This window comes from Triticum aestivum, chromosome 1D, assembly GCF_018294505.1.
Source record: "Triticum aestivum cultivar Chinese Spring chromosome 1D, IWGSC CS RefSeq v2.1, whole genome shotgun sequence".
Classification (NCBI taxonomy): domain Eukaryota; kingdom Viridiplantae; phylum Streptophyta; class Magnoliopsida; order Poales; family Poaceae; genus Triticum; species Triticum aestivum.
This window is the reverse complement of record NC_057796.1, coordinates 428,545,574-428,615,977: the sequence shown is the minus strand read 5'-3', so window position 1 is coordinate 428,615,977 and position 70,404 is coordinate 428,545,574. Positions and strand designations below refer to the sequence as shown.

Here is a 70,404-nt window from a genome sequence, read left to right as displayed (position 1 = left end):
CGATGCCGTGCAAGAAGTGCGAGCGGAAGACCACCCGCTCGCCCTCCCGCGGCTCCGGCGTAATTTCCCTCGCCGGTGCGAGACGGACCTCCACCTTGTCCGCGCCGGGCAGCCGCCGCGTCTGGCAAAGGAACTCGACATGATCTTCGTGGACATTGGAGCCGTCCCAATCCCCGCCATATTGCTCCGTGGCGGGAGGCATGGTGAGAACAAGTGCGGCGACGGAGGAGCGAGTAGTGGAAGAGCGCGGCGGCGAGGCGCTGTCACAAGAAACGGCAAGAAGAAGAAGACGGTGGAAGGAGGAGGAGCGTGCGAGAGCCTGCCGCTCTCCCTCTCCCCGTACTTATAGCCTCGCGAGGTGAGGCCGGGGAGGCCGGACGTGGGGGGAGACGTGGGATTAACTGCACCCATTCCCCCCACGCCTCGCGATTATTACGCCCTAAAGGCGAGCCGAAACTGCCACAAGAAGACGTGCGGGCGGTTTCGGGATGCAGAAAATCCGCGCCTAGGCCCGGGCGTGGACGTGGCGGGCCCCCGCCCTGCGGCGACGTCCCGTCGCGCGCGTGGGCTGGCAGGCTTTCCGGCCAAGAGGGGCCACGTGGTTCGCAGACGGCAAGTGGCCGGCCCGCGGCCCGGTGCACTCACTGGCGAGCTCCCGCCCACCGACTCCGGAGTTCTCGACCAAGGCGGCACGCCTAACCAAAGCCGGCTCCCAGCTGATGGCTTGTCAAGATAGGAAGCTGATCGAGCTTCTCAACTCCTACCCAACCTCGAAGCCCAATCAGCTTCGGGGACTACTGTCGGAGTAAATGGCCACGGGTAGCCTAACCGACTGCCCCTGGTTCTTCTGAAAAAATTATCAGGCCTTTGGGCCTCCAAGCACTCCAAGCGTTGGGCCTCCTTCCCTGGCCGGCTACCTCTGAAGCCGACTCCCGGAAGGCGACCCAGCCTCAGCAACCTCTCCCCAGGACAACTACGGGGTGGCCGACTCCAGGAAGCCGACCAAGAAGAGCGCCGACTCCAAGAAGCCGGCCGAGACCGCAACCACCAAAGCTACACCCACATAACGGCGACAAGACGGGGTGTGGCCATAGTGCGGCCCACTACCCCCGAAGCCCGAGGCAGGCATGGCCACAGGAGGCCGTACGGGACGGCCGTCTCCCGTTCGGCTTGGCACTGTAGCCATGCCAGCCTCAACGTCATCCACGACAGACTCCCGTACGGCCCACGGGCGGCGGGTCCCCTCGGCCAGAGTGAAGCGCGGAGGCGGCCCGGCCTCCCCCCAGTCGGCCAAGGGTGTAGTCGGCCCCCAGAAGCCGGCTACTCCCTTCCTCGAAGCAGGAGCCACATTAAGGAGACAAGACGAGGTAAGGCTACAGTGAGAGCCCTCGAGGCGGCGCACTGTAGCCACGCTTACCTCGACAAAGCCCTCATCATCAGAGGCGAGGCTACAGTAAGCAGCCGCCGACAAGACCCTAGGCGATGGGGCCGGCCTGTCGACCAAGAGGCCGGCAGCCGGCGGGACCCACCAGTCGGCGGGCCCCAACAGCCGGCGGAGAAGCCGGCGAGTGTAGACACTGACGGCTGGGACCAGAGCCCAGCCGGATTACAATTGTACCCCCGGGGGTAGGCCTATATAAACCCCCCGGAGCACCCATGCAAAGGGTTAGCTTCTGAACACAGCACACACACCATAGAGATAGAGAGAAGCAAGAGCTAGCCTTGTTCTTCTTCTCCCTTGAACCCAACAGCTCTAGGAGCGATTGTAGCTACCTTTTCTTGATCTAGTGATCATGCGGAGACCCCGCAGAGCAGGACTAGGGGTGTTATCTCCTCGGAGAGCCCCGAACCTGGGTAAGATCCGCCGGCGTGCATGTCTTCGCCTCATCCCGTTTCCAGGCACCGGCGATGTCTTATTGGCACCCACAATGATAAGCCATCCGTTGGCATATGTCGCACCAACCACCCGACATGCAGTCCCCCGGCCGGGTGCGACTGCTGCAGTCCCCGAGCCGCCTGCCGAAGTCCCCGCGCCGGCTGGTGGGGTCCTCAAGTCGGGTCCGACTGCTTCAGGAGGAGCCGGCATGAAGATGGAGTCTGATTCTAGCGACGGCTTGGCACACGGTTTGAGGAGGCGTTGCAGGGCGACACCAGCTGGTATTGCTTGTCGGGTGGAGCCGATCCGTGCCAAGGCATCTCCTTGCTCATTGTCATTTCTTGGCACAAGAAGGAACTCGCACCCTTCGAAGTATCCACTGAGTTGCTATACGAGGAAGCGGTAGCTTGCCATATTTGCATCCTTGGCGTCCCAGTCGCCCGACGACTGCTGGACCACTAAGTCGGAATCACCATAGCACAGGATCCGGTGAATGCCGAGTTCCTTGGCAAGCCGGAGCCCGTGTATGAGTGCTTCGTATTCGGCTACGTTGTTGGAGGCGGCAAAGTGAATTTGCAGCACATATCTGAGCTTGTCGCCTTTGGGAGAGGTGAGGACGATGCCGGCTCCCAAACCGGTGCGCATCTTGGAACCATCAAAGTGCATCCGCCAATGGGTGGAGTCCGCACTGGCAGCAGGTACTGGGTCTCGGCCCAGTCGACGAGGAAGTCGGCCAGCGCTTGTGACTTTATGGCGGTGTGAGGCTGGTAGTAGATGGTGTAGGGGGGCAAATCTATGGCCCATTTGGCCACTCGGCCCGAAGCATCTCGGCTTCCAATGATCTCGGCAAGCGGAGCAGTGCAGACAACAGTGATCGGGTGCTCCTGAAAGTATGGCTTCAGCTTCTTGGCGGCAAAATGCATGTCGTAGCACATCTTCTGATAGTGGGGGTAGTTCTGCTTGGAGGCGGACAACACTTCACTCAGGTAATACACCGGCCTCTGGACTGGTAGTGCTTTGCCTCCTTCCTTGCGCTCCACAACTATGACTGTGCTGACCACCCGAATGGTAGGAGCGATATAGAGAAGCATGGGCTCCTTAGCAGTCGGAGCCGCCAGGACGGGCGGAGTGGTCAACATCTTCTTGAGCTGGAGAAAAGCTTCGTCCGCCTTGTCGTTCCACTCGAAAAAAGTGGTCTTCTTCATGAGCTGGTACAGGGGAAGAGCCTTCTCGCCCAACCGACTGATGAAACGGCTGATGGATGCCAAGCAGCCGGTGAACTTTTGCACGTCCAACAGTCGGATGGGCACCTCCATCTTCTCGATGGCCTTGATCTTCACAGGGTTGCACTCTATGCCGCGCTCTGAGACCAGGAAGCCAAGAAGTTGGCCGGCTGGTACTCCAAAGACGCATTTCTCCGGGTTGAGCTTGATTTGAAATCGGTGCAAGTTTTCAAAGGTTTCCTTGAGGTCTTCTAGTAGCGTGCCACGCTTCTCTGTCTTCACCACAACATCGTCCACATAGACATGGACGTTTCTACCGAGTTGCTTGAGGAGACACTTCTGCATGCAACGCTGAAAGGTAGCGCCGGCATTCCTCAAGCTGAACGTCATGGTTAGGTAGCAGAAGGCTCCGAATGGTGTGATGAAGGCGGTCTTCAGCCTGTCGGCCGGGTTCAGCTTGATCTGGTGATACCCTGAGTATGCATCCAAAAAACTCAACAGCTCGCATCCGGCTGTGGAGTCTATCACTTGGTGGATTCTTGGCAGGGCAAAGGGATCTTTGGGGCAAGCTTTATTGAGGCTGGCATAATTGATGCACATGCGCCACTACTTATTCTTCTTTAGCACGAGGACTAGGTTGGCTAGCCATTCTGGGAAGAACACTTCCATGATGAAGCCGGCTGCTAGAAGCCGGGCTATCTCTTCTCCAACGACTCTTCTCTTCTCTTCTGACAGGCGGCGCAAGTGCTGCCTGACCGGCTTGGCATTAGGTCAGACATGTAGCTTGTGCTCGGCGAAATCCGTCGGAACACCCGGCATGTCCTTGGGAGACCATGCAAAGATGTCCCGATTCTCACGGAGGAAATCGACGAGCTCGCTTTCCTATTTGCTGTCAAGGTTCGCACCTATGACAGCATGCCTCTCCGGGTGCTCTGGGTCAAAGGGTATTTTCTTTGTTTCTTTTGCCGGCTTGAACGAGCCCTCAGCTTCCGACTCCTTGGGGTTGGGTGACATTTCCGGCTGCTTGCATGCCATTGCCACAACCCGGTCAAGGAGCCGCTTCTCTGCTGCGATTACGAGGGACTCGGCTAGCCGGCTGCTGTCTGCTGCACATGCGGACGACTTCTTGTAGTCTCCGGTTATGGTCAGGATTCCCTTGGTACTCGGCATCTTCATCTTGAGGTAAGCATAGTGGGGGACCGCCATGAACTTGGCCAGGGCAGGCCGGCCAAGTAGCGCATGGTAGGGGCTGTCAAGGTCCACCACCTCAAACCAGACTGGCTCTCGGCGGAAGTGATCTTTGTCCCCAAAGAGGACGTCTATTTGTGTCTTGTCGATTGGTGAGCAGGAAAGGCCAGGAACTATGCCATGGAATACAGTCCGACTGGGCTGAAGCTGCCTCTGTTTGATTCCCAACTTCTCCATTGTGTCACGGTATAGGATGTTGATGCTGCTGCCGCCATCTATCAGGACTCGGGAGAAACGAGCAGCCCGCCTATCTGTTGCGAAGGTGGCATCTAAGACCAAGGCATAGGAACCAGGAGAGGGCATCACCTCCGGGTTATCAGCTCTGCTCCAACTGATAGGCTTCTCAGACCAATGCATGAACTCGGGGGTCTCTGATGCTACTGCATGCACTTCTTGCTGACGTTGTCATCTGCTGTGCTTGTCGTCGGCCACGCTGGTGAACACGACATATGCTCTGTGCTCTTCAGGATATTCATCTTGTATGGCATCGACTGGCAGAACCGCTGGCTGCTGGGGAGGAGGCGGCGGGCCGGCAGGCGGAGGAGGCAGGAGTCCGTCACCCTTGGCGATTCTAGTGAGCCAATGGCATTTCCGGGTGGTGTGGTTGGCAGGCTTTGCGCCGCTGTGAAACTTGTAGGGTGCATCAAGAGTCTGCTCGTACGAGAAGGCGGGTAGCCAGTTGGGCTTGTCGCCCTTCTGATGCTTGGGTAGAGGCTGCCCTTCCGGCTGCTGGTCTTCGACTGTCGCCACCTGCCGACTTATGGAAGCCGGCTGCATGGCCTTGCGCTTGTTGTCATTCTGATGCTGACGCCGGCTGGTATCACCAGCCAGAGTCCGAGGAGCTGGAGGAGCCACTTTGCCAGATGCATCAACTTGGATCTCCGCCTTCATGGAGGAGTCGGCCGTGGCGTACTTGTCTGCTATGATCAGCAGTTCATCGAGCGTCGCCGGCTCGTCGCAAAGAAGCTTGTGCTTGAGGAGGGTGCCTTCTCGGCACCCGGCAGTGAAGTACTCGATGGCTTGTACCTCGTGCACGCCTTCACAAGAGTGGCGCAGTTCGGCCCAGCGCGTGAGGTAGTCGCGAGTCGACTCGTTGCGGCCTTGGACACAAGGAGAGCTGGCAAGGTTTGGGCGGTCGCTTGTACATGCTAGTGAAGTTGCAGATGAAGGCTTCGGTGAAATCAACCCAACTGTTGATGTTGCGGGCCTTCAGGCTGTTCAGCCATGTCCGGGCTATGCCCTGGAGCATGAGCGGGACGTACTCCATAGCAACACGCTTGTTGCCGTTCGCTATGCTGACGGCCATGGAGTAGCCGACCAGCCAGTCTTCCGGCTTCACGGAGCCAGTGTACTTGGGTGTATCTCTTGGGAGCGTGAACCCTCTGGGGAAGGGCTCATCTCGGATGCGGGGTCCAAAACATGGCGGACCTAGCTCGTCTTCTTCTTCTAGTACCAGGGATCGGTTGAGGCGGTCGATCCGGTGGCGGGCGTCGTTCTCTCCGACTCCTTCCCGGCGGCCAAGGCGGTCGCCGAGTGTCGGGTGGTCAACAGGCGGCGGGGAAGCGCGCCTCTCCCTACGGGGGGGAGGAGGCGGACAGTCGTCCCGTCGTTCCACTGTTCTTGGGCGGCCGTCTTGGTCGCGCTCGATGGTGATGCGAGTCCGGCTACGGCTAGCAGCCGGCTCCTTGTCTCTTCTACCGCGGACGCCACCAGTCGGCGTCCGGGATGTCACGCCTTGATCTCAGCGAGGAGGCGGATCGTCGTTTTGCCGGTTGGGCGCTTCAGCGCGGCAACCGGCCTCTTGCTGCTCAGCAGCCGCGTCAAGGAGCTGTTGGACACGCTCCATCATGTGGCGACGCTCGTCGCCCTTGAGCTTGTCTAGCTCGTCTGTTGCCGCCTGGGCAGCTCGTATGTTCTCCGCGGGCGTGGCGTAGACAGGACGATCTGTCCCGAACATGCTGGCAATGGTCGCGCCGCGCTGCCGGATCATGCCGATGCGGCTAGGCCCACCAGGAGCCGGCGTGCCGCCGACAGCACGGTCCATCTCATGCTGGTAGGCCTCCGAAAGGCGTCTCATGCTGGCCAGCCTGTTGGTGCTTTCGACGAGCTGGACGCGGCGCGCCTCCAATGTCTCGGCGTCGGCGTCTTCTGGAATGGGCGCGGTCAGGTCTTGCAACGCCGCCTCGAGCGGGTCTCGAGCACCTCCGCCAGAGTTCTCGCCATGGCTAATGACAAGCACCTCCGTGACGGTGCTTCCGCCACTATCCGCGCGAGGGAGCGGCTCATCGTAGACCACCACGTTGGTGGGGAAGGCATCGAGCGACGCCGTGTCAGAGTCGACAAGCATCGGGTCGGTAGAGCCGACCGACTCCAAGTCCACAGCAGGCTCGCTGGTGACATGGAGCTGGTCGAGGAGGTTGACGAGGCGGCTCTCAGGGCCATCTGTGCTCGCGTCAGATACGGGCTCGTCGGAGAGGCGAATCTCGCGAACAAGATCGGCGAGGCAGCTCGCCGCGCACGCGACCTCCGCGCCGTGCAGCGCGTTGACGCAGACGTCACCTGGCGTGTCGGGCTGGCTGCGCTCGCCAGGAAGGAACAAGGTTCCCGTCCAGAGCAGGTCTAAGCGAGACGGTGTACCTCGCCCCACGGTGGGCGCCAAATGTCGGGGGTTGGGTGCGACATATGCCAAAGGATGGCTTATCATGGTGGGAGCGAGTAGAACACGCCGGTGCCTGGAAGCGGGATGAGGCGTAGACACGAACGCCGATGCACTTTACCCAGGTTCGGGGCTCTCCTAGGTGATAACACCCCTAGTCCTACTCTGCGGGGTCTCCGCATGATCACTAAAGCACTAGTGAGTACAAATGTGCTCCTCGAGCTGTATGCTAGAGGTAGAAGGAGGCAAGGCTCGCTCCCTTCTCCCTCTATGTATGAGTCTAGTTCTAACAGGTTGGGAACCCTTTGCATGGGCGCCCTGGGGGGTTTATATAGGCCTACCCCCAGGTCTACAATGGTAATCTGGCCAGGTGTATGACCCGGCCGTCAGTGACTCTAGTCGCCGGCTTCTTCGCCGGCTGCTGGGGCCCGCCGCCTGGTGGGCCTCGCCGACTGGTCTGGTACGGAGCCGACAAGCCGCCTCCGCCGCTTGCGGGTCTGGTCGGCGGCTGATTACTGTAGCCACAATGTTAATGACGCATGCTTGGTCAGGGGAGCGTGGCTACAGTCCCGCCGCCTGGTGGGAGATCACTGTAGCCACACCCGGTCTCATCTGGTTAATGGTGCACGGGCCCCGAGGGAGGAATGGTCCACCTACTAGAAGCCGGCCTCCCTCGGGTCCGACTGGTCAGGCTTCCGCCATCTTCCGGGCTCTCGCTGCCTGGTAGGGCCCGCCGCCTACAGACCGTACCGACAGGCCATGGTGGGAACAGGGCTCCGCCTGACAGGAGTGACGTCAAAGGTGGAGTAGCGATAGTGTCGCGTCGTGCGGAGATCTCCACCTGTACGCGGCACTGTAGCCGCGCCCTGCCCTGGACATGGGGGAGATGGGCCACACTGTAGCCACATCATGTCTTGTCTTCTTAATGGGGGCGCAGACTTTGAGGGCGCCGTGGGCTGCCTGCTAGGAGTCGGCCTGTCTTGGTGCCGTCTCCTGGAGCTCGGCCGTCTTCTGGCAGCCGGCCTCTTGAGCCAGCCGGCCACCAGAAGGCGGCGCTTCATTCTGGATGTTTGTGGGGCGCAGCCGGCCCAATGTCTTGAAAGGCTCAGGGACTCGGGTTAGGCTACCGGTGGCCCATTACTCTGACAGTCCTGTTCATCCAGCCCCAACCGGCTCGATCGATCGGGGTCCTGTTCATCCAGAGGCAACACCACGGGGTCCTGTTCATCCACCCCCACCGGGAACTATTCATCGAAACCTCCAGCAACGCTCACTGTTCATCCAGAGGCGGCATCGATCGGCTTGAGTTAGCAGCAGTAGCGAAGGAATCGCTTGATCGGGTTCAGTTAATAGCCATCGATCGATCGCTCGGGTTCAGTAACGCGTAGCCTGCAGTGCAATCGCTTGGGTTCAGTTAGAGCCCAACGCCTCGCTCGGGTTCAATTAGAGCCCAACGCCTCGCACCCACGCGCGTGCGTGTACGAGAGAAACGCGCATCGCTCGGCCCCGACCACCCACCGTAACCGGGAACACCCCGATATTTTCCTCGCCCTCGCTTCTACCACGGTTTTTTCCGTCATGGACGGCCCAAAGAATGTCATGCAGCTGCGTCTCCGGCCCACCCAAGACGAAAAGCCCATTTTCTGTCATGATTTTTTGTCATAGAAGTAGGACCCCACCACATTTATGATGATACCGGGTTTTGTCACAATTATCGTCATAGAAGTGTCATAATTATGACAGAAAAAATTCGTTTGGCCCAAAATGTCACGGATGTGTCTTTTTTTGTAGTGTAGGGCATATTTCCTTCAGCCGCATCATGATGGTCTGCCCTTAGTCTTCGAGTTTCCTGAGGAAAACACCCAGCGGAGTCTCAAGAACAGAAGGCGCTTTGGGACGAGCTTGAACTGGCCTTGCGGGAAGACGCCGCGCCTGTCCCCGCTCCCGTCGCCCCGACTGCGCCAGCGCCCATCTTCGTGGCATTGAAAGGCTGGGAGCCACACATTGTCGCCGAGCTTGATGTCACGGGGTTCCGCGAGGTCCCCGCCGACTTTCACGTGCCCGTGCACCTGCCAGCGCATGCACCTGCGCGTGCACTGACGCGCATGCCCGTGCCCGTGCCCGTGCACCTGCGAGTGCATGCACGTGCACGTGCACTGACGTGCGCGCCCGTGCTGGTGCTCATGCACACGAATGTCTCCGCCGTGCCGTTTCCAGCGCCTGTCCCCGCGCGGGTGCCAGTGCCCCCCTCGGCGGCATGGCTGGCCGCCGTCGACCGCTTCCTTGCACCAACGTCAGTCGCCTCCTCCCGCCAGTTGACTCACTCCTGGAGACCGAAGTCTAGAACATTGTGGCCTTCCTTGAAGCTAGGGCCAACATCTAGGAGTACGCCAACAACGGTGCAAGACGCCACCGTCGCCGTCGGTCTGTGGCCCAGCGACACACAGACCACGGCACAGGAGCCGCTTCCCACCGCAAGACGCCCCCGCTGCCGCCGCGTAATCTAAATTTGCCAAGAAAAACGTTCGGATTGCCATGCTTAAAATCCTAACATTTATCGTTTCCGTTTATTTTAGATCGATCATCGTATGAACGTAAAGTCAGAGTCAGACTGAATGAAATCTATGGTTTGATCGATTGAATGTTCTGCTAGAGCCGTATCGAATTAAATATAAAACGTCTTCAAGCCACATGTATTCCTTCTCATCCAACGACCTAGACTGCTTCAATGTCGAACGCTCAACACGTTTAGTGTGCCGTTAATTTCATGCCAAAAATAGTGCTAATCACATAATAACACACAAATAATATCCTACTTAATATCTGCATGCACTTAATATACTTCCAAATTAACGTGCATTGCACATACACATTGACTAGTACTACTAGTACATGAAACTCGTGCCGTAACTTGTGAACGCATCCAGATATAGTCAACGGCAACATCGGCCGCGAGTTCTTCATGTTTGCCCGTGCGTCTAAACGCGAAAGGGGAGGAGAGAGAGAGAGAGAGCACACATGGAACCCACCAGTAAGTGAAGGCGAATAGTACGTGCTAACAAGCCGGTCCCACTAATGTACTAAAAATAATATTACATGTTATCCATTAAATAGGTTGTGGTAATATAAAAACATTATATGAACAAAGGTGGGTACAACAAACATTGTTGTTCTACGTATGTTGCCTATTGACGTGCGGCTTGAAGGCCCTGGTCGCATGTTCGATCCTCGTCCTTTATTTTTAAATTTGTATATGGGTCCAAATTTGTTTCATTATAGGTGGGCCCCTTGGTGTGTAGTTTGTAGCACTTTAATTTGTGGTTTGAAATTTGTTCCATTCCAAGTGGAGTATCGGTGTGTAGTTTTGTAGCTTATTTGTAATAATTAAAGAGAAAACAGAGTTTTTTGCAATAATACCATGGTGCGACGTTGAAGGCGAGAAAGGACGTGCGAGAGAGCGATGACCGAGCCAGAGGGAAATCAATTGGGGGAGGTGCGGGGGTTGCAACAGCGTTTGGAGTACTTGTGGGCCGAATGCTACGAAAATATAATCTAAACCCACCGGAATAAATGCCTACACAAATTAATCCATGGTTGGAGTCCCCCTCGCAATGTAAATAGCTCCGGCTTTGCGAGGGATGGAGAGGTAGCTTCAATGTGTGGAAGATACGGCGTGAGAAAGCGAGGTCAATCAAGAGGTATATAGATAGAGAGACAAAGTGAGCGTGGTCCGACATTCATTGAAAAGATATATATGCTCTGGAGAGATATTGTCCAATTGAGCTTTTGGGAAGGGTGAGGGTTGTAAGATAGATCTTGAGAGATGATCCAGTCACAGACATGTAGATATATGTTGTGCGTGGGAGGAAGCAAGGTCAATCGATTACATATATAAAGGGAGCGAGATTGAGCGAGTGTAGGTCGTCGTGCGATCGAAAGAGTGAGACGGGTTGGAGAGAGTGACCTAGATAGACAATGTGAGTGAGAGAGTATACAATATGAATATGTCGAATTGGGCTCAAACATGGAGATATATCGTTTGAGTCCGAGAAAGAGCGAGGTCAATCGAGACATACAAAGAGAGAGAGAGAGAGGGAGAGAGAGAGATTGAGCGAGCGTTGCCCGCCATGAGGTCGAAAGAGCGGGGGCGGCTTGGATGGACTGGCCTAGATAGACAATCTACGTGAGAGAGTATAGAGTGTGTCGATCGAGGCCCGAACAGGGAGATATATCATTTGTGTGTGAAAGAAAATGAGGTTAATCCAGACTCAGATAAAGAGAGCGAGATTGAGCGAGTGTGGCCCGCCGTGTGGAAGAAAGAGTGAGACTGTCTCGAGGGAGTGACCCAGATAGACAACATGCGTGCATGCGCACGAGAGGTTGGGGGGCTAGATAGGCAATGCATGTATCTAGCGAGAGAGGGTGGGAGGGAGAGAGATAGAGCTCGGCATGGGGTGCAATGGCGGGTGTGTGAGGTAAATACATTTGGTAACAGAGTGTAAAAAGGGGGTTGTGTAGTTGAGAGAGTTAGAGATCGAAACATGGAGAGAAAGAATGAACGTGTGTCGGAAACCGATAGCTTCCTAATGTGGTTAGGAGAGAAGATTGACCGATACAGGAAGTATGCAGCGTGTGTGCCGAGGGGGGGGGGCTAAAAACAACATTTGAATGTACGTAGATAGTATGAGACTTAATATCGATGTTTCAATTCTGTGTACATTGTAAGATTTGAACTGAGGACCATGCATATGGGTAATTATTCCGAATTCGTGCCATACTAGGTTTGGAAAAGTTGATATTTACTCGATTGTTGGGCTATTTATTAGGTCATATGTTTGAATCCATTCAAAGTTTTCTCACTACCATGGTGTTCAACATATACATATGAATTTGTATTAAAAAAGTAGTGTGGATACCGTGAAATGCGAAATCCACGTTAGAATTGGAGATCGCTATGTGACACACACTCTAATTAAAATAACTAATTATGTGACACACACTCTAATCCACGTTAGCGTGGATACCGTGGATACCGTTTCAAATTTTTTTCAAATAACTCCTCATTAATTAATTTATAGTATCTCGTTTCAAATGACTAATTATTTGCAAGGAAAACACGGGCATGCTAATACATACATATTCGTTTGCAAATGAAAGAAGATTCGTTTGCATTCTCAAATGTAGGCGCACCAGGCAGACCAGGGTCGTGTCGTGGTGGTCGTGTGTGTCGTACGGACGCTTAACACCCAGCCACCCACCAACGGTCTCGTCCACCGCATCGTAGCACCACATACACATCGTCGCACCTCCGCCCCCCGAAGCCGTTGGGACTTCACCAACGGTCTCGTCCACCGCATCGTAGCGCTCCGCTGCCACTCAAGATCTGCATCCATGCGCGGCCAGCCAACGCCAGTGCATCACCCTCAACGGCTCTAAAGTGACTTGCACTCTAGCTAGGCGAGCATGCCCAAACGCCGGCCCGAACTAGGTATCCACTCATCACTCCCTTGTGCACTGTTCCGACGATGTTTGGATATCCTTTCACTGCTCTCTTAGCTTACACGCCTATGCAACTCTGACTTTAACTCTTAACTCTTATGGAGATATCATCTGAAACAAGCAAAACCATTTTTTAGCGAAGCATGACGGCGCTACGGGGTCTGGTACACATCCTGCACACCCGTATAACCTTGTAAGTATCTGTCCTCCGGTACAACAGCAAGGTCGATTCCTCTTATTTGATCAGCCATTCGTCGTGTCAAAAATGCAGAGGGGGATGCAAGGAGCACAAGGCCTGCACATCCAAGCAAGTGGTAACATGGACTTGTACATGGAACAGCACAAGCGCAAGCAGAGCTGCAGTGAGCCTGTACAACGAGCTAGCGTAAGTCCCTGCATTTCATTTAATTCGTACTGGCATGCGTGCATGATTTGTATGCAGTGGCGGATCCACGAATTCAAGTTACCAGGGGCGAACATTTTACTTAAAAAATACGAAGGCACTTGCACTCCGGAAATCAACATAACTTGAGAAATGTGAAGCTACATGCACTTTGAAAACCAGCTAATGATCCGAAGTAGTTCAGATTATAAAACACTAAATGATGTAAGCACCAAAAAACACAAAATGCAACATGGTGTACAATGACTACTAACATGGTCTGTACCTGCTTGAATTATTCGTTCTCTGGCTGAAAATATCAAAGTGTAATTGCACCTATAACCAGTGCGCAAACTGCATATCAATATATCTATCCTGCACAAGTATGCCAATAGTTTCAAACAACAGATTAGAAAAGTATTTACGCTACATTTTCATGATACGGGGACTTTCTGGTAGATGGCCTCGACGTTTCCTCAAGCCATGAAAATGTACTATAATTTGTTTGTCATCAATGCCTGCAAATCTCTATGTCTCTCTCAACATAGCAGATCATCATTAGACACTAAATCCTTCAATGGGAGATTGCAAAATGCTTGCATTAGATCCCTCATTAGACACTATATGTTCATCACCAGGAGCATGTAAAATGTTTGCATCAAATCCTTCATTAGCAGTCTGTTCATTAGACACTTCAGGCTCAAGAACAACATGAGCTTGTATGTTTGCACCGGAAACTTGATTAGATACATCAGATTCAGTCAGTTCAGTATTGATTGGGGGAGTTATAAAATAAGAAGAAATTGGTTTCATTTTCTCATAGATTCCCTACATACAAGCAGTGTTACAACACCGTCAGGTTTAACTATTGAACAGTTGAATCAGGGATGTGATGTACTTGCACGTTGCACATGCTGCTCTTGCAAGCTGCGACTGTCCGTTTGCGCAAGCTCGATGCCATGCCTGTGCTACCGCTGCTGCCTCCCACGCAGGCTACACCCAGGGTTGGATCTTCATCTTCTTGTCCTTCCATTCGCTTGAAGCATGGCGACCGCCCTCCAACGAGGGCGCGAGGAAGTGTTGTGTCGATCTGTCCAGCGATGGCTAGGTTAGGAGCGAACCAGATTGGAGGCTGGAGCGAACGAATTGGGATTTTTCCTGCTGTCGATCGATATGGGAGGCGCTCGTTTGGCCGCGAGCCTGCTATAGGGCCTGCCTTTCACTTACGTGATTGGTCCATCAAAATTGAAACGTTTTTCTTCATTTTTTACATCCAAATTGAAACTAGCTTGGGCCAACCTGGACGACTCAAACTACGTGCACACTTTCCAGGCACCCGAGGCAGCCGCCCATACTAGCGCCTATGGTGGCGTCGCCCCTTTTGCGTGTATGATTGGGGTAGTGAAAAATATTCCAGTGGTGCTTTTGATTTACCCACAGAATGGTTGAATTGCTTCTTTCTATGAACTGAGTTTGCCAATAATGTGAAGGATGCCAGTCTTTTCATCCTATTGTAGATTGCTTAGATCTCGATATGTCAAATGTAATCGCATGACATATACAGTAAAAGCCAGTGTGATGTGTGTGGCTACAACTAGTCTGACTACACGTCCTCATATAACATATCAAGGACGCACCATCTTACCAGATTAACCATTGGACTTACCAATGCAGTGTGGGAAGAAAGAAGTATTGGGACTGCGTATCCAAGCAATTGATGCCATGGAGTCCTTCGTAGAACCTTGTAAGCGAAAAAGAAGTTGCAGTGTGCCTGTACAGAGAGCTAGCGTAAGTTCAGTTACCTTCTTCTCAGAATTTTAGTTAGCCATTTATTGCAAAAAAATTCAATTACGTTGCTTGGCTTAATTTAGTTTGCTACTGATTACATAATGCCATAGCCTGTTAATCCTATTATAGACTGTGCCTATCTATGTGTTTGACACTTACTGTTAAGAATTACATGTTTTCTTGAACTTAAATAGCTACTTAAGCACGTAGATAGCTGATCATATGTACTTCTAGGGTGCAGCAGAATTCACGTGTAATTTACGTTCTGATACCCTGTTTGTTTAAAGTTTGCTGTTATCACTTGTTGCACTAGTAATGTTTGCATGTTCATAGATAGACAAGTGTCAAGTTTATATGAGGGACACCGTCTTTTTCACTTATATATGTGTTGGAATCATTTTGCTTACATCAAAGAAATTTACAGATGTCTGTGTTGCTGGTAAACGGTACCGACTTGTTACTTTAATACGTTGCCAAGAACTTGTTAGTTTTACTAGTTCATGTATAATTAAATATGTTGCCAAAACTGGTTAGTTTTACTAGTTTGGTGTTAGTTTCTTATGGCTCTTGCAAAACTTTATTTATTGATTGCTAACATTCAAGTTTGCAGGATCCAACTGAAACTCCGTTGGCACAACAGGTATGTTTTCAGAAACTTCCTCATTTACCTGGTTTGCTGCTGTAACTTGTTGCTGTAATCATCTTACCAACTTCAAGTTTTCAGGATCCAATTGGAAGTCCAATTGCACAACAGGTACATTTTCAAAAATATATTTGTGTAACAAGTTTGCTGATGTAACTTGTTGCTCTAATCAAGTTACTGACTACTCAACTTTTCAGGATCCAAGATAAACTCCAATGCCACAACAGGTTCCTTTTGCAAAACTTGTTTGTTTAACTGCTTTGCTGCTGCAACCGGTTGCTCTAATCACGTTACTGGCTACTCAACTTTTCAGGATCCAAGAGAAACTCCAATGCCACAACAGGTACCTTTTGCAAAACTTGTTTGTTTAACTACTTTGCTGCTGCAACAACCGGTTACAATGATGTTAATAACTACTTTTCAGCATCCAATTGAAACTCTTTAATTCCTTGTTTGTTTAACTGGTTTGCTGTTATAACTCCCAGTTGACATGTTTTGCTAACTTCAACTTTTCGGAATCCAATCGGAACTTTAATGGCAAAACAGGTTAGCCCAAGATCAAAGAGCGAGGTCCCCATGGACGTTGTATCATCCCACAACAGTGGCACCGGCCCAATCGTGCATCATGAATTGCCAACTGCTGATGCTCTAGAGGCTAAACTAGTGGTAGAAAGAGATTCTCCTTCTGCACTTAGAGATGAAGTTGACATGTTGAGGAAGCAAACAGCACAATCACAAGAAGTACTCAAGACAACCATTAAATATTTGGTGGATTTCAAAACGAAGCAAACTGAGACTGACCGCATTGTTAGGTCCTGAAGGAAAAACGGAACTTAAATTCCCACTTGGTAAATCATAGGAAATGTTCTTTCCATCGTTGAATAACCTTTGTGTTGTTTGTTCATGTGATCGATTAAACCATTTACTTTAGAGATCATGTAATAATTGTTTTTTGTTTTTTGGTTTGTAATTTTATTTGAGCACAAGTCTGTATTAATTGATAAGACTCGGAGACATTTCATTTTGATTGTTGTGCCAGACCTACAAATATGCCAATCGGGCTGAATGTGCATTCAACAATCATAGTAGTATAGATGGACCATAAGTGGCACGCATCGGAAAGGGCCAAGATGTTGTACTAGCTTCGCTAAAAAAGGATGCTCTTCTAGCAAAAAAGAATACAGCGGCCTGGCTTTTGTATGTTAGTTGATATTATTGATCCATATCTATAAGTGTTTATATGTCTGTTAGTTTTGTACATTCTTGGTTGATTGACTCCTATTTGAATCTTAATACATCGCTTGTGTACATATCTAAATGGGAGTACACATTATGCTGCGTGTGACATTTGAGTTGGACATAAAGTGTTCCAAATATTCGAATTCACCTTAAACTGGATTCTAGCTTCTGAATTCGAGTATCGGCATTTGTAAATCATATTCATATATGACAATGGAATACATCTTTGTCGTGCTTTTGAAGATATATAAAAACACATAGAATGATTTATAAATATTCGTATAGGAATACAAAATGGGTTCGAATTTAGTTGCCAGGGTAAACGTGGATGCTTATTGTCCCAAAATTCGAAAGAAGGGGCAAAATGTCCACTCCCATGTCGGCTGCCCGAAGCCAAGTGTTTGGGAGATGGAAATTACTGTCTACCCCTTACACGGACAATCCATCGGCCCGATTTCCACTGCTCTCAATAGGGGTAGGTTAGTAACTTCAATTAGACGTGACACGACCGCCTCTGAGCCCATTTCGACACGGTGGGCGCCAAACATGGGCGGCAAAACACATTTGATTCAAGCTCGTCCGAAAGACCTCTGTTTCTCCCTCCATTTCCCCATTCATACACGGTGGGCGGCAAAACAAACTCGACTCGGCCGAAATTGATGTAGGCAAATATTTTCAATAGGGGCAGGTTTGTAACTTCACTCAGACGTGACACAACCGCCCTACCTGTCAGCCCCGTCCATACACCGTCGGTGCCAACCATGGGCGCCAAAACACCCTCTCCTTGCCAGAAATCGCTCTGGGCAAATGTTGGCGAGATGCGAGATTACCGTCCTATCCCCAACCGACGGGACGTCCAAATTTTAAACGGGGGCTAAGTTCGTAACTTTCCCATATTTCAAACAGGCGCGTCCCAAAAACATGGTTCCCCGTACCTCTCCCTCCATTTTCCCATTCATACACTGTCCACGCTAGAACACCATCCCCACACCATCCTCCTCCGTCTGCCGCCACCCCGTCCATCGCCACCGTCCTCCACCCCATCCATCGCCACCGTCCTCCACCATGCCGAAGCGCCTACCAAGACCGCGTCGTCCACAGCTAGAGATGGACATTTCTCATCCACAGTGACGGACCAAGAGCCTTGCATCGCGTCCTCTCGCTTCATCGGCGCCGTCGTCCTCTTTGTCGGGGCCGCTCACATGACCTTCTCTTCCACCGCAACGGGACTTATCCCCCGATGCACCCGTCTATCGTCGTAGATCTGCTTCAAGGCCACCGACAGCCATCGCACCCCTGATGCCTACACGGCGCCGCAAGAGAGGTGGTACTTCATATCTCCTCAACTTTTTGATCTCAACTAGAAAATAGATCGTAACTTGGTTACTGTACTTTCTTTTCAGCTCTTAGAATTTAGTTCTTAGTTCGAAACAAACAATGGATGCTAAATAGCATTTCTCTAGTTTGCGGCTTTAAATCTGCCATGGCACAGTCATAATAGGGTTTAATTGATCATGCTTAGGGTTTAATTGATCATGTTGGTTCCGTGGTGGTTTCTTTAATAAAAATCGGAGGGGAAACCCTCTTTTGCTCAAAAAAAATGCTAGCAGAAGAACACTCGGGTGTGTGTATCTCTACAGGGTGCCCACGGTGGGCCGCGGCCCACCCTGGGATTTTGGGTCGGCCCAGGCCCCGATTCCCCTCTGTTCTGCTGCGCGATTCCGATCTCTACTCGCCCCCAGCTGCCTGCCTCACTGGCGACTTTCCGTCCCCGGACGGCATGACTTTAGGAGGAGATGCCGGACTAACAGGAGGTCAGGAGCCGCTCGCCCAACAGCGTCACTGCTGCCCAGGTGCGCCGCCGTGCCTACCTTCCCAGTCCGTTCAGGGCTCAGGCGTGCAGCACCCACTAAGCCAACCCGATTTATCCTGAGATACGTCCTCAACACTTAGCAGCCACACCTCATCACCCATTTTCTAATTGATTCGTTACTCATTAGGCCGGACTGTCATTAGGGTTTGTTGTGTGCTGAGTGCTACCTACACTTAATGGTTCAGATCTATTTCAGTAACCTGTAGTACCTGTAAAGTTCACAGGGTTTCAAAATTCCGGCCCTAGGAACAGACACTAGTCATTTTGGATTGTTGGTCGTAGTGACATTGACCCAGATTACTACTGCAAGCCAGGTTTGTTGACAATTTTACTTGTCTTTCTTACTCATTCGATATGATAACCAATTATTCACGTCGATTAGTTGCAAACAATAAGTGCTAGAGAAACTTCTTGATTCAGATTTTGGACGGTCTCTTACTGCAGTTACAATTCTGCATACTTGTCCTAGTAAGCTCACAAGTAAATGATTGATTCACTACATCTATGCTTGCCTTGTCATACTTGTTGTCAATATTCTTTTAGGGTGGACCACCCTGTTTCAAAATACTGGAACCGTAGAGATGAGTGAATAGTATTTCTCTGTGTGATCTCTTCCATCATGTGTGGGCAACGAACACTGCGTTGTATAGAAAGAAAGTGTCATTTCCAGCTTTTCTCAATATTCTTTTAGGGTGGAGCACCCTGTCTCAAAATACTGGAACTGTAGACTTGAGTGAATAGTATTTCTCTGCGTGATCTCTTCCATCATGTGTGGGCAACGAACACTGCATTATATAGAAAGAAAGTGTCATTTCCAGCTTTTACATAGACTACAATCTTTTACATGGAATACAATCTGCCTACTTGCTATGTGTCGCACTACCAGCACTCCACCCTTGAAGCTAAACATTATGCCACTCATAATTCCTTAGTTTATTTGTTCAAATACGAATTTGATATGATTCTAATGTTCCTACTTCAGTTTTGAAATTTGTGTCTGCCTGTTATAGAGACATAAGAGGTTTGTATTTCTGTGTGGTCTGGTCAGCACGGTTGGGGGTGAACTTTGCATATGCAGGGGTTTATAGGGAGACACTCTTCGAATTGAATCGGCAATGCATTACATAGATAATCTGACTACTTTTTATGTTTTCATGAATCTCAGATTCTGAACAGCATCATAATGATTATGAGCTTGCGCGCATGAAAAGAATAAAGCAGAACAATGCCATGGCTGTCAAACTTGGCATTAAGGGACTGAAATCAAGTCTGGATGCAATGCAATGCAAACGCTCTCCACCTACAGATTCATGCTCAGAATATGATCCTAACAGTGATTCTGAGATAGAGGGAGACCTAAGTCAATGTAGCTCCCTAGTGGAGGAGTCAGAGGCAGATGCCCTATCTTATTCACCCATCAAGGTGCTTGCTCTAACTTTCCAAGGTTATATTGGTCGCACCTATCTTGCAACTGATGCTTTGCATTGCTTCTACTTTGTTGCACTGTCGTTAGCTTAGTTTACACATCGTGTATGTGAATACGCCCTGCCTATCCATTCTCAGTACATATTCCATCTATCATCATACCATATTTATCCATTGAAATGTTGTTCTTGTGTATCAGACGTTCAAAAGGAAGAGGGCGATTGCTGATCGCGGAGGAGAACGAGCAAAGTATTTGGAAAAGGTAGTGACACCTGATAAATCAAATAGCCCATTAGGTGTAGTTGCAATATCACCTGACCCACAAAACACCCCAACTCTAGCAGACTCTAGCCCTACTACATTGGTCATTTCTGATGCCCCAACTCAACAGACCCCAACTGCAGCAAACAGTATGATGATGCCAGTTGACATAGCACCAGCTCTACGACGCAAAACCCCCATTCCTGCAAAGATTACACCAAATCCAGTTGCCAAATCCCTTTTAGAACCAGAGAGAGCCCCAATTGCAGCAAATAGGACCCCTGTTCCATTTCTTCCCAGTTTAGAAGACGAAGCTTATATTGTTGTTAGGAACTTTGTGCGCATCTTTCCTTCATGGAAAGATTATACCGCAGACACAGAACAATTTCCAGCCTTCCTCCTCAACTAACGCGTAAGTAATGTACTAATGTTATTCATGGTAATTACTGCATATGTTTCTACTGACAGAAGACACAAGATTTCATTCTTTTAAATAGGCGATGACCAAACTGGATTGTCAAGATGAGCAAGGGTTGGTTGCGCTTTTCAAGCACTCGTTGATGAAGTATCGTTCCTACCTGAGGCAAGCGCACTTTAATGGCAAGCCTCTAAACGACATTTCTGTAAAGTCTCCGGTGCTACATTTATCAGACAGTGACTAGAATAATATTGTTACACATTGGTCTCGTCTGCAGCGTAAGGTACTGTCTATGATATCACATCACAATTTGAACTACATTTCTGCATTTGCCTTAACGTCTCACTTGTACGAAAACTGTTAACAGAAGAACACTCATTCTCAATGGACCATATAATCTCGCAACTATACTGCACACTGCATTGCTCTTGTGAGTACATCTTGCCCTGTATGACCATACTTACATTCATAGCTGTTTGATTATGTAGCATCACTACACATGTTAGCCTCGTTATCATCCATTTGGTGGACATTATAAGATCCGTATGGACTCTTACATAAATTTAGAATCAACCCAATGCTTTTGAAGAGGTTTAGCTCTGCAGTCCTCTTGTAAGCACTGAACGTCTTCTATCACTGTACTTACATTAACAGCTACTCCCTCCGTCCCATAATATAAGAACATTTTGTATAGTACACCAGTGTTCAAAACACTCTTATATTATGGGAAGAGGGATTGGTTCATTGTGTAGCATTCTGCATCTTATCTCCCTCGCCCACCATTTACTAAAAAATATCAGATCTATATTAATCTTACCAAAAAGTTGAATACACAAACAATGCCAGTGTAGAAGTGTATCCCATTGCTCTTGTCAGTACATTTTGTCCTGTAAAGCTTGTACTTCCAGGGATTGGTAGTTGATTATGTAGCATCAATATGCATCTTATCTTCATTATCCTCTATCCCTTCCAGTATTATCATATCTATAATTACTCTCTACAAAATGCAGAGTATAGGCAATGCTTATGAAGAAGATTTTGTGCTGAAATTCTTGAGTTATCCTTCCCTTGACATGGAGAAGGGCATTATAAAGCCGGTGTTAACTATTAATGTAAGTCAGCCCTTCTAAAGCCTTTATCCTCAACTGTTGTTTAATTTGCTCATACTCCCTATCGTTTACTGATGTTTAGTTTGTTCTTTCTATCAAAATGCATGTTCGCAAGAACCGTAAGTTCCAAGTTTTACTTGTAAAACCAAATTCCTTATTCATACCATGCACATTACTCAATACTCCCTATATGTATGCTTGTTTTTGTGGATCTATAATCCAGTGTGTGGTGAAGCAGCCCACATTTGCACCTTGTCATCTCCTGTTTTATCTTACTGATATGGCTGATGATATGAACAACATGCCATGCACATTAACCAAAATAGATACAATGATTGCCTTTACCCTTCATCTATGCTTGTTATGTTGACATGGTAATCCAGTAGTGTGGTGAAGCTCCCCGCATTATGAACAATGCCAAATTATGCTATTGATATTTTGAACTTACTCTTTATTTTCTAATTTGAAATTGGATGGGATTGACAGCACAGTTATCATCTTTGTTTATACATGTGCAAAACCTGTCATCTCTCTGCTTGTTTCAGGGTGATATGCCTCGTGGCATGCACAAGTCTGCTGAAGGCTTTGAGACAAACCCAACATATATTGCAGCAAAGAAGGCAAAACATCTTGAAGATAGCGAGACAACCCCAAAGTCTTGTCTTGATGCAGTGTTCAAGTTACTTGAGACTAGCAGTCAGACAAGCTCACAGAATTCGATGTCTGAATCAATTCGACTTCTTCAGTCCCAAGTTCTAGTAGAAAGGCATTCTGCAACTCAACTTCGACTTGAAGTCCTATCTCTAAGAAAGATTGCGGAGAACACCAATGAGAACCTCATTGCTAAACAGCTACACCTGGAAGCTATGACCGACATGCTAGGCCGGTCTCACAGCCTTGCTCAGCAGCTTGCGCAGCAGTTCCCGCGCAAGCCTAACCTTTCTTGAACTGTCTTGGAAGTGGTCTCGGTTTAGTATTATTTTGTTACGCTGCAATGGTGCCCAGTTTTTGTAATCTGCTTCTTCGTTGCGCTTTATGATCACTGGTGGCGAACTTCGATGCTCTGTGGATGTAATATACCATAAATCCTTTATTGTATAGTGTAGGTTTATTCTAAGTTACTATGCCATAATTTCTTTATTGTATAGAGTAGGTTTGTTCTTAATTCCTACTAGTTAATGCCATCACTCGCTATCTGAAAAAAATCTGATGTAGTCGACCGGGCCGAAACATTCGCCTCTAACGGGCCTGGTTTTTAGCGGGCCACAATTGGGCCAGCCTGCATCTTTCTTGGGCCCGAATGGCCATTGGGGCCTTCACACTTTGCGCCAGGCCCACAACTTACTCCGACCTATATTCGGCCCAAATTTTAGTTGGGCCTTTTGTGGACCTAGCGCTTAGTTTGGCCCATGTAGCGTTACGGCCCTGAAGAAACCATGGGCCTTTAGCAGGCCGAAATGCATGTTGGGCCTCTATTTTCACTAGTCATCGACGGGCCTTCAGCAGGCTGAAATGTAGACCAGGCCTTTTTTGGCCTAGTTATATGACGGGCCGTTACCGGGCCGAAAGATATCTCGGGCCTTAGTTGGCCCACTGATATCATGGGCCTTTAACAAGCCGAAAGCTTAGTACAGGCATCAACGGGCCGAATTATACGACAGGCCTTTAACAGGCCCAAAGTCACGTTGGGCTGAACTGTTGCCACCTTTATCACGGGTCGTTAGTGGGCCGGATGTTGCCTCGGACCATATATGGCCCATGGGAAGCACGGGCCATTCCCAGGACGAAAGACACGCCAGGATGAAATGGGCCCATGTCTACATCGGGCCTCTAACAGGCTGAAAGTCACTGGGCCGTAATTGGGCCCAAATATTCGGCGAACAATTAACGGGCCAGATCTGGCTTCAAGCCATAAATGGGCCTTTATTAAACAGACCGTTATTAGGCTGGCCCACCTACCTGATTAAGTACTACGGGCCTTTGACTGGGCCGGCCTTTTTAACCTATATGGGCCTCTGTTGGGCCCTGCCACGTGTCGACGTATCATAGGCGTGTCCTGTCCAATGAATGGATGACATCTGTCCCAACGGTGAGCCAACACGTGTTTCCATCAGCCAATGAGAATTTTACACATGGAAAATCCTGATTGGTCCAGGCTGTTAGCGGGTTATCGGATCCAAAACCGGACCCGATAGCTTAACGGCGACCCGTTACGGTCGATGCCACGTGTCGGTCGCCCTTGATGAAAGCACTTCTATGACGCGTGATTTATCGTCATGGAAGTGGACACTTCCGTGATGATAATTTTGGTAATGTCATGGAACACTTCTATGACAGCACAGGTATGACTATCTTGATTCTGTCATAAAATTGTCATGGATGTACATGCATGACAGAAAACGTGACCTACTATGACAAACACGTATCATCACGGAAGTGTATTTTTTTGTAGTGATGGGTTCTAGTGTGAGTGCTATTCCTTACGCCTTATATCAAGAAATTATGAAAGACATAGCACCTGCAGAGTTAGAAGAAATAGATGTTACTATTAAACTTGCTAATAGAGACACCATATCACCATTTGGGATCATTAGAGATGTTGAAGTCTTGTGTGGGAAAATAAAATACCCTACTGATTTTCTTGTTCTTGGCTCCCCACAAGATGACTTATGTCCCATTATCTTTGGTAGACCTTTCTTGAACACCGTTAATGCTAGGATAGATTGTAAGAAACAAACTGTCGGTGTTAGCTTTGGTGATGAGTCTCATGAATTTAATTTTTCCAAGTTTAGTAGAAATCTTCATGAAAAAGACTTGCCTAGTAAGGATGAATTAATTGGTCTTGCTTCTATTGTTGTGCCACCTGCTGATCCTTTAGAACAATATTTGCTAGACCATGAAAATGATTTACATATGCATGAAAGGAACGAAATAGACAAGATTTTCTTTGAACAACGTCCTCTACTTAAACACAACTTGCCTATTGAAACTCTGGGAGGTCCTCCTCCACCTAAAGGTGATCCTGTGTTTGAATTAAAACAATTGCCAGACACTTTGAAATATGCTTATCTTGATGAAAAGAAGATATATCATGTTATTATTAGTGCTAACCTTTCAGAACATGAAGAAGAAAGATTATGAAAGTTCTAAGGAAGCACCGAGCTGCTATTGGATATACTCTTGACAATTTAAAGGGCATTAGTCCCACTCTATGTCAGCATAAAATTAATATGGAACCTGATGCTAAACCCTTTTTTGATCACCAATGTCGGTTAAATCCGAAGATGAAAGAGGTGGTAAGAACGGAGATTTTAAAGCTTCTGGAAGCAGGTATAATCTACCCTATAGCTGATAGTAGATGGGTAAGTCCTGTTCATTGTGTCCCTAAGAAAGGAGGTATAACTGTTGTTCCTAATGATAAGAATGAACTAATTCCACAAAGAATTGTTACAGGCTATAGGATGGTAATTTATTTTAGAAAATTAAATAAAGCAACTAGAAAAGATCATTACCCTTTGCCTTTTATTGATCAAATTCTTGAAAGATTATCTAAGCACACACATTTTTGCTTCCTTGATGGATATTCTGGTTTTTCATAAATACTTGTTTCACAACCTGATCAAGAAAAGACCACTTTTACTTGTCCTTTTGGAACCTATGCTTATAGACGTATGCCTTTTGGTTTATGTAATGCACATGCTACCTTTCAAAGATGTATGACTGCTATATTCTCTGACTTTTGTGAAAATATTGTTGATGTTTTCATGGATGACTTTTCTGTTTATGGGAAGTCTTTTGATGATTGTTTAAGCAATCTTGAGTGAGTTTTGCAGAGATGTGAACAAACAAATCTTGTCTTGAATTGGGAGAAGTGCCACTTTATGGTAAATGAAGGCATTGTCTTGGGCCATAAAATTTCTGAAAGAGGTATCGAAGTGGACAAAGCGAAGGTTGATGCAATTGAGAAAATGCCATGTCCTAAAGATATAAAAGGTATTTGTAGTTTCCTAGGTCATGCTGGTTTTATCAAGGACTTCTCTAAAATTTCTAGGCCTCTCACTAATCTTTTGCAGAAGGATATTCCTTTTGTTTTGATGATGATTGTTTAGAAGCCTTTGAAACACTCAAGAAAGTGTTAATCTCTGCACCTATTGTTCAACCACCTGATTGGAACTTGCCTTTTGAAATTATGTGTGATGCTAGTGATTATGCTCTTGGTGCTGTTCTAGGACAAAGAGTTGATAAAAAATTGAATGTTATTCATTATGCTAGTAAAACTCTAGACAGTGCTCAAAGAAATTATGCTACTACTGAAAAAGAATTCTTAGCATTGGTGTTTGCTTGTGATAAATTTAGACCTTATATTGTTGATTCCAAAGTAACTGTTCACACAGACCATGCTGCTATTAAATATCTTATGGAAAAGAAAGATGCCAAACCTGGACTTATTCGTTGGGTTCTTTTTCTACAAAAATTTGATTTACATATCATTGATAGATAAGGAGCTGATAACTTGTTTAGGCTTGAAAATGTGCTTGATGACCCACTTCCTATTGATGATAGTTTTCCTGATGAGCAGTTAGCTACAATAAATGTTTCTCATAGTACTCCTTGGTATGCTGACTATGCTAGTTACATTGTTGCTAAATATTTACCACCTAGTTATACTTATCAACAAAAGAAAAAAATTCTTCTATGATTTAAGACATTACTTTTGGGATGACCCACATCTTTATAAGGAAGGAGTAGATGGTATTGTTAGACGTTGTGTACCTGAGCATGAACAGGGACAAATCCTACGGAAATGTCACTCCGAAGCTTATGGAGGGCATCATGCTGGAGATAGAACTGCTCATAAGGTATTGCAGTCTGGATTTTATTGGCCTCTTCAAGGATGCTCGTAAGTTTGTCTCATCTTGTGATGAATGCCAAAGAATAGGTAATATCGGTAAGCGTCAAGAAATGCCTATGAATTATTCACTTGCTGTTGAACCATCTGATGTTTGGGGATTTGATTACATGGGACCTTTTCCTTCTTCTAATGGGTATACACATATTTTGGTTGCTGTTGATTATGTTACTAAGTGGGTAGAATCTATTCCAACCAGTAGTGCTGATCACAACACCTCTATTAAAATGCTTAAGGAAGTTATTTTCCCAAGGTTTGGAGTCCCTAGATATTTAATGACTGATGGTGGTTCACACTTTATTCATGGCGCTTTTCGTAAAATGCTTGCCAATTATGATGTTAACCATAGAATTGCATCACCCTATCATCCTCAGTCTAGTGGTCAAGTTGAACTTAGCAATAGAGAAATAAAATTAATTTTGCAAAAGACTGTGTATAGGTCCAGGAAAAAATGGTCTAAGAAATTAGATGATGCACCTTGGGCTTATATAACATCATATAAAAATCCTATGGGTATGTCTCCTTATAAAATGGTTTATGGAAAAGCTTGTCATTTGCCTCTTGAGTTAGAACATAAAGCATATTGGGCAGTTAAAAAACTCAATTATGATTTCAAACTTGCTGGTGAAAAGAGGCTATTTGATATAAGCTCATTGGATGAATGGAGAACCCAAGCTTATGAAAATGCAAAATTATTCAAAGAAAAGGTTAAAAGATGGCATGACAAAAGAATTCAAAAGCGTGAGTTTAAAGTTAGAGAATATGTTCTTTTGTACAACTCCCGTTTCAGATTCTTTGTAGGAAAGCTCCTCTCAAAATGGGAAGGCCCATATGTCATCGAGGAGGTTTACTGGTCTGGAGCTATCAAAATAAATAATTCCGAAGGTACTAACCCGAAGGTTGTCAATGGACAACGAATAAAGCATTATATCTCAGGTACGCCCATTAATGTTGAAAGTAATAACATCCAAACTTTGACACCAGAAGAACACATAAAATAGTCCTTCTGGAACACTCCATAATCGTGAAAATAAGGAGGTACATGATACGGTAAGTAAACGGACTCCTAAAAATCTGAAAAAATATTTTTTATCAGTTTTGGAATATTTAAGAATTTTGGAAATAGAGAAACTTCCAGGAAGCGTCCCCTGGTGGGCACAATACACCAGGGCGCGCGCCCAGGTGGATTGTGCCCACCTAGGACACCTTCCGTACTTTGTTTTTCTCCCGTATGCTTGTCCTCCAAGATGAAAAATCTATATATACTTCCCGAACCTGTTAATCACCGTATCGCGAAGAACTCCTCTGTTCTCTTTTTCCTTGTTGTTTTCTGTCAGATCCCATCTACCATGGCCTCTTCAAGCTCCTCCAAGGATAATTTCTTCAAGAACGTCAACAGCTCATATCTGCGGGAGGTGGTGCAGCACCCTCAAACCATCCAGATGCATGAGGGGGTGGTGTACATCCGCGATGAGCAAGGTCCTAAGGGCACGGGAACCGTGGAGGCCAGGCTTGAAGCCATGGAGCAGGAAGTCTTCCGGTGCAAGGGGATGGTGGAGCGTGGGCTCAATGCCAGTCACCTCATGATCATGGACCTTTCCCGTGATCTCAAGGTGGATGGCAAGCCCATGAAGGACATCATCTTCACCCTCAACGAGCAAATCAACTTCCTCCAAAGCCAGATTTATGACCTCCAAAACCAAGTCTTTGAGTATGAGGCGAGGTTTAAAGGTATGAGTTTGGCTGCTAGTTGCAGGACCCGTGAGACCCACTCGTCCTCTTATGATGGTGGACCACTGCCATGGAAATCCGAGGACAAGATCTCTTCTTCATCACCACCATCATGTTATTCACCACCAAAGGAGAACTAAGTATCGGGTATGGGCACTCCCCTTGGCTTCCGCCAAGCTTGGGGGAGGTGCCCCGGTATCGTATCATCCCACTATCTTTTTGCCTTTACTTATTTTAGTTCGATCTTTTGCATTAGATGAATAGAAGTCTAGTTCGATCCTTTCTTATTTGAGAGTTTGCTTAGTGATATATCATTGTAATCGTGTGCAAGTTATATAATAAAGTTTAGTTTGAGTTTTTGCTTTCTTTACTTTCATGTTGCAAATAAAGAAAAGAAATAATAAAGAAAAAAAATAAAAAGGAAATAAATCAATATGATCATATACTAATCCTATGGTAGGTGATGGCACCACATAAGGAAAAGTATAAGTAGGAAACTTTATTAGAGATTGACAAACATAGCATTAGTCAATGATGCAACTCATGAAAGAATTAATAAGGGAAGAGAAGATTCACATATAGATATACTATCCTAGAAATCTTTTGTGATTGTGAGCCCTCATCAAAATATTAAATGCCAAAATTGTTGAGGTTGGACAAGGAAGACAACTTAATGATTTATGTTTGTTTATATTCACATAGAAGTCATATTGTCATAGATCCTTTAACATGTGATGCTTTCCCCCTATCTTTGCTAGCCAAAAATTCTGCACTAAGTAGCGATACTACTTGTGCATCCAAAAACCCTTAAACCCAAATCTTATTTTCAAGTGTCCACCATACCTACCCAGGGATTGAGCAAGATCTCTCAAGTAAGTTTTCATCGGTGCAAAAAGGCAATAAAAATTGATTCTAAAAATGTGAGATCATTTAGTGTAAGATAAAATTGAGCGTTGTACGAACTTGGATGACAAAGAGTAAAAGCGGTAGACTGCATAATAAAGGTTGTCATCTTAAGGGGCAATACAACGTGACGTTCTTTTGCACTAAGGGATTGAGCATACAAACAAATAAGCGCATGGCAACATCTGCTTCCCTCTGTGAAAGGCCTCTCTTTTACTTTTTATGTATTTACTTTTATGCAAAGAGTCAAAGTTTTTCTTCTATTCCCTTTATTTTTCTCCTTTGGCAAGCATCATGTGGTGAGGAAAGATCTAGGCACATATGTCCAGTTGAATATAGATAGCATAAGTTATTACTGTTGACATCACCCTTGAGGTGAATATGTTGGGAGGCGAAACTATAAGCCCCTATCTTTCTATGTGTCCGGTTGAAACGTTTTGCTCATGGGTACGAGGTGAGTGTTAGCAATCATAGAAGACTATGTGATGGTTGAGTATGTGGACTTGCCTAAAGGCTTCGACACGTGACCCTTCCTGAAAAGATGATGAATTGTAGTTGCAAAGTTGACTAAGAACATAGTTTGTTGGTTTCTAATAGAGTTTTTGCTTTATACTTCGATTGTGTGATGAACTATTACTTATTCATGAGAAGTATATGATAAAAGTTATGTTATAGAAGTCCTATGTTTAAATTTGTTGTTGTTATAATAATCAACATGATGCTTCTATGTATGTATTTTGTTTTTATTGACACCTCTCTCTCAAAGCATGTGGACATGTTTTTCGATTTCGGTTTTCGCTTGAGGACAAGCGAGGTCTAAGCTTGGGGGAGTTGATACATCCATTTTGCATCATGTTTTCTTACTGTTATTTATAATGTTTTTATCCATAATAATGCTTTTTGGAGTAATTCTAATGCCTTTTCTCATAATTTGCAAGGTATACACTAAGGGGGAGAATTCCGGCAGCTGGAAATCTGGACCTGGAAAAGCTGCATCAGGCCACCAATTCTGCACAACTCCAAACAAGCTGAAACTTCACGGATATTTTTTATGAAATATTTAAGAATTATTGGAGCAAATAACTACCAAAGGGGCCCCACCAGGTGGGCACAACCCACCTGGGCGTGCCAGGGAGCCCAGGCGCGCCCTGGTGGGTTGTGCCCATCTCAGCCCATCTCCGGTGCCCATCTTCTGGTATATAGGTCATTTTGACCTAGAAAAAATAAGGAGAGGACTTTCGGGACGGAGTGCCGCCGTCTCGAGGCGGAACTTGGGCAGGAGCACTTTTGCCCTCCGGTGGAGCGATTCCGCCGGAGGAACTTCCCTCCCGGAGGGGGTAATCATCGTCATCATCATCACCAACAACTCTCCCATCTTGGGGAGGGCAATCTCCATTAACATCTTCAACAGCACCATCTCATCTCAAACCCTAGTTCATCTCTTGTGTTCAATCTTGTTACCGGAACTATAGATTGGTACTTGTGGGTGACTAGTAGTGTTGATTACATATTGTATAGCTGATTACTATATGGTTTATTTGGTGGAAGATTATGTTCAGATCCATTATGCTATTTAACACTCATCTGATCATGAGCATGTTTATCATTTGTGAGTAGTTACTTTTGTTCTTGAGGTCACGGGAGAAATCATGTTGCAAGTAATCATGTGAACTTGATATGTGTTCGATATTTTGATAGTATGCATGTTGTTATTCCCTTAGTGGTGTCATGTGAATGTCGACTACATGACACTTCACCATATTTGGGCCTAAGGGGATGCATTGTGGAGTAGCAATTAGATGATGGGTTGCGAGAGTGACAGAAGCTTAAACCCCAGTTTATGTGCTATTCCGTAAGGGACCGATTGGATCCAAAAGTTTAATGCTATGGTTAGAATTTATTCTTAATACTTTTCTCGTAGTTGTGGATGCTTGCGGGAGGGTTAATCATAAGTAGGAGGTTTGTTCAAGTAAGAATAGCACCTAAGCACCGGTCCACCCACATATCAAATTATCAAAGTAGCGAACACAAATCGGACCAACATGATGAAAGTGACTAGATGAAATTCCCGTGTACCCTCAAGAACACTTTGCTTATCATAAGAGACCGTTCTGGCCTGTACTTTTCCTCAAAAGGATTGGGCTACCTTGCTGCACTTTTGCTACTACTATCGTTACTTGCTCGTTACAAATTATCTTGCTATCAAACTACTCCACTACTTACAATTTCAGCACTTGCAGACATTACCTTACTGGAAACTACTTGTCATTTCCTTCCGCTCCTCGTTGGGTTTGACACTCTTACTTATCGAAAAGAGCTACAATTGATCCCCTATACTTGTGGGTCATCAGTGTCACGGGATCGACGCGAACAAGAGTGGTGGGGCTCAGGCGGTTGGCGAGGAACTCCTCCTTGGCGGCTCGTGGGGGAAGTACGGTGTGAAGGAGAGATGATGTCGTGGCAAAGGTGAGGTGGGCGTCATCCGGTTTTAAAGGAGAGGGCTCCAGCGAGAAATGTCTCGCTACAGCGGGAATTCGATTGGGAAGGGAAGAGTCCGATCGGAAATGGGAAGCAGGGACGGCCCACAACTATACTGGGCCGAGGGGCAAGTCAAGAATAAGGGGCCCTTCTTCATACACAAAGGCTCAAAAAAATTGTTGTACTTCAATAACAAAGTAAATATCCATTGTAAATAACATAGATTAATGATCTTTGGACTGTAAAACTAGCAATACAACTATTGACCGACTGGGAGCACTGTATGATAATAGTAATGAAACAATATAGCACCCACAAAAGATCGATTTCCTAACTGTTACAATGGGGGCATCATTTTTTTCCCAGAAAAAAAATTACCTTATCAAAACTGGTTGCTCCTTTTTTTTAAAGTATTGTGTTACCATGAGATATATAAAGCTAATGCATAACCTGACATTTGTTTCTGGATTCTCTCCATTCTGCCATGTTCTTCAATAAAAAAGGAATAACTCATCTCTTTCAAACTATCCTACATAAGGCATGGTAAAGCAAACTGAGTATTTCATGTTTATACCAATACCATGACGATCAGAACTTAACATGATACTAGCAGAAAAATACTTTCTTGAAGACATGTAACTAAACAAGCTGCATTAAAATATTTAATACAGGTAACAAAAGCATGTGGAAACGGATTGATGTGGATGTACTATGTAGCTAGCTTGATCGGCAGGCCACATCAGTCAGCACGAACAAGAAGATTACCATGAAGTGAATAAAATTGCTCCCTTATCCTAAGGTCCTGAGCAAGAGCAAAAGAAGATCCATGCGGATGTGGTCGATGTGCTATGTGGAATCTTTGAATTGAGGAACGAGATTATAGGAAATAAGAACACGTACCATCTCGGTCTCTCCAACATCTAGTTGATGGGGAGTGAGTAGAACGTTGAGAAGGAAGGAGAATCGACTGGGGAATGAATTCACGCCTTATGTATCCATTAATGGCTAGATGAAACCTTGGAATCAAAGAGGAGTTTGAGGGGCAGCGTTGTACTAGGAGTTCGCGATTTGAGGAAACAGAGGAGTCCCAGAGTAAATAGAGAACGATGGTCCTGGGTGCAGTGCAAACGGCGGATTGGGCTGGCGAGTTGGGCCTTTTTTCCGCTGTTTATCGTCGTACTTGTTACTGAAAGAACATTACCTGGGCTCGGGCCCCTGCCTGCTCGAGGCCCAGGGCGGGTGCCCCGTTTGCCCGGCCTATGGGTCGGGCCTGATGGGAAGGGTGCGTCGTTGAAGACAACATGATGGATAGTCCGAACAACCAGGTTTCTCCTTCACACATGGGCGGGATTTGGGAGCCCGTTCGGCGCCCGTCTAATGTCCGAACACACCTGAATGTATGAGGGAGAAATGACCTTTGATCTTGGAGACAACATTAATCATTTATTGATTCATTCATATGCATTGTAGCCCGTAACAACGCACGGGCGTTCTACTAGTAAACTAAGATTTTTGACTAACACTAAACCGTTGATGAGTTGAGAGGGCTCTGTCACGTACATAATTGAGACATGGTGTTCCTAACCCGGAGCTCACTCACTCCAGCTTGAACAGTAGTTTTTCTTCAAAAAAAAGAACTCCTATTTACATCAAATATGTTCAGGCGTTCGCAACCCATGCGAATTTTTATGATGAAACAACATCCAAAGAGCTCTATACAAAAGAAAAACCAGTGCCCCAACATATCCATTTTTCAAAGCTTTTCCGAGAGTCGATTTGTTTGTTTTGTCTACGGCTCATCGGATGTCATCTCATCATGAAATTTCACACGCACATTAAACTCACGAGCATCTTCCATGTAAAAACAATCATATTTTTTAAATACATGATTCATAGGGGGAGCATATGAGCTCTGGGTTAGAAAGCAATTGAAGTTAGCTCGATTGGGTAGTCAAAACTCTCTCCTTCGAGAAAAGAAGAAGCAGCAGTGAGACGTTTCACGAGACATGAACACTATCGCCGGACGGTACGGAGAATTCTCACTAACAAATTCAATGGTCTGTCCAATGTCGGTTTCGAATCCAAGAGTTGGAACGGATCGTGGACGTGCGTTTTGGTCCTATTAAAAAACATGTCATAGGTTTTTTTATTATTGTTTCCAATGTGACATCGCCATGCTGATGAAACCGGCACGGCGGTGCAAGAAAGTAAGGATCACATGTCCCTCTTTGTTGTGTGGTTTTATCCTATTGCCAACAAAACTAGCTATGTTTCATTGTGGATCTCCGGTTTGTATGAGGTAGAATGCCAAGGGAAACATCTCCGATGTGTAGGAAAGCACAATTTTTTTCATTCCTTGAGCCTCCCATGTTGTACGAATATGATATCATGTCTCTACTCTCAGGGAAGGCACTTGTTGAGGTCCCAAACTATAGGCTTGATCAAGTGTTGTAGTAGGAGTTTCAGCGGCGCGGCCAAGAAAAATTTCTTGCACTCGATTGGAGAGGCCAAGGTTCAACCATATTTTCATGTGTTGAGAGGAATAGATGAGAACAAGGACTTTTCTATTATGTGTCAAGTTTATTTTCTAGTTGTAATTTGGTCTCTTGAAAACTTGGTTGAACCCATCCGCGGTTGCAAGAATATAATGTTGTTGTCTCGACTCTAAGGGGGCACTTGGTGAGGTCCTGGACAAGCTATAGACCTGATTTGTTGTTATAGGAGCTTTCAGAGTAAGGGCGAGGCAAAATTTCGTGTTTTGACCCTTTTGTGGTATAAAATGGGGATCTGACCCCCCCCCCCTTTGAAAAAATTCGATATCTGACCCTTTTGCTACCGCCAAAGGGCTCGGCGGTAGGGTCACGCAGGCTACCGCCAGGGCTTCTGGCGGTGGCATGGACGGCCCACTGCCGTTACCTAACGGCCAGCACAACACCCTACCGCCGCAGGTCTTGGCGGTAGGTCGCCTGACCCTACCGCCTTATGGCTTGGCGGTAGGGTCCTATAGGTTTAGGTTTTTACAAGTTTTATTGATTGTTTGTTTTGTCACAGGTTTCACATAGTTTCACAAATGGAAAAATATGAGCTCACATATTAATAAAGGTTCCCCATAGCAAATATCAAATAGTTTACACATAGATTCATAAGTAGGAAATAGCAAATAGCAAACTTGTCCACATAGTTTGACAACCCCAACTAACGCAAGTAATTTCGCAAAAAGCTTTCGCAAAGCCAACAAACAGTGCAACAAGTTCTTAAGACAAGTTTATAGGGCGGGCAAACATCTTCCTGTCGTATGTTAGGCCTGGCCGTGGAGACAGATATGGCAGCGGATCCACCGGTTCAGGCGGAGGCGGAACGCTGGTCGGCATCCGACCGTTCAAGCACTCCCACCTTGCCTTGCTTGCTGGAGTTTTCGCCTCCGCCCTTCCCCAGTTGATGACATCGAACGCCGATGCACTTGGGGTGGCATCCTGGCTCTCTCCTCCACATTGCTCTCGAAATATATCCTCCGGCCCAAATTGCGCAGCTCCCAGTTGGAGTGCTGCTTGGCAGCTTCAATGGTCCCTTCCCGGCGTTCACGGGAAATAGTTGGATCTCCCTCCATCTCTGCAGTCACTCTCTTCCACTCCTTCACACTCTGCGACCAACACTTTCACATCGTCGGAGATCTGCTCTGCCCTCTCATGCCACCGCACTGCCCTCGTCGCCTCTAGGAACTCGTCTGAAAAAGCTCCCACCGGCTGCAGAAGCTCGGGGAAGGACTCGTACACGTACGGAAGTGGCAAGGCGGACGGGTCGTGTTGGAGATGAATTGGCGATGGTTGCGCCACAGTTGCAGACCTAAACATATGGATGCATCACACATTAGGGTTCATCATATCCAAAAAAATCTAAACCTAGGGTTCATCATATGGTCAAAAATTCTAAACCTAACTTGTATTCAATTAGGGTTCATCACCTTCAAAAAAACATAGCTTGTATTAGGGTTCATCATGTGTTCAAAATATCAACTAGGTTCATCATGATTCATCATATCAACTAGATGCAATCACCTAGGTTCATCATATCAACTAGGGTTCATCATGATTTTGAACATGAACATGAACATGAACCAATCTTAGGCTACAAAAAAAGAGGAGTGATTTGACTCAAAGTAATTGGGGGATCGGAGGAGCTTACTTTCCTTTTTTCAGAGCCATCTCGATCCGCCAAATCCGTGAAGAAACGAAGAAGATCGGAGGGGGGAAGTGGAGGAGGTGAGAAAGGGGCGAGAGGAAGAAGAAGGCGGCTGGGTGGGGGGATAAGGGGTTGGGGTGGTTGGGCAGGGCGGCTGGGTTTATAAATGCCCAAACCCTACCGCCAGGGACCACGGCGGTAGGGAACGGCAACCTACCGCCATAGGGCGTGGCGGTAGGGTCGGAGCATCTGTGTTAGGTTGCTGTGACCAAAACTGCCAACAGCTCAGCGGTAGGGTTGACCCATTACCGCCAGGGCCTGTGGCGGTAAGATCCTACCGCCGAAGGTTGTGGCGGTAGGGTGTGCAACCCTACCGCTGGGTTGTTGGCTGCTTTGGTCACAGAAAGGGGCGTGCTGGGGGAGGCACCCTACCGCCAGCAGGCGTGGCGGTATGCTGTACATACCTACCGCCGTATGGCCTGGCGGTAGGGTGGCCCATAGTGCATTTTTTGCACCTCCTAATTTCTCTTGTCTTCAATTTTTTGCACATAACAATTAAATACTTATAAACATGAACCATATGTATCACATAGCAAGCACACATCCACAAATCCACAAATAATAAAGTTGGATACATAACAAGCACACATCCACGAGCAAGTTTTACATAGCAAGTTCACGAAAAAGTTTCACGAGCAAATTGTTCACGAAGCAAACAACATGAAATGTTTATATTTCAACGCCACGGCACGGTAGAAACTTCAGTCCCTCCTTCCCCTCTTCGACGTTCGATCCTCGTTGGTCTTGATCGCTTCTCGGCCGCCGTCTTCTTGCGGTGAGTAGGACGTGCTTTCTGAAACGGGGATGGACTCTTCCAATCCTTCTTCGGCACATTCCTCTTCTCACGCTGGGTTGGCTGAGTTGCTGGAGGTCTGTCGTCATCATGGTACTCCTCCTCCTCATCGTCCTCTTCCTCTTCTTCACCATGTTCTTCTTCTGCGCCCTCTTCTTCATCTTCCTCTTAATCATCATCGTCCTCGCTCTCCTCCTCGTCATCTTGAACCGCCCTAGACGACAAGGTTGCATGGCTCGATGAAGCGAGGCTACGCATCGGTGCAGGAGGAAAAACATCATCGGTGTTTGTAGCGCACCCAAGCAGGCCCACAAGCCTGCGTGCTTTGTTGACGTACTTCTGCAATGATAACAAAACAATGTGAACTTCTGCAATGTCCAATTTCTGCAAATGAACTTAAGAAAAAGAGCTCCATATTACCTTCATCGTTTCCCTCAACTTGTTCTCACTAGCTCGAGTCCCAGGGATAGCACTAAGCGCATCAGAGGCTTGAAAAATGCTTTTGTTCAGCTCCGAAGACTGCAAAGTAATAAAATGAGTCATTAGCACTTAAAGCTGATTTCATCCAACCGTCGGTTCAAAAGAGGTAAAAACAACCTACCACTCTGTTCATGAGGGGTCTATACTCCCTAAACCCGCCTTGAAGCTCTCTAATGCTCTCGTTGTAGGCTTCATTCTCGGAGTCGTCATCGAACAGGTCTTCAGCATCTGCTGTCGTCCACTGGGGCCTCAGACGCAGACGATGCTTGATGCCATCGTCGTACCACAACATGTGATCCTCGTACTCGTCCCAGTCAATCACTCTCCTCTCCGTGTCTTTGCGTCCTTTCCACTCGTTCCATTCCTTCACGTATCTCACATGTTCGGCTTCCCAATCTGTGATTGATTGATTCTTCTGCCTGCTCATCCTGCAATGCATAAGAAAGAATGCAAAACACCCTTCTTGTATGAATGTAAAACATCAAAACAAGAACTTAGAATCGATGAGGACGGCTTGTGGTACTCACTGGTGTAGGTCGTAGCCACCGGTATCGTGGTCGGCTGGTGGTGTGTGTTGCGCCTTACCAAATTGTGCGGCAACGCGCTGTGGCAAGTGGTACTCCACGGCATAGACACAAATCATGGGCACGATGCACCGGAAGAGAAGCCGGTCCTGCTTGCACATGTTGTTCAGCTCGAACCCCCACTCTCGATCATCATTATACGGCCGCCAAGTAACCTATAACAAAACAATGGTAAGCTCAAGTAAAAGTGCTATCGAAACTATTCAAAATGTAGTTCTTATACCTGGAAAGGCGTGAGAGCATCAAGCTCGTTGCTGAAGACCTTGTACAAGGCATTCGATTCGCCCGTGTAGACACTCACCACGTCCCAAGCGTATGCGACGGTCGGGTTCCGATCATCTTCGCCATAGTCCGTCCATGCACACGAGCGCAGCTTCTCCGGACGGCCCACCGGGATTCGCTCCCACATCCAAATGGAGAGGCCCCATACACATCCACACATACCGGTCGTGATTTCCGCTCTCTGGGTTGCATCGTCAAGCTACAAACCAAGTATAGATGATAAGATGTCAAAATCTAAAGCAGCACACGTCCATGATATTTGAAAGAAAGTGATATTCACTTACCGAACGGTATAGATAGGCGAGTCCGGCGGCCCCCCAGTTGTACCCCGCATCCCAGTCCTTTAGGAAGTCGACATATATCCATAGGGCAGTGTTCCTGGAGCAGTCCGGAAACACTACCTCCGTGAGAAGATACCACGGGTAGGCCCTGGCGTACTGCTCCACCACCCGGGGCTCGGCATCTTCCGGGCACTTTCTCCGGTGCTCGAGGAGCCATGGCTGCGGTATGCCAGAAGTCCGGTTGCTCTTAACAGGGGGGCAGTCGCCGATGAGGGTGACAACCCTATCGTGCCAGTTCGCCCTCTCCACTCTTCCCGTGAGAGCACGACCCTCGAGCGGTAGGGCCGTAATCATCGCCCAATCCTCGAGGGTCACGGTCATCTCCCCACATGGAAGATGGAAGTTGTGCGTCTCTGGCCGCCACCGGTCGATCAAAGCCGTGAGAGCTGAGTGGACGAGCGTCGGCGGCTTACGCTTGAACTTCAGGACGAAACCCAATAGTCGGGCTCTCCTGAAGAACGGTGCGTACCGCTCATCGTACTCCATCTTAACCGTCGTCTTGTGAGCCCTCATCCGCAGTGGCGGCAGCATCTGTGAAAATCAATAACCAAAGCATAATTAGCATGGACATAATAGTCAGCAACTTGTTTTTATCAATTCAAAAGATTTGGTTTAAAATGGTAATTACCACTCCATTCTCAATGAAACGGGCACGGTGACGCTTGTCGAACCTAGTGTCAAGCATGGTGTACTTCATGCCGATGTCGTCCGCAAGAGGTGGCCTCCTAAAAGAATTGCATAAGCATATCAAAAGATTTTTCAACATGAACTAGGGTTCATCATTAGCTAGGAAACATATCAATGCATAACAAAGGTTCATCACATCCAAAAATACTATGAGTTCAGTCTTTGAATAATCATATATCAAGATGATCATGAACATGAACCAAATACAATACATATATCAAGAACTAAATAAAATACATATATGAAGATGCAATCACCATGGTTCAAATGCATCATATCATATCATATTTCTCCAACAACATCCAACATGCATCATATCATATTGTTTTCAAAAACAAAAACCCTAAACTAGGGTTCATCTTGAGGGATTAACCATGTTTACTCCAACAAAATCCACTACTTGCATCATATTAGATCCACATGCATCCTATATCAAAACAAATATCTCCAATATTCATAAATTTTTTTAACACAAAAAATATGAACTAGGTTCATCTTGAGGGTTCAACATTTGCTCTCCAACTATATCCACTACTTGCATCATAGCATATCAACATGCATCATCATATCACAATAAATTCCTCCAACATGTATCATATAAAAAAATCCTCCAAAAATAATATGAACTAGGGTTCATCTTCACATAACCATACCAAATAGTGACTAGAGTTCATATCTAACACAATATAACATCTATAATCAACCTAAATCAATCCTAGGGTTCAAAATATTTAAATCTAGTTCAAGAAGGGGGGTGATTTGAATCAAATAATGCGACGAATCGGAAGCTATTTGACTAAAACTAATTGGAGGGGTCGAAGGAGCTTACTTTTCTTTCTTCGGGGCCATCTCGATCCGCAAAAACGGTGAAGAAACGACGAAGATCAGAGGGGGAGTGGAGGAGAAGAGAGAGGGGCGAGAGGAAGAACTCCTCTGTTCTTGGGGCGGGTGGTTGGGGGGAGAAGGGGAGGGGTGGGGCGGCCCGCGGCTTATAACTGCCCGCACCCTACCGCCAGGGACCCCGGCAGTAGGATCGGACGGGCTACCGCCATGACCGGCGGCGGTAGGGTTGGAGTAGGGTGGGACGGAGGGGGGACGGAGGCCGTTAGCACTGCTGACGTGGATAAGTTTCCTACCACCGCAGTTTCTGGCGGTAGCCTAGGTAATCCTACCGCCGGGCCCCGTGGCGGTAGGAAAAAGGGTCAAATGTCGAAAAAAATTCAAACATGGATCAGATCCCGATTTTGTACCACAAACGGGTCAAAACACGAAATTTTGCCTAAGGGCGAGTTTCTTCCACTCGATTGGAGCGGCAAAAGTTCGAGCAGAATGGTATATGTTTTTAGAAGGATCGTCAATGAGAATGAAGACTCTTTTACTATATTTCAGTTTATTTTCTGGTTGTAATTTGGTCTATCAAGGATTTCTTTTGAATAATAATAGGAGAAACACTAAGCTCACTGATAGGCGAACCCACCGAGAGACTGGCCTGGCCCCACCTGCTAGTCGTTTGCAGTTTTCGCGGCACCTTTGCTTCCCGTTGAAGCCAGTCTCGCTCCCCGCCCCCCATTGACTGGTCGACCCCACCCACGCTGCCAATGCCTGAGTTCTCCGGCACCGCCACTCGCCCGCGCGCGCCCAGATGCTTCTCCCTTCGCACGGCCACCGCCGTCCTCCTCTTCCGCGCCGCGGCGTCCACGGCCTTACTCCCTCCCCGCGCCGCGCGGGATGCCTCGTCGTTCTCCTCCTCGCCCTCGCCTTCGTCGTCCTCGCGGCGGCCGTGCTCCACCGCGCCTCCATCACAGCAAGCGCCGGCCACCACCATCGCGAGGAAGGCGACCTCCGGACCGCCGCGCCGAGGGTCACGATCTTCTCGGCCCCGCTCGGCCCGCCCGACGGCTCGCCCGCGCGGCAGGAACTGGCGGTGCGGTCGTGGCTGGCGCTCCCGTGGGACGCCACCGTCGTGCTCCTCGGCTCCCACCCGTCGGCGCACGCCCTGTCCGAACGTCTCGGACGCCGGGTCACCGTCGAGGCCACCATCGATTCCTCGTACGCGCACCCTCGCAAATTTAACTCGCACACAGTTCGTTCAGTCCGCCATGCAACCTGCTCGAACTGAGCTGCGCCTACTCTCCTGCTCTCAGGTTCACGGGGACGCCATTCTTCCACTCCACGATCGCAAGAGCGCAAGCCGCCGCCGACTCCGACGTCTGCGTCCTCGTCGACGCCGAAGTCGTTCTGCTCCCCGAGACCGTCGCATTACTGACAGATCTCGGCAAAATTGACCGTGATTGGCTCCTCGTTGCAATGTCACGCAACGTTTCCAGCTTCCCCTACAATCTCGCCCGCGGTGCGATGGTACTTTTTCTTCCATCCTTCTATCGACGGCAACCTTAGATTCGTAGAAAACTCCAAGTTGTTCTATTATTACTTGATAATGAAATATTCATTTGATCAATTTACCATTAGCTAGAGCAGATTCAAGCTGACAAGTGGGCAGCAGATGGCAGCGACAGGGGGCTCGTTTTCGCGTGGAACAATCCGGGCCGTCCATTGCTTGCAGGAGTTGTGCCTTCTTTTCTGTATGGAAGAGGGGCGCACAGCTGGTGGCTGGTCCATGGGGTTCTGTCATCTGAAATGAGACTCGTATTCGACGCAAGCAGTCTAGTTCTTGGGCTATACCCCGAAAATTTCACCGCAAAGCGCGCCGCTGATTCGAGTAGCAGCGGTAGATTAGCTGATGGATCATGGGAGCACGGTGTCAACCGCCATCTCGCTTCGGTTTACGGGTCGTATTGCCGTCGTCCGCCAGGAGGGCATCATCATGCTTTTCCCATGCTGTATGAAGTGGTAAAGCATTATGAAGATTACATGTTGAGCAAAGTTGAAGAGCCTACATTCTCAAGATTTGTCATAGGTAGAGAACAGGATGCCCATGAAGGGGTTGGTGGTAACCCATGGAACAAAGAGGACAATTGCTTGTCTGATCATCTGCCAAGCTATTCTTCAGAAGCCTCTGATGTTCCATATTCATTAGAAATGCTCCTTCGGTTTGTAGCCGATGAGAATAGATCTGTTGTTCTTGGTGTGGCTGGGGCAAGTTACAGGGACATGCTTATGAGTTGGGTGTGCCGTTTGCGCCAGCTCAGAGTCACCAATTTTGCAGTCTGTGCTCTAGATCAAGAGACATACGAATTCTCCGTCTTGCAGGTAATGACGAATTGATTTCATTCTATCATTTTGATTTTTCTTGTTTTCTGTAGTTGTTTTCGTTTTGCAAAACTGTCAATTTATGCACAAGTTTTCAATCCCTGATTCTAGGGTTTGCCGGTTTTCAGAGATCCAACGTCGCCAAAGAACGTCAGTTTTGATGACTGCCACTATGGAACCCAGTGTTTTAAGCGGGTGACGAAGGTTAAATCGCGCATTGTTCTGGAGATTATAAGGATGGGGTACAACGTGCTGCTGAGTGATGTTGATGTCTACTGGTTTCACAATCCAGTGCAGTTCCTGCACTCTCTTGGACCTGCTACATTCGCAGCCCAATCAGATGAATACAATGAGACAGGTGACTTTTACCCCTTAGTGGTTATGATTACAAATTTGGTTTTGCTAATGCTTCTTCTGCTGGTGGATAGCAGTGTTCTTATATTTAACTCAATGTGTTAGATTTTCTTGCACATTTCACACCTTGTAGCATGGTGCCAGTCTGCATTCAAGAAATAGAATACCTACAAAGAACATTGTGTTTGAGAATTCTCTCACTGTTCTTTGTTCACAGGGCCAATAAACCTGCCACGCCGGCTAAATTCAGGTTTCTACTACGCCCGATCAGACAGCGCCACCATCACCGCGATGGAGATGGTAGTGAAGCACGCGGCCAAATCAAACTCATCAGAGCAGCCAAGCTTCTATGACGTCCTGTGTGGGAAGGAAGGTGTGAACCGACTCGGCAACGACAGATGCCTAGAGCCTAGCACAAACCTCACCGTCGTGTTCCTGGACCAGGACCTGTTCCCCAACGGAGCTTACAAGGGACTTTGGGAGAGGCACGATCTGCGCTTGGCTTGCAGGAACCTTGGGTGCTTCATCATCCACAATAACTGGGTAAACGGGAGGAAGAAGAAACTCTGGCGACAGATGGCATCCGGACTGTGGGACTATGATCCTAGCTCCAGGATGTGCTTACAGAGCTGGGGTGAAGCAAGTAGTAGCTTCACAGCGGCCGGTCAGTTTCATGCGTCTGAGGACACGGAAAGTTAGTACCTGACCTTTTAGAATTAGACAGCTAGCTACTTGCCAATGCTAATTCTGAAGATGGTCAAGGATCGACAGCCTACTTTTTTTCACAAGATGTATATGATGTATTGTTTGTTTTGTTGATATATGATGTCATCCACACAAAAGAACATCGTTCAGAGTTCATACTTGAATCACGAAACATAAACAGTAATAGCAAATCATGCCTCTCAGCTATCTGATACTCGGTTACGGAGACGGCATAAATATTTTAGGTATTAAACAGGAAAGGAAAAGAACATAAAAGGAAAGGAAAAACTTACATTTATCTTGGTGGTTCAGACCCTCTACCCTTCATTTGTGGCTGCTTTAAGTTTCAGAACCAAGCATCCACATGATAATCATCACAACACTAGATGGGCATTACTTTTCCAGGCTTGCAGCTCATTTCAGTGATAAACTTACAATACAAATAAACAGGCAGGCAGAGCAAGATCCATGCTGATTTGGTGCCCACATGAAACTCTCGAATCTGGAACAGGCTAATAAAGGTAGCAGTGTCTTCAACGAAAATGAACAGTAGAGGTCTTATGTCAAGAAAAAAAAAAGGCTGCACTGTCTCACTTCATCTTGGCTTCCGTAAATAGAACATGCTTGTTTACACGAGGATCGTACTTCCTGAACTCAAGCTTCTCTGTAATCCGCCGAGGATTCTTACGCTTCACGTAGAAAAAACCAGTTCCAGCTGCTGAAACGAGCCTGATAAATATCGATGCACGCTTTGCCTTCCCCATCTAGTGGGTATGAACTTCCGCAGCAAAAGGAAACTGAAAATGCTGCAGGCAAACAGAACATTAGAGTAAAGTTCAAGCTTCTGCAATGTCAAAGGCAGACACAAGGAGCAAAAGGAGGATAGCAAATCAAGAGAAATCTCATACATCTAGCAAAAGAATACTGCAGCAAGCCATACAATGTTAAGATTGAGAATTTGAGACACATCCGGAGAATATAAGTTAAATAAGAAATTCTCCAAAAACAGGTTCGCGTTGGTCATATGGGTTTGCACATATGGCCTGTTACCCGATACATCTACTACAGTTTTGGATTTTTCTATGTACATATCGCCTTGTCTAGACTTTAGAGATCACATTGCTGACCTGGTCTGGGCATGATAACTCAACTGCTATCCAGTACATTATATTGTACCTTGATCCTTACATACATATAGTTAGTCTTAGATTGGTCATTCAGCAGTCATAAGTAGGTTGAATAACCAGTAGAAATGCACTGAATGTTTATATGATATACTACGCCTTGAGTAAACTCAATGGTAAATAAGCAGTTTTGTCTACACCCTGATGGACCCATTAGCTGTACTGCATCCTAACGATACAAACCGCATCAACGATCAATCTGCTCCCAGGACGATTGCCCACCACAACAACAATCAAACTTCCCAGAATCCACAAAGAAAAAGCTGGATGGGATCGACCCTCCCCGCAAAGAAATTTCGGTTCCAGGCGATGACGGCGAGGTCGGGCGGCGTGGACTAAGGCTCTCTAAACAAGGATCCCTGGTTCGGATCTACAAGGCTACAACATACTCCAAGACTTGTCCAAAATTATTCAACGGATCCTGCCTCGAGATTTACCGTGGAAAGCCGCCGCCGCCGCCGCGAGCGCAGGGGACGGGAATGAAGAAGAAGAAGAAGCAGCTTGTGCCGTAGTGCGGCTGGCGGGTGGGACCGGGAAGAGAGAGTAGGGTTTACTACGTCACGCGGTTGCCTGGAGATGCGTGCGAAGGTAGATGGGCGGACCGTAGTCCCAGCAGAAAAACTAACTGAGTGTGCAAGTTTCTTTGTTGTTGACTGGAACTATGCCGGTGCGTTGCAATAGGATATAAATATTCTAGTATGTTAGCTTATGATTTACCTGTCAATAATAATGCGATTTGTGTAAATAAATGTTCAACAAATTCTACCCGTGATTACCTTATATTTTGATTAGAACTTTGATAAGTAAATTAAAGTGAATTGGTTCAGAAGGTAAGTAAATTAAGATGATTGATTATCATATGCATAGAATGTTGGACGAAGAGGTGATGGAAAGACAGGTGAAATAGGAATTTTACGTTCTTTTCTTAAGTAGTAGAGATTGATGAGGAAACATTTGCAACGGGAATGGTCGGCATGTTCAGCATAATCCTGAAGCACAACACAAGTTGTATAAATTACTCTACCGAAATCATCCTGATTCCGTAGCAAATAGCACAAAAATTTCAGTTGAATTACACACTGAACAGATCAATCCCCGGCACCAGTGGCGGAGCTAGCCGAAAATCACTGGGCGCGAAACATAAATCATCAGTGTTTGAAGGGGCCAGATGCTAAAAAAATATAATCTAAACCCTCCTAAAAATATCCTTCAGGAATGTTTGAAGGGGCCAGATGCTAAAAAAATATAATCTAAACCCTCCTAAAAATATCCTTCAGGAATTGATCCATTGTTGGGGCGGTTCCCCCCCCCCCCCCCCCCCCCCTCAACACAATATTTTTTTTGAAGGGGGGGCCTTAAGCTAGCCGGCTGTCCAGAGGATGCAAGGCGTCCGCTGCTTCCTTGCTCGACACATGGCCTACTGGACCACACACGCTTCTCACGTCTTCTTTCTGCAACAGTGGTGTTGTTGCAGAACCAAAGGAAGTGAGCGACGATTGCGCAAGTGCGTGAGCGGCCGAAGATGTAGTAGCAATTTTTACAACATGGGCCTTGTTGTAGAATATTAGATGCGGCGGAGATGCCTTCGCAACAACAATGGTCTTGTTGTAAAAAATTAGAGAAAAGGAGGTTGTGCAACACAAGTCTTATTGCAGAAAATTAAAAAAGAGAAGGTTTTGCAACAAGGGTCTTATTACAAAAAATATAGAAAAGAAGATTAGAAAAGAAAAGGAGGAGGTTGTGCAACGTGGTTTTTGTTGCAGAAAATTAGAGACGAGAAGATTATGCAACAAGGACCTTGTTGCAGAAATTAGAGAGAATGTTTTGTCACAAATATTTTGTTGCAGAAATATAAAATTCCGTAAAAAAAGTCTTATTGTGAAAATAATAAAAGAACAATACGGACAGCTCCATCAACGAATTGGACGGCTCGCGAGGCGGCAGATCTTTTAAAAAGATCCGCCAACCGATGCGTAGCACGCCCCCTTTTGATAACCCACATCCCACAGAAATCAGGAAACATAATCCCATCTTGCAAAGTCTCAAACGGGACTGTAAAAAAAAAGATCCATGTTCCAAACTGATCATAAATCTTTTTCTTGGACAAATTATTGGTTATCCTCAAACAAGGGTGACGGTGAAACAAAAGCCGAAAATCGGAATTCTACAAGAACGGCGCTAACAGGATGTACAAGATTCACAGTTCAGATACATGAAAGCTCCGCCTGATTGCTCCGAACAAGTCAACAAACTCAAACTGTACAAGAAGAGGAAGAAAAAATGCTGTGGACAAAACTAAAAAAATCAAAAAGAAAAGGTTGCCGATGAGGAGAAGAAAACTTGGCAACAATCTGTGCACAGATCCTATCTGGCGAAACTCCGCCGTCTCCCGGATACCGTATCTCCCAGCTTCTGCAATATCAAATTATGTACAGGCCAACACAACACAATGGAGTGGCCGGCAATGTGTTGATCACAGCTGCTCCGTCATCCATCGCTGCCATCCTCCAGTGGCTAGTACATCTCCTGTCGTCTCAAGACTTTCTCTTCGTCGTCGGTTCTCCTCGCATCCTCCTCGACGTGCCTCAGTAGTTCTCCGTTCAATCTTGTTGCCGACGTGGGAGACAACGGTGCATAAAGGCCTACTTCACGACGAAACAATGGGGTGTTATGAGCATGGACTCAAGAAAACCTGAATATATGATGAAAGGGGTGGGAGTTCAGTCAGGGTTACATACTTCTCGATTGCGGGATCCTTTCGTAATCCTTGGTGACATGCAACAAGATGGTACCGGACAACACAACAATCAGGCCACATATTTCAGAAGTAATGCTTCCAAGGCTCTGACCAGACCAATCCTGCGTTTATCATTATGATACAGTAAGAAGTTCGGTTAGCTCATATGCTTTTTTCACAAAATTTAATATGCCAACATAGTGGTGCTTAGCAGAGCATGACATTGTGTTGAAGGTTGCTCTTGGCATTACTATGTTGCAGGATAGAGCTACGGAGTAAGCCAAAAAATTTATGCTAAGCTATAGTCCCAGTAGCTTAGGATACTATATTTCAGGTGCGGACAAGATACAATGGCAACAAGTGTCTCCAAGTGGTGCCAATAATTACCTAATAAACAATTAACACCTTTTGTGGGATGAACGGCAGAACAGAACAAAAAATTTACCTTAAACATTATGATGCTTGCGAGTATTGTCAATGATGTAAACATCACATAATAAATTGGTGATACAACTGCCGTGTTAAATGTATCAAGTGCCTGAAAAAGAGGAACAATCACTACATTGGAGGCTGCCAATACAGTAGAACTTGCAAATGAACATGGTCACAGAAGAGGCCATAAAATATAATACAGATATGAAATTAGAAATTAAGGCTAGTACATAATTCTTAAGAAAAACATATTTACGTAGGTTCCTACATGCACAAACAATATACCCCTACACAATTATCATAATCTTCCGATTCTTCTCTTTAGATATCTATGGACTATGGTTGCTGAGAAGAATAACAAAATGCGACTTTTAACATAGCAATGATTTAAATACAGTATGGCGCTCCCTAGTCCTTTTCTTATTCTTCTCTTTAGATATCTATGGACTATGGTTGCTGAGAAGAATAACAAAATGCGACTTTTAACATAGCAATGATTTGAATACAGTATGGCGCTCCCTAGTCCTTTTCTTATTCTTCTCTTTAGATATCTATGGACTATGGTTGCTGAGAAGAATAACAAAATGCGACTTGTAACATAGCAATGATTTGAATACAGTATGGCGCTCCCTGGTCCTTTCTTAATGAACAAATATATTGGCATAACTTGAGCTGAAGAGCAACAACACTTTCAAATTATCATGAAAGAAGTTAAAAGATAGTACGGTTATCTCTATTGCTTCAGGGACAGTTCAAGCATTCAAATTTGATGTTCATACTCCTAGTTGTGCAAAACATGTTGCTTTGAACATACAACAGAGTTCTGAAACTTTGACTGCGGACGATCTTCTAAAATATGTAGATGGGACATATGAAAATCGTATGAATAGATTTTTTTTGCAAGGTACTAGCATAATATCATAATAATGTCAGGTTGTATTAATATACTGCAACAGAAGTTAGTGGTCGAAATTGACTTTTGGAGACACCTTTGATGTCCAAAGTAAGTTCTAAAGAACTGGAGGGAGTACTAATGAATCAATCTTCGGAAAGCTGTTGCTTGATGGCATTTTCCCTAAGGATACACATTATAATTAATTGATTACTGAAAATACATAGTGCACTCATACAAACCTTGTTCAGGTAATTCATCTGTGTCAGCACACAAATAGCCACGACAAGCATAAAGAACCACGTCTCGGGATATGCTAACTGATTCGTCCCCTCAAAAGTCAACTTCAAGGATGTACCAAGTGCTTTAACACTCATTACCTGAGTAAGGAGAAAGGGTCAGAACCTTCGACGCGAAGGTTAAAATTAAAACTCGGTGATTGCATATAAACTGTTACTCCCTCTATAAAGAAATATAAGAGCGTTTAGATCACTAAAGTATATCAGAAACTGGTGTTGAAAGCGACATTACCGAAAGAGAACCCATCAAAGAGCAAATGGCGGTGTAGATCAAGACGTTCGACTGCCCCCAGAGAGGGGAGAAATGGAACACCAGCACAGAGACCAGGACTATAACCGAAGCAACATATAGCAAGAAAGCTGCACAGGAACATGAAGAAAGCCCTCGGTTATTCGATCGCACTTCCTAAAACCAGCAGTGAACTAAAAGGGCACTGCACCCATGATAACAAGTTAACAACTCTCACATGGTTGTGTTGCCATGTGCCATATCTCCTTGACCGATGTGATCTCCTGCTCCAGCGGCGCGTGGATGACGATCACCATCGACCCCGCGATGCACATCACGCAGCCGAGCACCCCCAGCGCGTGCAATCTCTCGTTCAGGATGAAATGGGCCAGCACTGCACTGGACAAGGAAGAACACCAGCAGAATAAACACGCACCTTCAGCATCACATCTTAATTTCACGATTGCTGATTAAAATCACGGCTTGTGGTGTATGTGGTGCACACCTGACGATTATGCTCAGTGCTCCCAGAGGAGTAACCAGCACCGCCGGGGCGAAGGCGTAGGCCACGAAATTGGCGATCTCTCCCACGATCACTGAGAAGAGAAGAAGATAGAATTGGTGCGAATCAGTTACCCACTGCAAGCTAAGAATTGCTATTGCTGGGAATTCCAATAGAAAAGAAGCTCACTGGTGATCATGCCCACCCACCATAGGGGCTCCAGGAGGTAGGAGTGCCCACCCACCCCTGCACACGACGCAAAAAAGGGGGTTAAAACAGAGGACATTTTCAGAGGACTAAACAAACTCTGAAGAAAGAACAAGACGGCTCTGGTTAAGGGAGGGAGGGAGGGACCGGCGCTGATGCCGGAGGAGACGGCGGCGCGGTGGAGGCCCTTCTTCTTGATGATGAAGCTGGAGCCGATGAAGCCGCTGGAGAGGAGCGCGAGCACTATCCCGCGCACGTTGTCCGCCGACAGCTCCTGCTGCCCGCCTCCGCCCCCCATCCCTCCCTCCATGACCGCGATCGCGGGCTCCTCAGATTGGTTCCGGCGCGGCCGGCGGCCGGATCGGATGGCCCCGCCACCGCGCAGCTCCTGCGAACTTCCTCTTCGCCTGTACACTGATCTCGACGGGCGGGGGATGGGAATGGGATGCGGGTTCTTGGACGGCTCCGGCGCGTAGGATTTTGTTTCCTGCGTGCGGGTTCTTGGATGAGGGGGCGGGCGAGCTGATTGGCCAATGGCACAGGACAGGGTGGAGGACGACGGGATGGAACGGACGGACTTGGAAACGAGACGAAACAGCAGTAGACACGCTGATCCGGGCGTCGCTCTCCGAAGTAGTAGTATTTATTTCCCTGAGCGGAGATCGCACCGGTGGCATGGCTGGCTTGCTGACTGGGAACCTGACGGTGACAGGTGATGGGATGAGACCCGCACGTGGTGATTTTCAACCTACACCGTGTGTGACATTGATTTGCATGTGGCAATTCTGTTTTTTCCCCCTGTTTTTTTAGCATTGCTTTTTCCCATGTTGACAACGATCAATACGTCAAGCGGTTCCTATAAAAAAAAAGTGAAACGTAGTACAATCAAAGTTGCTCGCATACACGGGCAGAAGATAATACTATCCTCCTAACCATCCAACCATATATTGGTTCGTGGTTCGGTTCGTTATAAGCCGGTGAATAGCACCGATTCTTTTTCCTGCTCACTGAGAAGCCGGAGCTTTCGGTGGTTTACTGCAAAAAAACATGATGAACATATTTTCAGCTAAGGCTCTCTCAGATGGAGCGTGTATTTGACGTGTTAATGTGAATTTTATCTTAGATGGAGTTTCCTTCATCATTAGTAAAGCGGATCAACAGATGATAGTGTTCTTCTTCTCCCTTACACAAACTATGTTAGGGCATCTCTAACGTTGACCCCTGAAATGGACACTGTATTTGTCGGCACAGATGTGGGGTCAGCCATCCAACTCTGACACTCAAAATAATTACAGAAAATAACACAATTCATCCATAAATAACATGCAAATACCCCTAGTACAACAATAGTTCAAATGTAAATATAACAACCGAGATAACAAGATATTCAACAAGTTTTTCGTGTTCACTGATTCCAAATTCAACGATAATAGAGTCAGAACCAGCACATGTCGTCCCACACATAGTTTCACTTGAGCTTCCTCAACAATGTAAGAGCATAAATGGTATGCCCTCAAACCTTTGGTACAACACGATATTGCGTCCAAACTATACAACGTGATGATTATCAAGTTGCAACATTGAGCGAATCAATGAACTGACCAACATGTAAAGCAACAAGAAGCAAAACTTACGATTTCCATGGTTGAGGGGCTCGATGGCCACATTGTCTTCACTTGTGCAATTGCACCGCAATAACTTCATATGGTGTTGGAGATGGTGTACCACCAATGCGTTAGCGGCTCGCATTGCGTTCACGGATGGCGTGCATGTCGTAGGGCGCGAAGTTCTTTTGCTCATGAAATGAAGCATGCATGTTTTGCCAAAAGGCCGAGCCCTCTTGCCTCATGCCTACAAAGTCCGCAGTTACGGCCAACCACGCCTTGCACACAACTCATTCTCAATCACCGAGTACCCCGCCATTGTGCTTACTCTAGAAAACAACGATTTCAACAGAAAAAAGCTCAATAACATTTAACCGAACACCTGTCGGGCGTGGTGTCCGTCATGGACGACGTCGACAGGGAAGCAGAGGGCACCTGGTTGCAGAGGGGTCTTAGGTGGACGGCGGCGTAGTCCAAGGCGGGCAGGCGCATGGGTGGGGGTTGTAGACGTCCGAGGATGGCTAGGTCGCGAACGAAGAGGTACAGCGGTGGCGACGGACAAGGAAGGTGTGGATGAAAGCAAGGGGGAGCACGGTAGCGTGCAAGAAAAGTGAACCGGAAGGAGGATTTAAATAGGCGAGGGGTATCGGAGTCCTACACCAGTTTGCAGGAAAACGAATAGCAGGTCACATCGGTAAGACTACGTTGGATGACAAATTGGGTTCGGACACAACTCGGTCCGTTGTGGTAGGTTTGAGGGTCAACTTTGGAGATGCCCTTATGCACCTGATTTGTAAACTTTCATTACACATTCCCATGTAGTTGTACAGTCCATCAAAAACCCAATTCGGTGCCCAGACTCATCTGCACCCGGCCAGAAAGCAAATCAAAACAAATACTAAAAAAATTCAAAAAAATCCAATTTATTTTTTGTGACAGATAATTTTATGTGTGAGGTTCGCTCCAAATTTCAACTTATTTAGACATCTGAGCAGCTCTCTGCAAAAAAAAGAAAATCGGGTCAGAACAATGTGTGAACAATAAACTTTTTTACAGACCCTGATTTTGTTTTTTTGCTGAGAGTTGCTCAAATGTTCAAATGAGTTAAAACATGAAGCGCACCTCACACATAAACTTATCTACCACACAAAAATAATTTGGAATTTTTTGAATCTTTTAGCATTTGTTTTGATTTTTTTTCGTGGGGGGGGGGGGGGGGGGGGGGGGGGGGGGTTGCAGATGAGCTTGGGAGCAAAAACGCCGCACTCTACAGTCCATTTGGTATTTATCTTTTCTTCTATATATACTCCTGCGTTCTTGGAATCTTCAAAAACCTTACATAGGGCCCAAATTTTGCTACAACTATGAGAAGCTTTTAATGCTTGGACCGGTGCATTTCTGATAACTGAATGCCAAAACTTTCAAAGGAAATACATCATAGCACGTAGACAAGAAAAAAATGAGAAAAGAAAGATGCGAAAGAAAAAAAGGAGTACAAACAAGAACGTTTACCACCACTCTCATATTATATCAATCAGTCATCTCAAGAGCTAGACCCGTCATCAGACAAGGACCAGAATTCAATCACAACACGGCATAAAACTTGGCGGCGGCAGCAGCAGCAGAGTACCACATCATGCCGCGACATTTGTCAATCAGTCGAAATGTATATCCAAAGAGCTGACTATAAATAACCAAATGGGCTAAGCGTTCATTCTACAACCACATTCCCAGGCACGCGGCAGGCTAGCAGGGATGTCAATCAGCTTGAACAATGAAGATATCACGGTGACAGCGTAAGTCGAGCATGGAGCACTTGATCTCATCTGCGCGGCTCCATCGAACTGCCATTCTTCTACTCGGGCAGCCGCTCATGTACATCATTGACGCAGCATGTCTCGCAGCTGAAGCACCTGCTGACGTTGCTCCGGGGGCAGCGCGTTGATCTGCTCCGGCGACATGCTCATGACTTGCTGTACTAGCATCTTTTCCATGTCCGCTGTCAACTGCTCGAATAACAACTACGTGAGTGGTTCATTTTTTAGGAAAAGGGGGTAAAGCGTAGCCCATATGACCACTTGTGTTCTAAAATGCAGTTGCAGGGACACTTACAGGTGCTTCTAGGCGGCCTGTCTGCATGCCGCCAATCCCTTGGGTCATCTGTCCAGGTAGACCTTGAAATTGTCCAGGGAAATGGGAGCCAGCCGACGATGCTTCTTGGTTGCCACGCCCCCATGGAGCTGATCTATCGACTTGCATACTTTGGGAATTGTAGTGCGAGCTCACATGTGAATTAGCCTGTTAAACAGACAAATTACAAGAGTTAACTGTTGATTTTTGAGTCCATGATTGACACATCACAGATAAGGTGGGACTGTTAGAATCTGGCGAACAACAATAATCTATCTAAGAAGTGATGTGTGGTTTGCATAGACTAAAAATAGGTTGTGATTGATGTCCTTATACTAAATTTCAGGTTGTCCTTGATGTCCAAAGTCAGCAATAAGCTGGCAATCCATAAATCAACAAAATCCAAGACATGAATTAAACCTGAAACTGGCTTGTTAAGGGTTTCCTATTCAATCTTTGCAAGAGAATATGGAATGACCAGCTTTCAGAGGAGTTTATGCGCGAAAAAATGTTGAAGAGATGCTTAAAACTGTCCATGGATTAGATATTATATATGAGCCCTCAATTTTTGTGATGTCCTAACAAGAATAACTAGGATATGTGGTCCTTGCTGAGAAAACATAAACGTTTTAAGCATGCTATATTTGGCGTTTGGTTCAACTGTCCAAGCAAAAACCCTGTGAGCAGTATCAAATATTGAAAGGAGGAATAAATAATGACATGGTGGTAAAGAATTTGGAGCACAGCAGCAAGAAAAAACAGTAACTTTTGAACTGCATGTGCACTGATTTTTTTTATAATGTCAAGTGTCAATCAGAACAAGGAAAAGAACTGTAGAACCTAGCCAAGTAAAACATGTAGAAGGCAATGCGAATGTCATTTAGGCCAACATGTGTGAAATATTAGTCTATTGGATTATAGATAATAAGAGTCAATTCATGTGCTACTTTATAATGCTGATAATATGTCATATGATACAGATAATTTATAACAGCAGTCAGGACTACTACACTATGATAGCAAGAGGTTAGTTAACAATTACTCATTGCATGCATGGTTCTTCGAGACCTAAAACTCCTGAGATAATAGCAGATCAACAATACTCCATCATTTCATTTACATCCTGAAACTGATTTTGCACAGCAAATGCTGAGGAAAGGCAGAAACATTCAGGAATATACTTGCACTTTTCTTTACACGAGGAAAAAGTCAACTTTAAGACAGCATAATCAAATTAATCATATCTTCCAGAAGATGAGATATCACACCTGGTATAGCTGTGGTGGTGGCTGATTCGGCAATGGTGGTGGCTGGTTGGGTAATTGCTGCTGCTGTTGACCTGTAAAGAAAGAATTTTGTGGATTCCCACCTGGCTGAGAAATTCCAAATATCATGGTCAGTTTGCAAAAGAGTATATAGTTATCAGAACCACATAAATTTAGTATAGAACCTTACATGAAACATTGGTTGTTGCAACATGTGCTGACCATATGTACTGGGTATTTGCTGATGCATCTGATGTGTATATGCCTGCATGGAAGGTGGCCTAGGCAACTGGGGCAGAGGTGGCTGTAATTGCTGGTTAAACATTCCAGGATTTTGCAATGGTTGCTGTGGTTGACTGTTCACTGTTGGCATATGAGATGGAACATTTGAATACTGTGGAGGAGCATGAGGAGGCATGGTAACATTTGGATACTGAGATGACTGCGGTGCTGATGCAGAATGCATCTGATGGATAGGGTATCCTTTTGATTGTGCTGATTGTGGTGGATTTGCTGGCATAGGTGGAAGGTCCAAAGATGATGTCACATTAGAAGCGCCCAATGGAAATTGGCCAGAAGGTTGCAAATTCTGTTGATTGGTAGGCAAGGGAGGCTGGGGCAAGTTAACATGATCTTGTACTGTAGCTTTAACTGATGCAGGAGGAGTTGTCTGAGCAGCTGCTGGCTGGGGCGTGTCGGAAGATTGTGCCTGTGGAACAACAAGCATTTGATGACCAAAAATATTCAATTTCAACATTAATAATCCAAGTATTAACGTCAAAGAACATATGTTACGTACAGCTTTAGGTGTTTTGACCATTCCGAGAACCACTTGGGCCTGCAAGGAGAAAATATACTATATGAGAAATTCATCCAGCACAAATGGGTACAACAGATTCAATCATTGTAAGAAAAATAATCAAGTTGAAACTTGAAAGTTCACATATGCAGGCAGATAACACACCAAACAATCCTGTATTGACTGCAAGATAACAAGGCAAGTTTGCCAGGAGGACAAAAGCAAAAACGTTAATGATGTTTATTAGAATGCTTATAACAATTGAACAAACCATTGGGAAACAGGCATATTAGAACAAGTAGTGGATTCGGTTTTTGTCTTTTATATTTTTATTTTCTGCAGGGTAGGGAGAAGCCTTGCGCCTTCTTTTTTTTGAAGGCAAGTGACTTTGCAAACTGCTCAATTTTGCCCTCTAGGGCCGGGAACTAATGAATAAAAAATGGTTGGATACGCCCCTCTACCATATCTAGAGAAAAGTTTGCTAGAAAAGCGTAAGCGTGTGACACAAATTCTTCTTCTTCGTCCATTTTCTTTCCATATAGAAACAACAGGTGTGAACGCCCTCTGGTGACACTATCAACGTTAACACAATATATACACCATGTTCCTATGACTGTATTTCCATCTAAATCATGTAAAGAGCGGCATATAATGTTTTCTACAACATAAATGACCCCCGATTCCACTCCCTATGCAAACATGAACCAGGTTTAACCGGGGTAGCCAGCAATTCACACCACATGTTCAGCGACTACCATTTGCGACAGGCATGGGGTTTTATCCTACCCCTTCCTGCATAGACACACGGAATCTGTACCAGGAAACCCACAAACCCTAGCGGCGCAGGCCGCGAGAGGACTCACCCGGAAGAGCGCGCGGGTGACGTCGGGGTTCTCGACGAGCATTCGGCGCACCCTCTCCTGGTCGTGGTCGAGCATGGCCTGCGGGACGAGGCGAAAAGGGTGAGGAGGCCGGGAGGGGGGGGGAACCGGGCTCGTAGGGTTTGGGGATTGGGGGGCGCACCTTCATCTGGGACATGAGGTCGTACATCTCGGGGCGGGACATGCCGGAGATGTGGGTCGCGAGGGCCTCGCCCGCCGGCTGATTCGCCGTCATGGCGCGCGCGGGGGCAGGGGAGCGGCCGGAGCCGGTGCGGCGGCGATTTGGGCGGAGGCCGGGGAGCGCTATCCGTGCTGCGAGCTTCAAGCCTGTGTTTGTCTGTGGGCTGTGGCCGGTCGGTCGATTCCTTGATGTGGGCCAGGCCTTTTCTTTTCTGCGGAGAAAAGGGCCCATGCTCTAAAACGAGAAAAAAAAATTACTGTCTCGAATCAAACTTTCTAAATTTTGACCAAGTTTATAAAAAAAAGTTAACATTCACAATACCAAATCAATACCATTAGAATCATTATTCAATATAATTGCATACCATATATACTTCTTATCGTGAAAGCTAGGTTATTTTATATTAACCTGGTCACTTAGGTCAAAGGTAATATGCGGAGTAAATAAAAATGAAAGGAGCACTGGGTCTTTTTCATTTTTTTGCGATGATTATTTTTCTGTGAAGGGCCTACTTTAATTGAAAAATATATAAATTTTCAACGATTTTAACTGTTGGAAAACTTATATGTGTGTAGTTTACTTTTCCTTCCCTTCCAATGGCATCTTTTGGGTTCGATTTATTAGGGTTTTCTTCATTTACTTGTGCCTCTTGGAAAAAAATCCATATGGTTCTATTGTGTGTCAATTAGGCCTACATGATTCAAGTTGGATGACAGTGGAATCATTTCCATGCATCTTTTTTTCACCCTGCAAGTCAAAAACAGCCCTAAGAACCTCCTTGGAAATTTGGGAATTTGCAAGGCGGGGAATTGAATGCGTAAATCTTGCATAAAAATGTTAACATGTGAATTCACGAACTTGCCTCTTTAAGCGATTTTTGCCTAAATTTTACACTGTGTTTGGAAAGAGGAGATTCATGCAAGACGCGGATTATCGAAGTGGGGGTGGGGGTTTAAATCAATTTATAGGATTGTGAGAAAAACAGTCTGGTTACCAAGGTGACTTCATTAATCATGGTCTTATCGTATATGGACATCAACAAATGTACAGAAAGGCAATTATAGAAGGACAGTAGAACACCTAAGATTTTGGTAAGGAGGGAGTACTCCGTTTAACGAAAATTTTGTCTTCAGAATGTGCATGCAAGCTGTGTAAGAATATTAAAACGAGCTGCCACTAATCCATGTTACAACAATTGCTACTGCGGTCGAAGAGTGAATTTGGTGCAGATGAGACGGTTCACAGTCGCAAACCACTGTTACATTATTTCTCATCAAGTCGACAATGTGTGCACGATGCGTAGTCATCTCTATGCCTCAGAGAATGCGATGACCACGGACCATTCAGAAAAACGCCTCATCTCAACGCATGTTCTGACAACTAAGCATAAGGCAAACTTGGTGGCGTGGTCTCAAACTCTTAACAGAGACCGTGTGCTATACATATAGCCTATTCTTCACATGGGAATGGGATGCCCAAGAAATGGAGATCGTTATAAGAAGATGGGATGAGTGCTGATATCAGTCGTAATGTTAGGCAACCTAAACTGCCCAAACTACCAAGCCATTTGACTAGAAACGCAATTGCACAGGAGTCTCGATATGCTCTCCTTCCAACAAAAAACAAGCGCAGCTAGGATTAGGTCAATTTGGAGCTTTGTCCTTCCAGCAGATCAGATCCATCACCGCCGCCATATGCTCTTGCGTTGCTTCGCTTGCTTGTGCCTGTAAGATGGTGAAGTAATGCTCATTCAATTCACAGAAGAAAGAAAAAAAAAACAGGTTTGTATAACAAACAAATAGCTGGTCCTAGATAGGCAGATCCAGACAGGCATTCTAAGCTTGAAATCTGATACACTCAAGGTCAATGTCCTAATTTTGCACTAGTGGGATTGGTGTAGTAGTTCTCAAAGAAGCATGATTCTACTACATAATTGCCAAGTCAAGCACAACACCTAAAAAATCCGTACTTCGAAATTCAGATCAACTTATGCATAAGGTGTACCAACTAAACAACATACACAACCGCCATGACAGTCCACAACAAATGCCACACAAAAGAGAGGTCCACTCGTGTAGTTACACTGATGACATCTATACCAATATATCACGTTCAGAATAATGTAAAGACAGCAAACCTAAATAACAGCCATCCTGCAGTAGAATGTAACCATGATAGTCCACAACAAATGCCACACAAAGAGAGTTTCATTCGTCAATGTAAAGACGGCAAACCTAAAATAGTCTAAATGACGGGCATCCTGCAGTAGAATGCAACCATGACAGTCCACAACAAATGCCACACAAAGAGAGTTTCAGTCGTCAATGTAAAGACGACAAACCTAAAATATTCTAAATGACAGGCATCCTGTAGTAGAATGTAACCATGTGCTTACCTCTCCAGTTCTTTGCTACGCTTACGGAACTCTTTAGCAACGTCATGACCTTGATAGGAAGCAAGCACTGCCCGAATATCAGAAGGCCTTGCTATGGCAAGATCTGTAATATAAAAGTTAGCATCATTAACACTTAAGCACTTTGAGGTCACAGACTCAGAAGACAACAACGAAGATACCTAGAACCACATGGTAATGCCGTAAGACAGGAGATGCTTTTTTTTAGGGATACAGGAGACGTGTTGGTACACTTACACTCAAGAAATGGAATCAGATCCAGCAATTCAGTGTCATCAGTTTCAAGTTTCCAGGGTTTGACTGTAACACAATTTTCAGGTTGCAGGCAGGATTCAAGAGCATGTGCGCTGACGTAAAGAACTTGCGCAGGATTTCTGTTCAACTTTGACAAATCCTGGTAAAACATGACAAAAAATATTAAAAGGAGAAATATCATACAGTAACAAAACGGAAGGCTTGGTGATGGCTCACATGTCAGAAAATTGACCCAATAAACAAATAAACAGATAAATACACAATTGAATGGTTCACTTCTCTTGAAATTCCCAACAATACAAGCATCGATCTTAATTTACAATAGAAAGAATACTATAATACTGTATTAGTGTCCATATTGATTTACATGCATCCTTGGGTATAGGCTCACATACTTATTTAGGAGCACATACCGTGAATGATTGAAAGGAGATTATTAGTATAAAACAGCAAAATGGATGATATTCACTATTACTGACAATCTTTTATTCTTTATGGAGTGTGCTTATTGCTCAAATAGTAAAGCCAGGCAGTCTTCATACCCGATAATGTTTACCATCTTGGTACTTAGTTGCAGGCCTTGATAATTTGCGTATCTGACCCGTTGAGTCCAACCTTTCAACCACAGGGTCCACATACTACAAGTGAAACATGTAGACATTAGGGTATTAACATAACAGTCTACCTGAAGGATAAGTTAAAAACAACTTACCATTTGCACTTGATCAGAATATACAACAACTTCATACATGGTTGCCATATGTTGCAGAAAAGCCTCAACTCCTGGTCTCTTGAATGTCTTCCAACCTCTCTCACGCTTTACACAGAGAGAAAACATTACATTGATATTCCTGAATTGCACAAATAGGAAAATAAAAAGAGGATAAAAAATGAAAGACAATTTATGAATTATCCCATGCAATGGAACTAATAGCAACATAGGTAAGATGAGTTGAGTTCAACCCTCATCCTGCTATGTTATCGTAAGGCAATGGAAAATCTCATGAGCATGTTACATGCCTATACACAACCAAGCAAACGAGCCCTGGATGCGGCAATGGAAAAAATCTCATGAGCATGTTACATGCCTAGGCACAAATATCTGCTTCGTTTGGGTAATGCTTAACTGTCATGGGAGTGTACCGAGCCCCTAGCCCAAATTATGGGAAGACCTACTGTTCACGCGTACTGTAGCACAACAGGGACTATTCTCGTCCAATCAAATGAAGAGATAGGAATCCTATTTATAAAGTTGTGCATAAATATTTAGGAAAATAAGAGATGAAAATAAAATTAGTTTTCCTTCAGTTAGAGATGGTTTCATTTAAGTTATATATTGTGCTGCACTTGTTAGCACATTATCTGACAGCATGGAAAACAAGCTGCACATTGCCACTCACATGGACTTGAAGTCTTTTTTTTATAACGTAAATATCAGTCCATGTATCATAGTACCACATTCCCATCAAATCCTAAGATTGGGTTATAGTACTGGAAAAAATCAATCAAAACAGGACTAAATATTTCATTCATCTACCTGCCAATCATTGCATACAAGAGTGTCAGTCAGATCAACAACTAGGGTGAAGATATTCTGGTCGTCCGGATGTAAATCTGGCAACAGTTTGTCTGATGCGGGTTCAGTAAAGCCCTGTCAAACAAATATTTGGTGTGATTATTAACATTTACTAGAAATACAACTGTTAGATAAAAAATGGAAATATTATAATTCGTAACTAACCACAACATGATCTTCAATTCTGGCCCTAATTTCCAGGTAAAGCTCTATCGCTGCAACAGGAACTGCAGTACCAAAACGTACACAACTAGTATTAAGTATTAACAAGGTGCCAAACAAAAAGGTATACTGGAGCTCAAGGAATAATTTTGATTATATTTATGTATTCAGAAGACTCCATCCGCTGCACAAACATGCCATTCTAAGATTTTACAGTCCTATCCCACCAAGGCTGCATGGCATGTATCTGAAGTATTAACAAGGTACCAAACAAAAAAGGTATACTGGAGCTCAAGGAATAATTTTGACTATATGGTATGTATTCAATAAGTACTCCATCCGTTGCACAAACATGTCATTCTAAGATTTTACAACCCCGTCCCACCAAGGCTGCATGGCATGTATCCGAAATACCACATTCCCCTCCTTAGTTACCTCACTTATCACTACTGGATGGGTGGGTGCTACTCTAGTCATAGTAAGTAGTGAACCTTGTGAATAATAACTTTTTGGGGTATGCAAAGGAAAGGATGGCAAGAATTGCCTCGTAGTCGTAGAATGACACGTATTTAGGAAGAAAATGTGTAAGCTAGAACAGCATCTATTGTGGAACAGAGGGAGTAGCAGCATAACTGTATTTAATTCCAATCTTCAATGCATTCACTGAGGACAATTCTTTTGATTTATGACTTACTATAATGTTCGTCAGATCAATGTTATTGGAACGTGTACAAAAGCATCAAGTGAGGAAAGAAGTGAGAGGAGGTAGAAAACAAACAGCAAGAGAGTAAAAACTGTAATATGGCAATCTTGCCGTCCAAAAGGAAAAAATATTTCAGGTAGTAGAAGAAAAGAAGGCAAGTATAATAATAATAACAATAAGATGCCATGGCTTGTACCTTTCATAGCTGTTTCGTAAGCCCTAGCCCGAAATTTCTGCACAAACAAAGCACAGACACTCTAGTATTAGACACAGTTTGACAGACAACAAGGCTGCTAGCTGCAGTTTATTCCCACAATCTCCATTTGTTTCTGTATCACATATAAGTATATTGATGATTTTGGATATCATAGACCTTGTGACAGAACATAGTGATAGTTTAACAATATGTTGCATGTTTCTGTATCGCTAGAGAGGCTTTCCCTTGGACCTCTTACTGCCAGTGCTTTGTTGCATTACACGTTTACAACAAACAGAGCTGCCAATAGGCCAATCAGGTACTCCTCTGTAAACTCCAACTCACCTAGCGAAATTACTCGAGCAAGCAACGAAGCAACGACAATGATGGGAAGACGGCGCGGCATTGGTTAATTCTTACCTCGAATTCTGAAGCGTCCTCCGCGACGGGGATCGGGGTGGTCATCTCCTTCCTGAACTCCAGGGTCTTCTTGTCAACCTCGGACAGCGAATAGGCTGACGCAAAGGAGAAGGAACAAACAAACAAGGCAAGGTCAAGCAAAAGTTGGAACGCGGATGCAAGCGCGGAACCCCAAACGGGAAGGAAGCGCCCGAGCGGAGATCAGGGCGGCGGGGTCGCACCGTGGGTGGCGTAGCCGGCGCCGCCGATGGCTCCGGCAAAGGCCGCGAAGACGCCGAACTTGAGCAGGCCCCTGACCCAGCCCTTGCGGGCCGCGGGGGGAGGCGGCGCCGCGGCGGCCGCCTCCGCGCCAGCGCCGGACGCCGCCGCAGCCGCAGCGGCCGCGGCCTCCTCGGCGGCGGCCGCGGAGGAGGCCGCGCGGTAGGCGTAGGAGGAGGGGGAGGGGGCGCCGCGGGCGTAGGAGGAGTAGGAGGAGGAGGGGGTGGAGAGGGCGGCGACGTCGGGCCGGGGCAGGAGGAGGGCCCGCGATCTCGCGGCGGCGAGGCGGAGCATGGCTGGCGGGGGGCTGGCTGGCTTGGGGGGAAAGAAAGAAAAGGAAGAAGGGGAGAAGAAGAGGGGGGGATTGTTCCCGTGGGGTTTGCGTTTGGTTTGTAGCGGAGGGGAGGGGTTTAAGCGAGCAAATGCCAAAGACGAACTGATTTCAACCCCAACCTGGTTGCGGCGGAGAGCAACGACGAAGCCTGAACTCTGCGCGTCCCTGCGGCGCTGTCGGGGTTCCGCCGCGGGCTTCTGGGCCGGCCAGATGGGCCTTACCTAGCTTCTCCACACACAAATCCATTTTGATATGGCCTGCAAAAAAAATCTCAGCAAGAAAATTGATTATAGCCTGCAAAACAATTTCTGCCCTATTATGGGCAATTTGGAAAAGTCGTAATGGTATGATATTCAACAGAAAGAAAATATATGACCCTATGTGTGTGGTGAAACCAATTTGCAATTGGATCTCGAATTGGGCTATTTTGTAGATAAAGGAACCAGAGGAAAGAACGCTGATGCTGTGGGCAAGGGTGGTAGAACAAAGTGGCAAGTGAAGTTTATCATGCTGCACAGGGGTAGAGGCTGGGTGTTCCAAGGCTTGGTGGCTAAAGGTGAGTCCATAGGAGCGTGTTGGTCTCTCATCCTGGCATTCATTTTCCCTCTTTTTGCGTAGTTTAATATCTAGTTGGTGGTTAGACTTAGTAGGAGTTTGTGGTTATGTGACTGCTGTTGCTAGGAGTGAGATGTCACTCCTGGATGCTTGGTGTTCGACTGGATCTTGATTTATTTAAATGAAATCGGAGGGGGAAACCCCTCTTTTGCCCAAAAGAAAGGCTGCAAAATGGTTGCTCAAATATGTCTTTTTTTAGATCTCAAAATTAAAATGTTTTATAGCGTTTTTTGTCACCCTATGCACTGTAATTAGTTTCATTTGTAACATATGTACCCTCTATACATCTAAGCTTTTTCCCCCTTAAAATGTTTGGAAAATAAATTTTATTTTTTTATTAATTTTATAAAGCATGCACCATGTATTAAAGTTCATCAGCTATTTTACAAAATGTCAACCAGGTTTGCAAATATGGTTTGTTGTGTTTTATGTTTTTAATGAAAAACTAAAATTATTCGCGCAATTTTAGTATAATTGTCATGAGAGTTACAAAAATGTTTGTACGATTTAACAAAAATGTTCACATGTTGAAAAAACTTGTTCATGAAATTTCAAATGAATGTTCATGGAAAGTAAAAGGTAGTCCACATAATTTTTCAGAAATATTCGTTGTACGTAAAAATATTATGCCATTTTAAAAAATTGTTATTGACACTTAAAATCTTTATAAATTTTAAAAAGCATTCATATAAATGTGAAATTTTGTTTGCGCAATATTTCAAGAATGGTCATGACATGTAAAAAAATGTTTGTACATTAAAATAGGCAGGACTAAAATGAATTCGAAAGAGAAAAAAAAGAACGAAACCGGAAAAAAAACAAAAAAAAAACAACCTTAGTTCCTGAATGTAGGACGTCAAAACGAAACCTTGGAGCGAACCAACCTATGGTTGGATGGTTAGAGGACAGTGGTATCCCCATCCACAAGGGTTCAAGTCTTGGTGTTCGCATTATTCCTGAATTTATTTTAGTATTTCCGGCGATGCACTTTTAGTGGGAGAAGACGTTCCCGTCGACGACGAGGCACCTACGGTGACTTTGTAAATCTCAAGATGATATGCCAGTTTAGTCTCTCGGAGGTGCTCATAGGGGTAGGATGTGCATGTGTGCGTTCATAGGGATGAGTGCATGCGCGTATGTATTTCCCCAAAATGCAAGAAGCAACGTTATTGGGCCAGGCCACTTTGCGCGAGACATAGCTCGTCTATGACTCGTTATCAGTCTCGCAATAAAGATATAGCTCTTGCGATTAGATGTTGGGTAAACGCACACACCCAATGACATGCTCGACCCGATTAGTGTTAATCCAATTATTTTCGGAATCAATAACTCCCGAGTGCCAGGTTTTATGCTCTCTCCTCGAACGACCTTTTACCCGTAGGATGGCAGCACTGATCCTAAAGCATGTCCAGGCAGCCACGTCATCGATTCCTTTCGTTCGGAAAAGGAGGTGGCTATCCCGAACGTTTCCATCGCCCACACCCTGCTACCTTATCCATCTTATCTCCTTACCCACCATGCACTCCCAAGCAAACCTCCACTCCATCCCCTTTCCTCGCTACGGAGCACGGAGGCAGAGCACCAAGCGTCGGCGACGAGGCGGCCATGCGCCGGTATTGAGGCTGGCTGTGCCATAGACGAGGCGGGCAGCGGCGGACACGAGGCGGGCGCCGGCGGGGAGGAGCTCCACCGGATCCAACATCGGGATGTTGTGCGACGGAGATAGGGCGAGTTGCGTTGTCCTCGCCGCCATCACGCCTCCCAAACTCCCCGGCGCTGAGCCTTGATTATATTTTCATGAGTGTTTATTTGCCATCTTTTTCAACAAAAATCCATGTACCCGTTACATTTTTCCAAAAAGTTGCCATGTGTTTTAGTGAAAAAGTCTCCTAAATTTGCCATCTTTTCTTTTGAAGAAAAACTTACTAAATTTGCCATGTGTAAACATTTCATTATCGTTCATTATAGGTAGTGGGATAATTTTATTTATTTATTTATTAATACATGGTAAAATTATGTTTTGAGATCATGGAAATTTATGTATGAGATCATGGACCATAGCAAATTCCTTTCTTTTCTTTAATTTTCATGATGGAAATTTTATTCTTTAGTGCCATGGCAATTGTATTTTTTAAAAATGGCAATTTATATTACCACACCATGGCAAATTCCTCGCACATAATTTTGTGTTCAAATTGTGCATACAATATATAGAAATTTAATTAAAAATACCATGGCATTTTTTACTATGAATCTTCCATGGCAACTTTTTTTGTTTGCATGATGGCATTTAAAACAAATTCTTTTTACCCATTGATGACCCACAAGTATAGGGGATCTACCGTAGTCCTTTCAACAAGTAAGAGTGTCGAACCCAACGAGGAGCAGAAGGAAATGACAAGCGGTTTTCAGCAAGGTATTCTCTGCAAGCACTGGAATTATCGGTAACAGATAGTTGTGTGATAAGATAATTCGTAACGGGTAACAAGTAACAAACGTAACTAAGGTGCAGCAAGGTGGCCCAATCCTTTTTGTAGCAAAGGAAAAGCCTGGACGAACTCTTATATAAAGCAAAGCGCTCCCGAGGACACATGGGAATTACAGTCAAGCTAGTTTTCATCATGCTCATATGATTCACGTTCGTTACTTTGATAATTTGATATGTGGGTGGACCGGTGCTTGGGTGTTGTTCTTCCTTGGACAAACCTCCCATTTATGATTGACCCCTCTCGCAAGCATCCGCAACTACGAAAGAAGAATTAAGATAAATCTAACCATATCATGAAGCATATGGATCCAAATCAGCCCCTTACGAAGCAACGCATAAACTAGGGTTTGATCTTCTGTCACTCTAGCAACCCATCATCTTGTTGGAAATATGCCCTAGAGGCAATAATAAATGGTTATTATTATATTTCTTTGTTCATGATAATTGTCTATTGTTCATGCTATAATTGTGTTATCCGGAAATCGTAATACATGTGTGAATACATAGACCACAATGTGTCCCTAGTAAGCCTCTAGTTGACTAGTTCGTTGATCAACAGATAGTCATGTTTTCCTGACTATGGACATTGGATGTCATTGATAACGGGATCACATCATTAGGAGAATGATGTGATGGACAAGACCCAATCCTAAGCATAGCTCAAAGATCGTGTAGTTCGTTTGCTAGAGCTTTTCCAATGTCAAGTATCTTTTCCTTAGACCATGAGATCGTGCAACTCCCGGATACCGTAGGAGTGCTTTGGGTGTGCCAAACGTCACAACGTAACTGGGTGACTATAAAGGTACACTATGGGTATCTCCGAAAGTGTCTGTTGAGTTGGCACGGATCGAGACTGGGATTTGTCACTCCGTATGATGGAGAGGTATCTCTGGGCCCACTCGGTAATGCATCATCATAATGAGCTCAATATGACTAAGGAGTTAGCCACGGGATCATACATTATGGTACGAGTAAAGAGACTTGCCGGTAACGAGATTGAACAAGGTATTGGGATACCGACGATCGAATCTCGGGCAAGTAACATACCGATTGACAAAGGAAATTGTATATGGGATTGATTGAATCCTCGACATCGTGGTTCATCCGATGAGATCATCGTGGAACATGTGGGAGCCAACATGGGTATCCAGATCCCGCTATTGGTTATTGACCGGAGAGGCGTCTCGGTCATGTCTGCATGTCTCCCGAACCCGTAGGGTCTACACACTTAAGGTTCGGTGACGCTAGGGTTGTAGAGATATTAGTATGCGGAAACCCGAAAGTTGTTCGGAGTCCCGGATGAGATCCCGGACGTCACTAGGAGTTCCGGAATGGTCCGGAGGTGAAGAATTATATATAGGAAGTCCAGTTTCGGCCACCGGGAAAGTTTCGGGGGTTATCGGTATTGTACCGGGACCACCGGAAGGGTCCCGGGGGTCCACCGGGTGGGGCCACCTATCCCGGAGGGCCCCATGGGCTGAAGTGGGAAGGGAACCAGCCCTTAGTGGGCTGGGGCGCCCCCCTTGGGCCTCCCCCTGCGCCTAGGGTTGGAAACCCTAGGGGTGGGGGGCGCCCCACTTGGCTTGGGGGGGGGGGAAGCCACCCCCCTTCCCCCTTGGCCGCCCCCCATGTAGATGGGTTCCAGGGCCGGCGCCCCCCCTCCAGGGGGCCTATAAATAGTGGGGGGAGGGAGGGCAGCAGGACCATAGCCCCTGGCGCCTCCCTCTCCCCCTGCAACACCTCTCCGTCCCGCTTGTGCTTGGCGAAGCCCTGCCGGGATCCCGCTACTTCCACCACCACGCCGTCGTGCTGCTGGATCTCCATCAACCTCTCCTTCCCCCTTGCTGGATCAAGAAGGAGGAGACGTCGCTGCTTCGTACATGTGTTGAACGCGGAGGTGCCGTCCGTTCGGCACTCGGTCATCGGTGATTTGGATCACGGCGAGTACGACTCCATCAACCCCGTTCATTAGAACGCTTCCGGTCGCGATCTACAAGGGTATGTAGATGCACTCCTTTCCCCTCGTTGCTAGTATACTCCATAGATGGATCTTGGTGATGCGTAGGAAATTTTAAAATTCTGCTACGATCCCCAACACATCTACTTATTACTTCCCAATGCCTTCCCCTAGGCCCAAATCATGATGAAGTGTCATGTAGTCGACGTTCACATAACACCACTAGAAGATAGACAACATACATCTCATCAAAATATCGAACGAATACCAAATTCACATGATTACTTATAACAAGACTTCTCCCATGTCCTCAGGAACAAGCTTAACTACTCACAAAGCATATTCATGTTCATAATCAGAGGAGTATTAATTATCATTAAGGATCTGAACATATGATCTTCCACCGAATAAACCAACTAGCATCAACTACAAGGAGTAATCAACACTATTAGCAACCCACAGGTACCAATCCGAGGTTTTGAGAGAAAGATCGGATACAAGAGATGAACTAGGGTTTAAGAGGAGATGGTGCTGGTGAAGATGTTGATGGAGATTGACCCCCTCTCGATGAGAGGATCGTTGGTGATGACGATGGCGATGATTTCCTCCTTCAGGGGGGGGGGGTGTTTCCCCGGCAGAACAGCTCCGCCGGAGCCCTAGATTGGTTCCGCCTTGAGACGGCGGCGCTTCGTCTCGAAAGCTTCCTTCTGATTTTTTCCAGGTCAAAACACACCATATAGCAGAAGATGGGCACCAGTGGCCTGACAGGGGGCCCACAAGGCAGGGGGCGCGCCCAGGGGGTAGAGCGCGCCCCCACCCTTGTGGATGGCTGGTGGCCGCCCTCTGGTGCTTTCTTCGCCCAATATTATTTATATATTCCAAAATAATTCTCCTTGAAGTTTCAAGACTTTTGGAGTTGTGCAGAATAGGTCTCTTAGATTTGCTCCTTTTCCAGTCCAGAATTCTAGCTGCCGGCATTCTCCCTCTTCATGTAAACCTTGTAAAATAAGGGAGAAAAGGCATAAGTATTGTACCAAAATAGGTGATAACAACCCATAATGCAATAAATATCAATATAAAATCACTATGCAAAATGGACATATCAACTCCCCCAAGCTTAGACCTCGCTTGTCCCCAAGCGAAAGCCGAAATCGAAAAATATGCCCGCATGTTTAGAGATAGAGGTGTCGACAAAATAAAATACGGACATGAGGGCATCATGATCATCTTTAGAACAACAACATATATTTTCATATAATTTCTTATGCTAAAGTAACAATTCATTCACAAGGTAAAGTATGAATCAGAAGCTTCATTGAAAACTAACAAACTATGATCTCAGTCATTGAAGCAATTGCAATTTATCATAACATCGGAAAGAGTCAATTCAAGAGCTTTTCAGCAAGTCCACATACTCAACTATCATTTAGTCTTTCACAATTGCTAACACCCACGTGATACTTATGGGTTCAAAGCTTCAATCGGACACAAAGAAAGATAGGGGCTTATAGTTTCGCCTCCCAACCTTTTACCTCAAGGGTAATGTCAACAATAATACTTTATGATAACATACATCCGAGTGGATATATATATATATATATATATATGTAGATCTCTCCAACACATAGTGCTTGCCAAAAGAAAAAGTGTAAAAAGGAAAGGTGGGGATCACCATGACTCTTATATAAGGGTAGAAGATAAAAGTTAAAGATAGGCCCTTCGCAGAGGGAAGCAGAGGTTGTCATGCGCTTTTATGGTTGGATGCACAAAATCTTAATGCAAAAGAATGTCACTTTATATTGCCGCTTGTGATAAAGAACTTTATTATGCAGTCTGTCGCTTTTATTTCTTCCATATCACAAGTTCGTATAAAGCTTATTTTCTTCTCACTAATAGATCATACATATTTAGAGAGCAATTTTTATTGCTTGCACCGATGACAACTTACTTGAAGGATCTTACTCAATCCATAGGTAGGTATGGTGGACTCTCATGGCAAAACTGGGTTTAGGGATGTTTGGAAGCACACGTAGTATCTCTACTTGGTGCAAAGGATTTGGCTAGCATGAGTGGGAAAAGCCAGCTCAACATGTTGGAGGATCCATGACAATATAAATTCTATCCGGATATAAGAAAACATAACCCATTATGTTGTCTTCCTTGTCCAACATCAACTTTTTAGCATGTCATATTTTAATGAGTGCTCACAATTATAAAAGATGTCCAAGATGGTATATTTATATGTGAAGCCTCTCTTTCTTTATTACTTCTTATTAATTGCAACAATGACCAAAACTATGTTTGTCAACTCTCAACAACTTTTATTCACCATACTCCTTATATGTGAAG

The 70,404-nt window shown here is 45.8% G+C and overlaps 5 protein-coding genes across 6 annotated transcripts; 1 reads left to right on the top strand and 4 right to left on the bottom strand.

Annotated features, from left to right (window-relative positions):
* Nucleotides 1–40,709: 40,709 nt before the first annotated feature.
* Nucleotides 40,710–43,398, top strand: LOC123160043 (beta-arabinofuranosyltransferase RAY1-like). Its single transcript, XM_044577870.1, has 5 exons — nt 40,710–41,116; nt 41,212–41,425; nt 41,537–42,277; nt 42,389–42,635; nt 42,849–43,398. Exons 1-5 carry the CDS (start codon nt 40,710–40,712, stop codon nt 43,328–43,330), a joined length of 2,091 nt encoding a protein of 696 aa, XP_044433805.1. The 3' UTR covers nt 43,331–43,398.
* A 209-nt stretch (nt 43,399–43,607) lies between these two features.
* On the bottom strand, nt 43,608–44,138 carry LOC123182621 (50S ribosomal protein L33). Its single transcript, XM_044595254.1, has one exon. The coding sequence runs from the start codon at nt 44,098–44,100 to the stop codon at nt 43,927–43,929; it is 174 nt and encodes a 57-aa protein (XP_044451189.1). The 5' UTR covers nt 44,101–44,138; the 3' UTR covers nt 43,608–43,926.
* A 2,431-nt stretch (nt 44,139–46,569) lies between these two features.
* LOC123182620 (probable magnesium transporter NIPA6) lies at nt 46,570–50,421 on the bottom strand. Of its 2 annotated transcripts, none has more exons than XM_044595252.1 (9): nt 49,966–50,421; nt 49,801–49,857; nt 49,615–49,705; nt 49,348–49,508; nt 49,113–49,240; nt 48,824–48,961; nt 47,703–47,795; nt 47,259–47,379; nt 46,570–47,165 (listed from the first exon to the last, which is right to left on the bottom strand). In XM_044595252.1, exons 1-9 carry the CDS (start codon nt 50,126–50,128, stop codon nt 47,035–47,037), a joined length of 1,083 nt encoding a protein of 360 aa, XP_044451187.1. In that variant the 5' UTR covers nt 50,129–50,421; the 3' UTR covers nt 46,570–47,034. The 2 variants fall into 2 exon arrangements, with proteins under 2 accessions (XP_044451187.1, XP_044451188.1); XM_044595253.1 differs by having other exon boundaries at nt 46,570–47,162.
* A 2,491-nt stretch (nt 50,422–52,912) lies between these two features.
* LOC123182619 (bromodomain-containing protein 4) lies at nt 52,913–56,848 on the bottom strand. The gene is made up of 7 exons (XM_044595251.1): nt 56,640–56,848; nt 56,480–56,557; nt 55,617–55,655; nt 55,008–55,526; nt 54,821–54,925; nt 53,535–53,720; nt 52,913–53,428 (listed from the first exon to the last, which is right to left on the bottom strand). The coding sequence occupies exons 1-7, from the start codon at nt 56,730–56,732 to the stop codon at nt 53,303–53,305; spliced, it is 1,146 nt and encodes a 381-aa protein (XP_044451186.1). The 5' UTR covers nt 56,733–56,848; the 3' UTR covers nt 52,913–53,302.
* A 1,068-nt stretch (nt 56,849–57,916) lies between these two features.
* On the bottom strand, nt 57,917–63,009 carry LOC123182618 (mitochondrial import inner membrane translocase subunit TIM50). The gene is made up of 10 exons (XM_044595250.1): nt 62,625–63,009; nt 62,404–62,498; nt 61,984–62,020; nt 61,088–61,149; nt 60,884–60,997; nt 60,059–60,163; nt 59,889–59,984; nt 59,329–59,485; nt 59,074–59,176; nt 57,917–58,402 (listed from the first exon to the last, which is right to left on the bottom strand). Exons 1-10 carry the CDS (start codon nt 62,953–62,955, stop codon nt 58,360–58,362), a joined length of 1,143 nt encoding a protein of 380 aa, XP_044451185.1. The 5' UTR covers nt 62,956–63,009; the 3' UTR covers nt 57,917–58,359.
* Nucleotides 63,010–70,404: the final 7,395 nt, after the last annotated feature.

What these genes read in the sequence shown, in the direction of transcription:
- LOC123160043 (XM_044577870.1), top strand. Translation starts at nt 40,710, where the DNA reads ATGCTTCTCCCTTCGCACGGCCACCGCCGTCCTCCTCTTCCGCGCCGC. An exon ending in ATCTCGCCCGCGGTGCGATG is followed by an intron (nt 41,426 to 41,536) that starts GTACTTTTTCTT and finishes ATTTACCATTAG; the next exon opens with CTAGAGCAGATTCAAGCTGA. An exon ending in ACGAATTCTCCGTCTTGCAG is followed by an intron (nt 42,278 to 42,388) that starts GTAATGACGAAT and finishes CCCTGATTCTAG; the next exon opens with GGTTTGCCGGTTTTCAGAGA.
- LOC123182621 (XM_044595254.1), bottom strand. Translation starts at nt 44,100, where the DNA reads ATGGGGAAGGCAAAGCGTGCATCGATATTTATCAGGCTCGTTTCAGCA.
- LOC123182620 (XM_044595252.1), bottom strand. Translation starts at nt 50,128, where the DNA reads ATGGAGGGAGGGATGGGGGGCGGAGGCGGGCAGCAGGAGCTGTCGGCG. An exon ending in GTGGGTGGGCATGATCACCA is followed by an intron (nt 49,706 to 49,800) that starts GTGAGCTTCTTT and finishes TTCTCTTCTCAG; the next exon opens with TGATCGTGGGAGAGATCGCC. An exon ending in CAAGCATCATAATGTTTAAG is followed by an intron (nt 47,380 to 47,702) that starts GTAAATTTTTTG and finishes TGATAAACGCAG; the next exon opens with GATTGGTCTGGTCAGAGCCT.
- LOC123182619 (XM_044595251.1), bottom strand. Translation starts at nt 56,732, where the DNA reads ATGACGGCGAATCAGCCGGCGGGCGAGGCCCTCGCGACCCACATCTCC. An exon ending in ACCTCATGTCCCAGATGAAG is followed by an intron (nt 56,558 to 56,639) that starts GTGCGCCCCCCA and finishes CTCGTCCCGCAG; the next exon opens with GCCATGCTCGACCACGACCA. An exon ending in CACCACCACAGCTATACCAG is followed by an intron (nt 53,721 to 54,820) that starts GTGTGATATCTC and finishes TCTGTTTAACAG; the next exon opens with GCTAATTCACATGTGAGCTC.
- LOC123182618 (XM_044595250.1), bottom strand. Translation starts at nt 62,955, where the DNA reads ATGCTCCGCCTCGCCGCCGCGAGATCGCGGGCCCTCCTCCTGCCCCGG. An exon ending in TTACGAAACAGCTATGAAAG is followed by an intron (nt 61,150 to 61,983) that starts GTACAAGCCATG and finishes TTGGTACTGCAG; the next exon opens with TTCCTGTTGCAGCGATAGAG. An exon ending in TCTGATTCCATTTCTTGAGT is followed by an intron (nt 59,177 to 59,328) that starts GTAAGTGTACCA and finishes TTTATATTACAG; the next exon opens with ATCTTGCCATAGCAAGGCCT.